General features: G+C 35.9%; 1 pseudogene; it reads left to right on the top strand.

The window, feature by feature from the left end:
• The first annotated feature begins 34,910 nt into the window (after window positions 1-34,910).
• LOC131900014 (large ribosomal subunit protein uL6-like) lies at window positions 34,911-61,870 on the top strand (annotated as a pseudogene).
• The last annotated feature ends 10,219 nt before the right edge of the window (window positions 61,871-72,089 follow it).

The raw sequence follows: 72,089 nt of genomic DNA, 5'->3' as shown, positions 1-72,089 counted from the left end.
TATTAATCTATGTATCTCCACATGTTCTGTGGCTTTACCCACGTCCCATTACATGTTGCTCCTTGGGCGACTCACTGGTGTCTCTCTTGCCTTCTTCCTGTCTCTCTCTTTGAATTTCCTGCCTGCCTCTAACCTGCCTTGCCATAGGCAAAATGGCTTTATTTATCAGCCAACCAGAGCAACACATATTCACAGCATACAGAAAGACATTCCCCCATCAGAGGTTCAAGCTGGAACAGGGACAGAGTGGGAGAGCAAGGAAAGAGACACCATCAAAAATGAAGACATTATGGGAGTAGGAAGAGGCAGGGTGCTACGGAAGTTCCCAGGAATCCACAAGGATGACTACACCTATGACTACTGGCAATGGCTGAGAGGGTGCCTGGACTGGTCTGCTCCAGTGACCTGATGAGTGAATAACTTAATTGTCATCAGAGAGTCTTCATCCAGTTACTGATGGAAGTGAATGCAGAGATCCATGGCCAGGTGCTAGGCCCAGCTCCAGGATCCAATCAATGAGAGAGAGAAGGGATTCTGTGGGCAGAGGACCTTGAGAGCATGGTGGGAAAACATGCAGAGACAACCAGCCACACTAGTGAAAATCCATGAACTTTAGGACTGGACTAGGCCCTCTGGATATGTGAAACAGTTGTTTAGCTTGAATTGTTTGGGGGCCCCCCAGGCAGGCGGATTGAGATCTGTCCCTGGTGCATGGGATATCTGGAGCCCAGTGCCTAGGATGTGATACCTTGTGCAGCCTTGGTGCATAGGGGAGGGGCTTGGACCTGTCTCAGCCGAATGTACCAGGCTCTGTTGACTCCCCATGGGAGACCTTGACTTGGGGGAGGTAGGAATGGGGGGTAGGCTGTGGGGGAAGACTGGAGGGCAGGAAGAGGGAGGAGGGGGGATCTGTAGTTGGTATGTAAAATGAATATAAAATTTCTTAACAGTAAAATAAAAAAGAGTGCATACTGCTCTTTCAGAGAACCTCTATTCAGTTGCTGCCAACTGTGTCAGATGGCTCACATCCACACTCTCTTATGGACTGCACAGGTGTAGCATGAATCTTAGAGAGTCTTATTAATAAAATCAAAGCTGGGGCCAGTTATTGTGGTGAAATGCTGGATGGTCAGAAAGACAGAACAAGCCACAGCTAACCTCACCTGGCCAACTTCTCAGCTAGTCTTGTTTCCTCAGACTGGAAGCCTCTGTGTCCTCATATCCGAATGCCTCTCAGCTGAACTATGTGCTGCTAGAAGCCTGAAAGCTTAACCAGCCAAATGCTTCTAGTTTCTGGTCCTCACGCCTTATATATACCTTTCTGTTTCTACCACCACTCCCTGGGATTAAAGGCTCGATTTCTGGGATTAAAAGTGTGTGTCACCATGCCTGGCCGTTTCCAATGTGGCCTTGAACTCACAGAGATCCAGAGGGATTTCTACCTCTGGAGTGCTAGGATTAAAGGTGTGAGTGCCACCATTTTCTAGCCTTTGTATCTAGTGGCTGTTCTGTCTCTGACCCCAGATAAGTTTATTAGGGTGCACAATATTTTGGGGAACACAATACCACCATATTTCCCCTTTTTCATCTAAAATTAAAAAAAAGCTTATAACTAATACAAGAAAAATTATGTCCAATAAGTATATACAATGTACACAGTCAAGATTACATTAACGATGTCTAGTCCATTAACATTTGACAGATTCAGACAAAAAATTTTCATTACTTATCTTATTTAAAACAAGTAATTTCTTTTTTAAAGTATTTTTTCTTTTCATAATAGATTCAGTAATCTACCTTTTGTCATTTTTATATCTTCCTCTTTCTCTTTTTAGTGTAGATTCAGTGATCTACCCATTTATCCTATTATTCTTTATCTTTTTTTTCTCAGAATAGATTCAGTGATCTAGCTCATATCTATATTCTTTTCTCTTTTTTCTTTCTTTTTTAAACAAAACCTCTGAATCTAATCTCCATGTTCAGCTTTTTTCCTGACCATTAACAATTAACAACTTGTAACCAACCATCATAAACAATGACAATATCCATAACTCATTAAACAATCAAAAACCTCCCCATCCCACCTCTTGGGAATGTGGGCATCGTTTTATTAAAATTACTTCCATCTTTAGGGGAAGTTAATTGTCAAGTCCTATATCATTTGTCCAGCCACTGCATAATGAGAAAGTGCAAGGCTTGTTTCAAGTCCTTGTTCAAGTAGTCTGTCAGGCTGGATCATCTCAGCTAGCCATCTCAAAATTGTCCTAAGCAGTGTGTAGTCCAAAGTCGATCTTTTGGTGATGTTAATCAGCTTAATGGCTTTACCATAGTCCTTGTGGAATCATCATTGTGGAGTCCTGTCGTCTTTTTAAAGATTTCAAAGTCACTGTTAGGGCATGGTCATGGTTCACTGCAATTTTTTTTTTTGTGCCTCCTCTGTGTTTTGGAGTAATCACAGTCTGATAAACTTCTGTCTCTTGGAACCATGAACATTCTTCCCTAGACAAGAAAATCTTCACAGCAATTTCTCCCCACCATTTGTCTTGCCAAACTTTTCCAAACTGATCTTTGCGGATGCTTTCTGATAACACAATGGTCCTGGTAATTCTTCTCTGAACAAGCAGCAGTAAACCCTTTGTCCCAGGTAGCAGCATCATTGCAGTCACCAACATGATGAGAAGAAGCCAGCAACTCAGAGTAGTGGCCACTGCCTCCATGGTCCCACCACTGTTTGTGGCATGGCCCTGGCTAAAGCTTCTCCTGAGCAAGCCTCCTAGGCTGGCCTCAAACTCGGGGTCCTCCTGCCTCTGCCTCCTTCAATAAATCCTACTGGCGTGTGCCACTACAACCAGCCGAGTGTAACTCGGGCCTGAGCTGGGGCCTACAAGGCCACAGGCAAGCACTTTTTCGTGAATTTGTGTCACAAACGCTGGGCGCCAGATGTAGAAGTAACTGTTTTATTAAATAAGAAACACAGAGCCAATGTAAAGATGAAAGCCCAAAAGGTCAGAGCTAAAAGCCTTACCCTTCACTGTTGCAGCTATCCTCTTCAGCCAAGAGACCTACTTCCTGTGTGTTTGTCTTTATATAGACTTTCTGTTCTGCCTTCTCATTGGTTGTAAACCCAACCACATGACCTCCTCCTCACTGCCCATCTGTACAGACCTCCAGGTCTTCTATGGTTGGTATTGAGATTAAAGGCATGTGTCTCCATGCTGGCTGTATCCTTGAACACACAGAGATCCACTTAGCTCTGCCTCACAAGAGCTGGGATTAAAGGTGTGCGCCAGCAACGCCCTGCTTTGCTATGGCTTGCTATTAGCTCTGACCCTCAGGCAACTTTATTTATTAACATACAAATAAAATCACATTTCAGTACAAATAAAATATCACATATTCACTCAAAGCACAAAGCCCACACTGAGAACCACATGTATGCATAATAAAAATAAAAATAAAATATTTTTAAAAGATATCTTTTGCCTATAGATCATGTAGTTCCACATTTTCAACGAATTTAGTTGTTTCACTATTTAAATTTTAGCCTTAACACAAGTATAACTGAGCATTTCATTTAGTGGTAAGTGATTATTCAGTTTTATTTTCCTCCATAGAGTGATCCAGTTTTCCCAGCACCATCAATTGAATAATTTATTTTTCTATTGGTGTGTAATTCAGGACTTCATCAAATTCCCATATGTGTATCTGAAGGAAGAGGGCCATGGGATGTTCTGGCAGCTGGGCTAACTCCTCTTGTCCCAGGTACTTTTGCCACCCTGAGGCCCAGGATAACAAGGAGGTAGGCCTGTGAGGTAGGGTGTCCAAAAAGAAGGGCTAGCCGCTGTGCTGCACAGGCTAGGCCTAGGGCACCTGTAGCAGTGTGCAGCCAGGGGCTGAGAGCGTGGTGTTCAAGGGCACTGGGATGCCTGGATGACAGAGCCAGCAGTGGGCAGCTGACTCTGGCGGCTGTATAGCAGGTTGAAAGTAGCTGTGGCTGAGGCCCTGGTACTGTCAGCCTGGGGGAGTGCAAGGAGACCATGGTGGTCAAAACCCTCAGCAGGAGCTAGGCATGGACTCTGCCCCTTGATTAAAGGTTTATCTTTATTAACAGTATCAGGAGTGTCACTGTGCAATCAAATATCCCACAGCACATTGGTATTTCCTTTGTTGAAATATTCTTGTTTTGATAACATATCTGTTTTGTGAATTTGTCTTGTAGATGTAACCAACCATCTTATTAAATAAGAAACACAGAACCAATGCAAAGAAGAAAGCCAAGTGGTCAGAGCTAAGAGCTAAAACCTTACCCTTCCTCCTGCGGTGGTCCTACCTCTCCGAAAGAGAGCTACTTCCTGTGTTAAAGTCTTTATATAGACTTTCTGTTCTGCCTTCTTAATAACAGACAATAACAGCATCAAATGTTTATTCTTCTTTTGAAGACTGGTCTATTATTAGATTTCTTTTTCTAGACAGAATTTTTAGGGTAAGTTTATGTAAATATTACACTGTCATTTTCATTGCTAAATTTGAGGCAATCAGTACTTGAGAAATGCCTCAATGATTACGAACACTTGGTGCTCTTACAGGGGACACAGGTAAAGTTCCCAGTATCCACAAAGGGGCTCAGAACCACATGAAACTCCAATTCCAGGAAGTCTGATGCCTCCTTCTGGTCTCCAAGGACACCAGACAGACAAAACACTTACACACATACAAGAAAATAAATAAATCTTTTTTTAAATAGAGATAATGAGCATTTTAGCATATCATCCAAAATAGTTACTTTTAATTCAATTTTAAGTTCCTTTATAAAGTGCCAAAAGCACATACAGGAAAAAAGATAATCTTTTCTCTTCAGCAAGTGATTCTTGGGCAACTGAATATGCATGAGTAGATCAATAAAATTATACCCATGTCTTTCAACCTGCCAAAATTCAATTCAAAGTGGATCAAAAACTTTTATATGAAACATGAAACTCAGGAAAACACTCACTACAAAACACAACCATGAAAAGAATTTTTTGAATGTTATCCAATAGTAGAGGGAATATTATCAAAATTTGACAAAAGTAATTAGACTAAATAAAGAATATTCAGTACATCAAAGGAAGCAGTCACTATAGTGAAGAAGCAAGCTGTAGAACGTGAGAAAATCTTTATGTACATCAAACAGAGAGTTAACGTATAAAATATATAAATAATGAAAAGTTAAATACCAAAATATCAAATGTTCTAGTCAATGTATTTGCTAGTGCACTGAAGAGTCTGGTTTATATAAAATGAATTAAAATGGACAACAACATCCTTAGCCACAAGTTCTAAGTAAATTAAAAATTCTTTGAGATTTCATCTCGTTCCATACAGAATGGCTAGCATTAAGAAAATAAATGCTCCACAAGTACTGGCAAAGATATGGGGAAGGAAGAACTCTTAATCAGTGCTTGTGGGAGTGAAAACTGGTGTAGCCACTATAAATAAAAAAAGTATAAATGCTTCTCAAATAACAAACAAAGCTTTAAACAACCATATGTCCCAGATATATCACTCCTGAGATTTTATTCAAAGATATATAAGTTCTACCACAGAAATACTTGCACTTTCATGTTTATTGTTACACTATTTATAATAACTCAGAAACAGATTCAGCCTAGATGTTCACAAACAGGTTAATAGAGATGAAATTTTATTCATCCACAAAATAATGAAACAATAGCATATGTGAAAAATCAAACACAATTGGAAATTGTTATACCTAGCAAAATGTGCCATGCTCTTAAAAGGAATATTAATGTGTATGTTCTCTCTTTAATGTGGCGTATAGATGGATGTGTGTGTTGAGGAGTGTAGGTGGGTGGGTGGGAGTAAAGATGAAATGAGAAAGTTTACCACAAATATAAAGAAAAGAGCATAATGTATTGGAGAGGGAAAAAGAGGGTATAATGGAGTACATGTGACATGAAAACAGGAGAGAAGACTATGGAGGTAAGGAAGGGGACCAGCAAGAAGGAACAAGAGGAGAGGGAAAGTCCATGAGTAAGGAGGACCAATAAGAACAAAGTATATATGAAAACACCATAATGAAAGCTATTGATTTGTGTGTATTAACTTAAAAAATTAGTGAAGGGAGAAATATAGCTCCCTCATAAATATCTGACTTGGTCTTATTTAAATGAGTTCCTAGATTATGAATAGCATGTGATTTACACGGTAGAGAGAATGATCTACAATAGCTGTACTTTGCGTTTCCACAGTAACTGCAAAATTTGCTGTTAAGGTGCAAAAAAATTATTTACCATAAGGAAATAGTTTTATATTTTGGGCCAGATAGAAGTTTTAAAATAATAATGTTTTAAAATTTTGAATTGATAAATGACTCAACTAAATTTTTATCTTTTGTTAGATGAAATAACTTATAAATACTCACTCACTATATTTACATAAAAATTAACAATGGTATATTTTATGATATTGAAACATTCTTACATTTGTGAAATAATTTTCATTGACTATTTATATTAATTGGGTCATACTTTCTTCTGATTACTGGCATCCATACTTATAAGAACACAGAACTGAAGATATTGCCACTTAAACTGATCTTTATTTGTAGTTATTGGCAATTGATAGTTTCTGGGAAGAGAAAAGTCAATTTCCTTCAAGGATATAAATGGTTCCGACACTCATGAACATACAGCAGCATTAAATGGACTCGTGCTGATTTTTAAAAAGAAGACACATTAATTTGGGAAGAAATATTGGTGGTAGATATGGATGAGGAAAAAATGGGTACATTTTAATCAAATGTACATGTATGAGATTCTCAAACAATAAAAACGAAATGATTCTTATTTGATGTGAAGTTTGTGGGTGTATGAATGAAGGATGGCCCCCATAGGCTCATGTATTTGGGCACTTATTCCCTAGTTGGTAGTGCTTACCTGAGTTTTAGGTGATGGTGTCTGGATTATGGAATTACACTACTTGGTGCAGGCTTTGACAGTCCATATTCTCACCCACTTCCAGCTTAGTCTCTCTGCTTTTTATTTGCAGTTAAAGATAATGATCTCTCAGATTTTTGCTCTTGGCCATCTGCTATTACAATTTCCCTGCCATTATAGATTCTTTCTAGCTGGAGCCTTAAGTCCAAAATAAATTCTTTCTTCCATAAATTGCTTTTGGTCATGATATTTTATCACAGTCATAGAAAAGCAGCTAATACAGAAGTTTGTACCATATAGTGGGCTACTGCTGTGAAGAACACGACCATGTTTTTGGAGGAATGTGGGAGACTTTGTAACTTTGTACTAGAAAAGAATTTGAATGCTATAAACAAAGCTTAGCACATTATTCTAGTATGAGTCCTGAAGATAGAAGTTCTGAATATAAAGCAGACTTCAGAGACTTGGCTCATGACATTTCAAGGGGAAGTAAGTACTTTCACACCAGCTGGGCTAGAGACCTTTCCTGTGATATTTTGGGAAAGTATCTGGTTGCTTTCTGCCCATGTCCAAAGAACCTGAGGCAGTTGGTAAGGTTGAGTGAGGAGGAAAGTGAGGAGGATATGGGATAAGCTGGAAGAGGGAAAACATGACATGCTGTATGAAGAAAGAAAGGAAGGGAGGGAGGGAGAGAGAGAGAGAGAGAGAGAGAGAGAGAGAGAGAGAGAGAGAGGGAGGAAAGAGAAAAGAAAGAAAGAAACAAAGAAAGAAAGAAACTCCTATAGTAGACTAAATTTTAAGAAAGCATAACACTAAGTCGGTGGCATTTTTATTTTTATTGAGAACTCTCATACAGGTCACAATGAAAAATAGCACCATACTACAGTCAAGGGCAAATTTTAAAAAGTATGTGTAATTGTTAAGATTAGCACCATTAAGGAGCCACCTCTTGCTCTGTATTGAAATAATAAGAACGTGTCTTCAGGGCATGACCCTATACAGCTAAGCTTCCAACTTATGATAGAGTGCCTACAGGGTTTTCTGCTCATAGAAAGCAACTGCACACAAAAGCTATTGCTAATGTGATTTAGGGGATTGTCTGTCACAAGTTGGTATTCAAATATGGCAGTGCTACCTATGTAGTATGGCCTTTGGAGGTATGACTGATGCAAGAGTGAGGGGGTAATAGCTTTTTCTTCTATGGCTTTAGTAGAGCAACTGAGACCAGGTAACTTGTGGCAGTGTAGTCCCTGTGTAAAAGCTCTAAGAGAGCACGAAGCCCTTGGAAGCCATTGTATGAAGCTATGCAAGTAAAGCCTGGTTTGAAGTGGGGATACTAAGGTGTTGGTGATAGCAGAGTCATAAAATATCCACCAAAGTGAGTCCCATACAGGAAATGGAAGCCACCCCATAGAAAGATGTGTGTCACAGACATCAAATTTTGAGAGGAGTCACTCAAGCCCCTTTAAGTTCCAGATACTGGTCATAGAGCTATACTCAGAATTTGTTGTTTACCCTTCTCAGTTTGAGTCTTGCTTTGTTTCAGTATTTTCTCACTATGCTCTATTCTTCTTTTGGAATAGAAATGTAAATTCTGTGCCATTTTATTCTGGAAGTGTATTTGTTTCCTTATTCTATACAGACTTATAGTTGAGAGATTGCCCTCAGTCTCAGAAGAAAATTCAGACACTGACTTTGAAACAGTGTTGATAATGTGAAAGACTGTAGGGCTTGTCAAAGTTGGGCTATATACATTTTACATTATGATGTGACCATGAGCCTATGAGTGCTGTGGAGTGGAGTGTAATTGTTTAAATGAACAATTACCTTCTTAGACTCAGGTATTCGAACACTTGCCCCCATTTGGTGGTGCAGTTTGGGGAGGATTAGGTGATGGGGCCTTACTGGAGGAAGCACATCAATGGTGCCAGGCTCTGAGAGTTTAGAACAGAGCTCTCCCCATTTCCTGCTCACTCTCTCTTCATGTTTACAATAAACCTGCAATCTCTCAGCTTGCTGCTCCAGCTATTTCGGACTTTCCATCTGCACCCATAACCCAAATAAACTTTTCCCCATAACTTAATTTTAGTCATGGCATGTTATTACAGCAACCGAAAAGCCACTAACACAGGAACCAAAATTGCACTGTCATCAAAACATGTGCAGGTCAAACATTTTTTTTTTAATTTTTTGTATTCCTGGTCTGTGGGATGGGAAATGATTGTTTTTCTGTGTTAACTCTCTTTAGATTTCTTTCAGGCACTTGAACTTTGAGGTCATGTTTTCAAATATAGATAATTTGTGTAAAAAGGACACAATCAATAGAATAATTTTCAGAGGCAATTCTACCTGCTCCAGTGCAGCTTGTATGCAAGTCCGAAGTGAACAGAGATGGAAAGACTATTATGTGGTGTTGTCAGATTCTTTGATCAACTTAAAATTCCCCCTTCATCTTTAATTTTTTTTCATACAGTGTATTTTGATTATATTTCCTTTCCTCCAACTCCTCCGAAATTCTCCCTCCCTTCCATACCAACACAACTTTATATCCTCTCTTAAAATAAAAAAAAATAAATAACAAAGAAGCAAAGGAAAATCAATAATAAAAAACATCAAATCAAAACAACACACACACCCAAAAACATAGAGTCTGTTTTGCGTTAGTCAATTGTTCCTCGCCATGGGGCCTGATCTAGAGTGTATTTGATATACTCAGTGACAATTCATTGGAGTAATTTTCCCTTTCCCAGCAGACATCAATTGCAAACAGCTTCTTGGTTGGGGTGTGACTTTGTGCTCACTTCCCCCTCTTAATTCTAGGATGTAAACCTGTGTAGGGTCTTGTGCATGCTGTCACTGTCTCTGTGTGTCTGTAAGGCACTGTTTTCCTGGAGTCCTCTATTACCTCTCTTAAAAACTTTCAACCTCCATTTCACCCAGATCCCTGAGCCTTGAGTGGAGGAGTTTGATGAAGACGTGGCATTTAGGGCTGAATGCCCCAAAGTTTATCATTCTCTGCACATTGTTCAGCTGTGGAATCTTTTAGCTGAATAATAGTAGTAGGCTCTAACCTAGGCTTATGACCTACCATGTCTTAGGTTGTTGATCACTGTAGTAGTGTATTCATTCCATCTCATAGAGTGGACTTTAAATCCAATAAAAAAGTAACTGATTACTCTCCATCTTAGTTAAAGATTCTATTGCTGTGATGAAACACCATGACCAAAGCAACTTGGGGAAGAAAGGGTTTATTTGGCTTATACTTCTATATCATGATTCATCATCCAAGAAAATAAGGACAGGAATTAAAACAGGGTAGGAATCTTGGGGTAGGAGCTGATGCAGAGGCCATGGGGTATGATGCTTATTGGCTTGCTGCCCATGGCTTATTCAGCCTGCTTTATTAAAGAACACCCACTCAGAGATGACACCAGCCACAAGGGTCTGGGCCCTTCCCTATCAATCATTAATTAAGAAAATGACTTATCAGCCTGCCTAGAACCCAATCTGAAGGAGACATTTTCTTCATTGAGGTTCCTTCTTCTAAGATGACTTTAGCTTGTGTCAAGTTGACATAAAACTAGCCAGCACACTCTCATAACATTTGTGCCACTATTTCACCAGTATGTCTTGCAGGTAAGCCTCTGTTGTAGGTTTTAGGGTTTGTAGCTGGGGAATATTGATAACTATTTTCTATTGTGATAGTATATTGGGTACCTTCCAGCACCATGAACACTAGTTAGCAGGGTTGCAGTTCTATTTGGGCATCAGCTCAATTTTCTCTATGTTTCATGACATAAATAAGTTGTATCTTTAGCACCAGGACATTATTATAAAAAAATCATTCAGAATGGTGTAAGGTAGACCCCAAAAGGCAAATACAGTTTTCTCTTATAAGTAGATGTTAACTTTTAAACTTTATGTGTGTATGTCTCAACTCAAATAACGACAGAAGTTAGGTAGCCAGTGACCAGGAAGGAAGAAAGGATATTACAAGGAAGGGGAATAAAGTGTTATAAAGAAATAAAGGGAAAACTAGAAGAATGGGATTAAGTAAGGAAGACAAAGGGAGAGTAAGGTAAAGGAGGGAATAATCAGAGGGACAACTGAAACTGGAGGCCTTTTGTAAAGCCATATGGAAACCTGCTGGTGTATCAGTTTCCTAAAATATATACCTAAATGAAAGGAATTGAAGTGGAGTCATCAAGCAATATGGGAAAGAGTTCCCCAAGTATATATCTCATTATGCCAACAAGTAAACATTGCCAATGCTAGAAATGGGTTACATCTTGTTGAGTTATTGACCAAGGGGGTCTCATAGACCTCCCCAAAAACACAGGCTGTAGCAAAGGCTATTAGTTACTTTTTCCCCTCTTTCTTGGTGTCAGTTGGTCCAAGATTGGACTTCAGTTTATACTCCAATTAAGTGGAAAAAATGTGGTGTCATTCTTTCAGGAACTGGGTGGGGGTACTTCACTTTTACTCAGAAGCAAGCTTTTCTAGTTAGCCCACTCCGCCTTTTTGAATAAAAGATATTAGAAATAGTGAATAGTGATGTAACTTTGAGTTTTAATTGTCAGCAATAAATCATTACCTTCAGAGGTACTGATAAAGACAGTCCAAAACCTGAACATATACAATATTAGTTAGCTATCAAAGGGAAGAATTATATGGAGAAGTAAAACAAGAACTTTAAAAGAGCTGTTACATAAATATTTACACAAGTTGTCCCAGGCTGGCCTTTAAATTCACTCCTAGGCAGGTCTTGAACTTGTGATACTTCTGCCTCCACATTGCGTGTTGTTGAGTTACAGACCTATAACAAGACCAACTGCAGTAACCTTCTAAATGATATATTGTGTATTATTTTTTAGCTCAGTCTTCATTATGTTATATATTCTTCTCCTCAATCCTCTTATCATAAATCTGTTTAATTCTCAATTGTTTTCCTAAAACAACTTTTCATTTTGTTGATTGTCTGAATTAATCACTAACCCTTATCTTTCTATGTTTTTTTACTTTTATTTATGAAGCTAGTTTTCTACTTTTCCCCAAATAAATTTTAAGCTATAAAATATTTGCATTGTAAACATATAATTTTTATTGCCACTCATTTCTCAAAGTTTCTAAACTAATTTTACAACTTCATTTTTATTCAAAAACTCACTTTAGGGCTGAGTGGTAGTGATACACACATTTAATCCCAGCACTCAGGAGGCAGAAGCAGACTGAACTCTAAGTTTGAAGCCAGGCTGGTCTACAGAATGAGTTCCAGAACATCCATAGCTACGTAGAGAAATCCTGTCTCAAAAATAAATAAATAAATAAAGTCAAAAATTTCTTTAGAATGTCTCTTTATATTATCTAAAATATTGTATATTGAACTAAATCTGTTTTTAATTTTTATATTATTGCATTGTAATCAAGAAATATATTTCTATTTATCAGTTGGATTTCATTAAATCTTTCTTTATGGCCTAAAGTTTGCTTTATGAGTTTTAAAGTGTTTTTAATATATCTTACAAAGAGTTCTGTCCATATCTTAAAATACAAGTTTATTGCTCAAATTGCTATGTGTTTTGTTTGTTATCCTTTGTTTATATTGAAGCATTGACAATATGAAGGTCATTTGATGATTTCTTTTTTATACATTCTTTTTCTGTTTTCTTCAGCTATTAATTGGCGTATTTTGAGGTCATTAGTTAAGTGCAGATAGGTTTATGATGATACGTACCCTTATTTTTTTATTTATCATTATAGGCTTTTGTATTTGAATTTTATGACATATGAGGTTTACTCTCATTTTGGCTATAATTGAGATTACATATGTATAAATTTTTATTAATCTATAACATTATCTATTGCTAATAATTCAACTTTCCATGACTATCACATTAAGCTTTGTATCTATTATATAGTTTTTATTTTTAATTATGGTTATTTGTATTTGAATATGTGCTCAGGAGTACAGGTTCCTACAGAGGCCAGAAGGGCCTCTTTCTAACCATATTTCTACATGTAGTAAAGAAGAAATAATGATAAACTCACTGATCTCCAAAAGTCTTGATTCTTGATTTGAAGATCCTTTTCAGTATCTTTTGAGTGTTTTGTAAGATGTTTTTATTTTTATTTTTTCTGTGAGTGTGGGTACATATATGTGCCTGTGGGTTCTTGTGGAGGCCAGAGACATTGGACCTCCTGAAGCTGGAGTTATGTTGTTTATAGTCACCTGATGTGGGTATTATAACTAAACTCCAGTTGTCTACAAATCGGGACCCATTGTCAACTCTTCAGCCCATTTTAAGCATTTTTTTTAAATGTAAGAAATTGTTTTACTTTACCATGATGAACTTTCACCAGTATAAACTGAAAATAATTCACTTCAATTTTTAAAATGTGGCAAATACAATTTAAAACAGGTTTTAAATTTAAATATGTAGGTAACTCATGAGCGAACTAAAGGAATAAGTATTTAGGATATCATAGTGATAATTATCATTTTAAAATTTTATTTTAAATAGAACTTTTTTTTCAAAGTTTCACCTTCCTCCCTTTTTCCAGTTCCTCCCTGCCTCTTCACACCCCATTGTCCACTCCTCCTCTGCTGTTTCTCTTCAGATATAGATGGGATTCACATAGACATCAGCCAGTCATGGTATACCCTAGTCTCACTGCAAGTTGATATACCATTCTTTGGTTGAAAGACATTTAGGTTCTTTCCAATTTCTGGCTATTATGAGTAAAGTTGCTATGAACACAGTTGAGCAAATGGTGTGGTGACACATCCTTTGGGTATATGCCTAGGAGTGGTATATCTAGGTCTTCTAAGAAACCACCATATTGATTTTCAAAGTGACTGCAGAAGTTTGCACTACCACCAGCAATGGGGGAATGTTCCCCTTGTTCCACATCCTCAGTAGTATGAGCTGTCACTTGTGGTTTTGGTCTTGGCCATTTGCAGAGGTGTAAAATTCATTCCCAGTGTCCTTTTGATTTTCATTTCTCTAATACTTAAGTATGTTAAACATTAAGTGGTTCTTGGACATTTGAGATTCCTCTGTGGGAATTCTCTGTTTAGATCTGTGCCTCATTCTTTAATTGGCATATTTGTTTTTTGTTTGTTTGCTTGTTTGTTTTAGATATCTAGATTCTTGAGTTCTTTATATATTTTGGATATTAACTCTCTGTCAGATGTGGGTTTGGTGAAGATCTTTTTCCCATTCTGTGGGTGTTATTTTGTTTTTTTAAACAGTGTTGTTTGCCTTACAGAAGCTTCTCAGTTTCATGCGATCAGATTTGTTACTTGTTTATCTTAGTGCCTACATTATTGGAATTCAGTTTAAGAAGATGTTTCCTATCTCAATGCATTGAAGGCTATTCCCCCACTTTCTGTTCTATCAGTTTCAGTGTATCTGGATTTATGTTGAGGTCTTTGATCCACTTGGATTTGAGTTTCGTGCAGAGTGATTGATATGGATCCATTTTCAGTCTTCTACATGCCAACATCCAGTTAGATCAGCACCATTTGTTAAAGATGTTTTCTTTTTTCCATTGTATGATTTTGTCTTCTTTGTCAAAAATCAAGTTCCATAGGTGTGTGGATTTACCTCTGTGTCTTTGATTCAATTCCATTAATACACTTGTGTATTTTTATGCCAGTTCCATGTGGTTTTATTACTATAGCTCTTTAGTAAAGCTTGAAATCAAGGATGGTGATACCTCTGGAAGTTCTTTTACTGTACAGGATAGTTTTAGCTATCCTGGATTCTTTTGGTTTTCCATATGAAGTTGAGCATTGTTTTCTCAAAGTCTATAAAGAATTGTGATGGAATTTTGATGGTGATTGTATTGGATGTGTAGAATGTTCTTGGTAAGATTGACATTTTACTATAATCCTGCTGATCCATGAGCCTGGTAGTTCTTTCCATCTTCTGATATCTTCTCTATTTCTTTGCTCAAAGACCTAAAGTTCTTGTCATGTAGGTCTTTCATTTACTTGGTTAAAGTTACACCAAAATATTTTATATTATTTGTGGCTATTGTGAAGAGTATTGTTTCACTGATTACTTTCTCAGCCCATTTATCATTTGTATATAGGATGGTACTGTTTTTGTTTTTGTTTTTGTTTTTTGAGTTAATTTTGTATCTAGCCACTTTGTTGAAGGTGTTTATTAGCTGTGGGAGTTTCCTGGTAGAATTTTTGGGGTCACTTATGTATACTATCATATCATATACAAATAGTTCTACTTTGACTTCTTCCTTCCCAATTTGTATCTCCCTCGATCTCCTTGAGATTTCTTATTGCTCTAGCTGTATTGAACAGATACAGAGAGTGGACAGCCTTGTCTTGTCCCTGATTTTAGTGAAATTGCTTTAAGTTTCTCTCCATTTAATTTGATGTTGGCTATTGGCTTGCTATATGTTTCCTTTATTATGTTTAGATATGTATTTTGTATCCCTGATCCCTCCAAGACTTTCATCACAAAGGAGTGCTGGATTTTGACAAAGGATTTTCAGAATCTAATGAGATAAATATTCTTTCAGTTTGATTATACAGTGTATTACACTGACAGATTTTAGTATGCTGAACCATTCCTGTGTACATGAGATATAGCCTACTTGATTGTGGTGGATGATCTCTTTGATGTTTCCTTGCATTATATTTTTGAGTATTTTATTGAATACATTTGCATCTATGTTTTGAGGGGAATTACTCTGTAATGCTCTTCATATGTTGAATCTTTGTATGGTTTGGGTATGGGGATGACTGTGGCCTCAGAAAACAAATTTGGCTTTGTTCCTTCTGTTTCTATTTTGTGGAATAGTTTCAGGAGTCTTGGTAATAGCTAGTCTTTGGAGATCTGGTAGAATTCTGAGCTAAAACTATCTGGCCTTGGCTTTTTATTTTTTTGGTTGAAATATTTTTTGTGACTTCTATTTCCTTGGGGAATTTTGGTCTATTTAAATTGTCTAATCTTGAATTTGGCAAGTGGTATTTACCAAGAAAATTGTTCATTTCCTTTTTTTAACTTTCTAGAGCTTTATTGAGAGAGAGAGAGAGAGACAGAGAGACAGAGAGACAGAGAGACAGAGAGTACAGAAGGAGAAAGTGCAGAAAGAGAGGGCATAGAGAGGGCACGCCCACTTTTTAGGCTGGCATGCCATCACAGGCTGGTGACGTAATTAAGGACATAATCCTTACATACCAGATTTTCACTTATTATAAAAAAGCAGGTAGATGGGAATAGGGGCGTTGTTTCTCTCAAAAGCTGCTTCCAGCTGACTATCGGACATCAGTTGGCTCTTGGGGTAATGGGGAAGGGTAGACTTCCGAGGTAGACAGGTGTTGTGGGATACTGTCTGCCTTCCGTTGTTCTGGAGACATGTATCCCTCTTGGCTATGGCTGGGAATCTTCTGTCTAACAAGATGCTGGTGACACAGAAAAAGCTTAGAGAGAAAAGAATCATTATTATTTTATGTTGACATTTATCTGAGGTAGATCCGGCCTGTCCAGGTGGATTTTGAAACATGTTAAGCTTTATCAGAGACAGATTATTTTGAAGCACCTGTTTCCTTTACTAGTTTGGCATCCAGGAGACAGGTGATCAATTGTTAAAAGCATCTCATAGTAATAGATGTTTACATTAAAGTCTTTTTTGTAGCACCCAGACTCTTTTGGGTTTGGGGGTATAAATACATTTTAGCTGTTATAGTTTCTTACTTGATGATCTCTGGACTCTGGTTCTGTGGTGGTCCTGTACCATTAGCTGAACAGTAAGTTTAGAACAGGGAACTAGGAAGAGAAAACTTTGTGGTGCATGAGAACTTACTTTTTTTGAATTAGGGACAAGGCAAAGATCAGGGCCCTGTCTGTATGCACGTGAGAAACACAGGCAGTGGATCTGGAGTGAGACAATGAGCTCTTATCTTAGCTGGAAATTTTTTTCATTAAGTAACTCTGAAAGTGCAATTAAATCTGGTGAGGTGGGTAAGGCTGTCCTCTGTACCTGACAATAGAGAAAGGAGAGGTGACATCCCAAAACTCCCAGGACCAAGTCAGTGGCTCTGGTGTCCAGAAGGAAAGAAACAGATCACTTCCCTACTGTGTACTGGGTTCCCTGCCATGTCTGTAGCCAAGCCTAGGTCTGCTGGAGGTCTTAGCTTGATGTACCCATAGAACTCACAGAGATCTTCCTGCCTCTGCCTCTCGAGTGCTGGGATTAAAGGCATGTGTCACCACTGCCCTATTCATTTCTTTTAGATTTTACAATTCTGTAGACTATAGGTTTTTGAATTATGACCTAATGATTCATTGTATTTCCAATCTATTTGTTGTTCTATAAACTTCTTGTACCTTTATAGGCATGTTCTTCTTTAAGTTAGGAAAATTTTCTTCTATGATTGTTTTTAAATACATTTTCTGGGTTTTTGAACTGGGATTCTTCTCCTTTTACTATTCCTATTATTCTTAAGTTTGGTCTTTACATGATGTCCCTGATTTCATAGATGTTTTATTTTGGCAGGTTTTTTCTATTTAACATTTATTTGACTAATGAATCTATGTTTCTATTGTATTTTCAACACCTGAGATTCTTTCTTCCATCTTTTATATTCTGTTGGTGATACTTGCTCTCTCAGTTTGTGTTTTCTTTATGTTTCTATTTTCTTTTCATGCCATTACTGCTTTCCTTTACCTGTTTTTTTTTTTTTTTTTTGACTTTGCTGGCATTCCTTAAGGGATTTATTGTTTTCCTCCAACTTTTTAGGAGCCTTTTCTTCGATTTCATTAAGGGAGTTTTTTTGTCTCCTTTGTCATCTTCATAAAATTGTTCTTCTTAAGGTCATTTTCTTGTGCTTCAGTTTCACTGAAATATTCAGATCTTGCTATATTAGGATGGCTGGGCTCTGGTCATGACACATTGCCCTGATTGTTGATGATTGTATTCTAACATTGGTGATTAGGTATCTGGGCTTGGGATGGTTAGGTCTAGGCCCTGATTTCTGAGTTTGTCTTTGTTGGATGTGTATTTCGTTCCTTGGTTTCTGTTTCCTCTTTGGTTTTCTAGTCTTTGTGGCCTGGATTTCTGTTACCTGGCCATGCATGACTTTGGGTCTAGTTGTGAGTCTTTGTCCAAGCTGGGAGTTGTCATTCTGATGGTTAGGTTGGCCTTTATGGCAGCAGAGGGTCTCTGTTCTTCTGACTGGTGTGGCCTGCTCCTAAGCAGCTGGTGTCTGATCAAGCTGGTGTGGGTTCGGCCTGTTTTGACTGGTGTGGCTTGCATTGGAGTGGGGGAAGTCCACTGGAGTTTGATGTGGGGTCCAGCAACAAGGCTGACAACAAGCCGGAATGGTGTGATCTTGGGAAAGGTCTTGAGATATAAAATCTGGGGAGTTTCTCTGGCAGGAGGATCACTTACAGGTTCTGACTGGTGTGGCCTGCCCCTGGGTGGTAGAAGTCCATTGAGGTTGGGGACAGGGCCCAGCAGTGTGACCAGAAAGGAGCTGGGATGATGTGGGCCTGGGAAGGGTTCCAGGGAACAGAATCCAGGGGAGGGGGTATCACTGCTGACAGGTGGGCCACTCACTAGTTTTAACTGGTATGATCTGCATCTGAGTGGCTGAAGTCCACTGGTTGGGGTGAGGGCACAACATCTGGGGCCATCAAGGATCTGGGAAGGGATAGGTAGGGTGAAGGGTCATGGAGAACAGTATGGGGGGTAAGTTCTGCTGGTAGATGGGCCACTCACCATTTCTGGCTGTTGTGGCCTGTGCCTGAGTGACAGAATTCTGCTGGGGTTGGAGCCTGGGCCCAACAACAGGGCCTGGGAAGATGTGGGCCATTGGACTGAGGGACAGAATCCAGGAAGGGGCAGCTCAGTTGTCAGGTAGGTCACTCACTGGTTCTGGCTGGTATGGCTTGCATCTGAGTGGCTGAAGTCTACTGGGGTTGGGAACAGGGCCCAGCAACTGGGATGGTATAGATAGAGGGAAGGGTCCTGGGAAGCAGATTCTAGGGAGCTATAACAATTGCCTTAAAGAAACAAATGTCTTTTAAAGTGGAGAGTGTACATGAATACAGCAAAATTCAATGAAATCAACTGAAAATTTTACTTACAAAACAATTAGGGTAAAATATTAATTTTATTTATTTTAGACACAAAACTTACTAAAGATAATCAGTAGAGACAAGGGAGATAGTGAACTCTGCATTTTACTCATTTTTTTTTTTTGGCAATCGAAACTAAACAATAATCCATGATTGACTGGAGTAGTATAAATACCCTCCATTAATATTGGAACCAGAAATAACTCTAAAATAATTATCTTTCTCCACTTTGTGTTTAAAAAGAAATCAGAGAAAATGATTCAATAGCCTTTCATTGATGTGGACTTGCAAGAATATGTCTTGGAAATGGATTACTAGTGCAGAAATTGAGTATTATTTTTCTTTCTTAGGTATGTAGAGACTAATGAATACATGCTCATCCATAAAATTAATCTCTGATGGTAATTATACTAAACTACTCGGAGAATGTTTATCAAAATGTAAAAGTCATTAAAAGTATTTTTGAATTAGTTACAAATGTAGGTACAAATCTAATTCAGAATCAGTCAGTATCATTAGGTATTTCAGCATTTATCATTTCTTAAGTAAAACTCTACAGTATTTCAACTGGATCAAGTTCTCTTGGTACTAGCTTTGAATCTCAATAACATTGCCAGAATCTAATATTATCATTCAACTTTCTATCCAATTTAAACATATGTAACAATTTCCATTTTTGTTAAAAATCCTTTGGACACCATGCTGTTATCTCATGCATATTCAATATTTGATGAAAGATATGTTATCACCCCTAAATAAAAGATGTTATGAACATAAATTTTGCCTCCCCATTTGAGCTGCAGGTTTTTCTCCATCATAAGGAGGTTATTGATACATAGAGTGGAATTGATGGTGTTAGAAGTTTGGCCATATGATTGTGCTCATACATGCTGCCCAGGATCTTTATGTCAGTAACACTAATAACACTTCCAGATTCCAGATAAACAAGTAGTCCAAGCAAAGATAATGAATATAAAACTCCCCTCATATTTTGTCTGGATGACTAGGAAAGGTAGCTTAGGAGTGCATGTATTAATTAACCCTGAATGAATTTTTTAAACAAGTACACAGATGACATTATTTATTATATGAAGCCAGTTTTTTTAATTTTTAATAATGGCCATCATTGTCTACAAACATATAAGTGATATACATGGCTGCAAATAATTTTATATAATATATATTTGAACAATGCTTTGGAACTAGTTGATAAAGGACCATAATGAATAACCACCCAAGGAAGAATGGCATTTTCTTTCTTGAAGTTTCTAGAGTATGTATCTCCTGCATCACTTATATAGTGTTTGTGGCCATTCTTTATATTGCTGTCTGGTTTTATGATTTGCTTTTGTACAGTGATTTATCGTCTACTGTCATGACTTATACCCAGTTTAGATTGACAGCCCTTATGGAACAGGACTGTGTATAATATTTCTAAGTATCCTCTATTGCTACAAAGATGAGTGTTGCATGTTTGGCAGGCCATTAATACTATCAGTTGAATGATTATAGGTAACTTGCTGAGCATTTCAGTACAGTTAACTGAAAAGGTAAACCTATATGTTTCCATTTGATAATATGTAAGAGATATATTCCATTTCCAACATGTATCTAATGTATAAGACAAAATTTCTTTTTTGGTGGATTTATTCTGATATTATTCTTATTCTAAAACAGAAAAAAAATTTACTTTAGGCATCAATTGATTAAACGTATTTCTAATGTGCTGACTGAAGAATACCTGAAGCATGCTAACGTGTTCTATGCCAAAGAGAGACTTTGTTTCCTCGAGAACCACCTTAGTGCATGCTTCCTAAATACTAATCAAAAACTGCATGCCAAATATATATGCTGCTGTGGCTATCTGTATGCTGTGAATGTGTTGCTCTTATTGGTTAATAAATAAAGTGCTGATTGGCCAGTAGCCAGGTATGAAGTATAGGCGGGACAAAGAGAGAGGAGAATTCTGGGAACAGGAGGGCAGAGTCAGGAGATACTGCCAGCTGTTGCTATGTGAAGCAATGTGTAAAGATACCAGTAAGCCACAAACCAGGGGGCAAGGTATAGACTTATAGAAATGGGTTAATTTAAGATGTAAGAACTAGATAGCAAGAAGCCTAAGCCACTAGCCCAAATAGTTTAAATAATATAAGTGTCTCTGTGTTTATTTGGGTCTGAGTGGCTGTGGACCCAGACGGGACAGGAGAAAACTTCAGCCACAATATGCAAGTCTTTCAAATACAGTCAACTACCATTTGACACATTTTGAACACAAGTATAAATACAAAAATACTACATTTTTTTTTAATGAATACTATTTCAAATCTTGGTAATAGTCAGAAAGGGATTAGGAAGGCAAAGCATTTATAAAATGCAAAGCTCCATATTGCAAAGTAGGAATCAACTGATTAAAACTTTAGTAACTGGTAGCTTAATAAATGTAATGATAAAATAGTAGATTTGGCTACTCTTTATTTGTATTTATGTTAATATGTGATCTTTGAACACATTTGAATTGTGTGTATATATTTAACATCAATATGGAAAAGTTTTATAGCTGTTACACTGAAAATAAATTATTTGAATATTTAAAAACATTACTGTGGTTCTTAATTTTTCTTCTTGTCTAACTGAAATAAAACATCTATTAAATAATATCATGGTCCATTTTACTTTCTATATTTCCAACAGTGCCTTGAAAGTGTTGTGTGTTTGATTTCTGTCAGTCTGGTTTGGATAAATTTCAGAAGAAAAGAGTCCCTGGTTTTATAAGATGGATGAATTAGTTAGTAGAAAGGTATCATTAAATAATGAAATGGATTTTTGTCTTCTCTTTAATTTGCTAAAGTGTCCCTCCAAGCATTATGAGAAATTATTGAACAATGTAATTATAAGACCTCCATTTAGAATGAGAATTTCTAAACTGAATAAACATATTACCCTGAAAGCTTAATTCTAGTGCTGTAAAATATGGAACATGCCAATCAAAATGACAATACATCTCAAGAACTGTTTTGAAAAGCCACATTTTCTGGCACAATGAAAAGCAACAATACTCTAAATATCCAAAACTTGGTACATGAGTGTTAATATTGGCACCAGTATAGTTCTTCTTTGGGGCTCTGGCTTTCATCATTAACTGTTAACCTCCTAGAAGACCAATACACAGGTAATGAAGATGACTTTGGATCATAGGAAATGAAGATTCACAGAGAAAATAAGAATTAAATTACAAACCAGCAATAAAAATAAGCCTTTATTTCCATATGTGCAAATATGTTACACATTTATATAGCCTGTTAATATAGCACTTATACTCATTTGGAAGTGCTGCAGATTAAACCCAAGGCCTTGTGCATGCTAAGAGAGCAGGTTGTCAATGAGCTATATCACTTGCCTCAATACTTTTACACATCCATATCACTATCTGTAACAATCACTTTCTTATTTTCTTTTATTTTTCTGGTGTTTAAATATTTACATACATGTAATTACATAATAGAGTTTAGGGACTGTTCTTAAACAACATCACAAATGTGTATTTCATGCATGTTGCTTCATACTTGTACCTAACTCACGCTTGTTTTGCTTTTGAAATGGGCCTACCTCGTTCTACTTCTCTGTCTTGAATGGACCCAAGGGCCCTTATCCTCTGCTTTAGCTTTCACTTGATTTTTCACAAATATTTTTGAACCATCAGGTATAGTATATGTCTAATTAATTTTGTTTTTTTAAAGCTTTGGCACATTACCTAATCAATGATGCTAATAATTGCCCTACCTAGTTTTACCTATTCAATATACTCAGCAAGACAACAAATTCTAATATGATACTTGAACATTCATTAACGTATAATGGTGTTTAAGGTCCTTTCATTTCCATAGTAATATATTATCCTAATTTCATTTTATTTTCCAAAAAATGTTTCATTTTTGGACTTCTTTCTTTTCTCATGACCTAAGTATATGTTCCTGTACATACTAACTCTTCTGGAATGTGAAATGATCACCTTTCTAATAATTATTTTTGTATTGCTGATTAAATCTATCTCTTTAGTATTCCAAAATTGGAATACTCAAATTGTAATTGCTAATGAGTGATGAAATTAAAAAAAGTATCTTCTGAATATCATCTCCCTTTCTCAAATCAATATTTAAACTTTTATTAACTCTTTTGTAAGCATACAGAAAAATGGCTTGATTATGAGATTTATTTTTTGTTTTTGTTTTTGTTTTTTTGAGACAGGGTTTCTCTGTGTACGTTTGGCGTCATTCCTGGAACTCACTCTGTAGCCCAGGCTGGCCTCAAACTCACATAGATCAGCCTGCCTCTGCCTCCCAAGTGCTGGGATTAAAGGCAAAGACATACGCCGCCACCACAAGGCTGATTATGAGATTTCTTATCTCTGTCTTTGTCTGTCTGTCTGTCTCTAATTCTTCATATATATATATATATATATATATATATATATATATGTGTGTGTGTGTGTGTGTATGAAGATATATGATATATATCATTATATATATTTTATATCTCATATTATATATGTATATATGAGATATATATGTGATATGTATATATGCATATATGATATATAAGTAAGTATATCTTATTAGAGTTTGTCTGTTTTGCCCTCCATATTGCTGTCCATCTCCTCTTTCATTAATTCTTCTTCTTTCCCCATGTCATATTTTGTACTTTCTTTTTGCACTCTCTCAATCACTGTTGACTTTTTACCCCCTCATAGTTTCCTTTCCACAATTCTTCTGTTCCTACCAATATACCTTCTCTCTGTGATTTATAATATAACTTGAAACTATTTGTTCCTAAAAATTAAATCAAATTATTTTTCTTTTTTATGCTTAAGATAATAATAACAATATTTCCCTTCCCTTTTCTCTTTACAAACACTCCCATATTTTCCTCCCTGATATCCTTCAAATTCATAGCCTCTTTTTTCATTAGTTGTTATTGTATGGTCCCAGCTTTTGCCTATAGTCCTTGGTGGAGGGTTAAGGCTTCAAGGGTTCTTCCATGTCAACTTGGCATATACATTGTTGTCACTTTTGTTCAACTCACCTTTGGGCAGATTCTTTGTCTTTTATTGTATATCACCACTGCAAGATACACACTGCCATTTTTTAATTTGGTTGTCTGGGAGATTATTGGGATGGGATATAGAATCTGTAAATGCATGGAAAGTGCAGTTAATTTTGTAACAATTTGTACCACAATACTAACATTCATTTCTTAAAAAGTTAAGAACAAATAGTTGAGGAGCTGGAGAGATGCCTTAGCAGTTAAGACTACTGGCTGCTTTTCCAGAGGACCTGGGTAACATGGTGCCTCACAACCATCTGTAACTTCAGTTCCAGGGAATCTGATGCCCTATTCATGTCTCTGCAGAAACTGCATGCACATGGTACATATACATTCATATACATAAAATAAAATAAATAAATCTAAAATTTTTAAAGAAAAAATGTTTCAGATTCTCCTCACCTTATACCACTATTACTTCAACATCCTCTGGGTTTAAGGGACTTTAAGTTTGGCTAAAATTAAAGATAAATATTTAATGCAATATTTTACCTCTCCAATATTCATTTATTCATGCAACAAATATTTATTTCATAATTCTTATTATCTAAATACTATTAGAGTTTTTTTTATCATATTGTAATATTGTTAAACAAGTTAGAAAAAAGTTCCTGGGATTAGAGGAAGAGGTGAGTAGCTGGTCTCCTGGCTGGACAGCCCCACTCTCTAGGCCCTAGGCTGCAGAGAACACTCTCTCTGTGCCCCTCCCCACCCATAATAACCCCAGAAGCCAGTCAGCAGGCCAACCATACCACATGGCATCAGAGATCCCCGAGCCACAGGCACCACCTGCAGTGATTGGAGGAAAAACAACCCCCAGAGTCACAGACACCACCTGTACTGATTGCAGGATTTAACAAAATCATAGAAGAACACTTTCTCAACCTAAAGAAGGGTATGCCTATGAAGGTACAAGAAGCTTATATAACACCAAATAGACTGGACCAAAAAACAAAAAACAAAAACAAAAGTCCCCTTGCCACATAATAATCAGAACACCAAATATACAGAATAAAGAAAGGATATTAAGAAATATAAAAGAAAAAGGCAAGTAACATATAAAGGCAGACATATCAGAATTACACCCAATTTTTCAATGGAAACTTTGAAAGCCTGGATAGATGTTTGGCAGACACTAAGGGACCATGGATGCCAGCTGAGACTACCATACCCAGCCACGATTTCAATCACCACAGACAGAGAAAACAAGATATTCCATGACAAAAATCAGATTTAAGCAATACCTACCCACAAATCCAACCCTACAGAAAGTAGTAGAAGGAAAACTCCAACCGAAGGAAGTTAGTTGCACCCATAAAAACACAGGCAATAGATAACCTCACACCAGCAAATCCCAAAGAAGGGAAACACACACACACACTACCACCACCACCAACAAAACCAAAAATAACAGAAATTTACAATCATTTGTCATTAGTATCTCTTAGTATCAGTGGATACAATTCGCCTATAAAAAACACAGGCTAACAGAATGGATATGAAAACAGAATCCATCTTTCTGCTGCATACAAGAAACACAACTCAACTTGATAGACAGACATTACCTCAGAGTAAAGGGGTGGGAAAAGATTTGCCAATTAAATAGAATTAATAAACAAGTTGGTGTAGCTATCCTAATATATAACAAAGTAGAATTCAAACTAAAATTAATAAAAAAGATGGAGAAGAACATTTTATATTCATCACAACAAAAATCAATCACGATGAATTCTCAGTTCTGAACATCTATGCCCCAAATACAAGGGCACTCATATTTGTAAAAGAATCATTACTGAAGCTTAAATCACTTATCAAACCCTACACACTAACAGTGGGAGACATCAACACCCTACTCTTACTAATGGAAGGTATGCCAGATAAAAACTTAGCAGAGAAATAAGGGAACTAACAGATGTTATGACTCAAATGGTCTTAACAGACATCTATAGAACATTTCAACCAAACACAGAAGAATATACCTTCTTCTCAGCACCCATGGAATCTTCTCTGAAATTGACCACATACTCGGTCATAAAGCAAATCTCAACAGATACAAAAAAAATTGGAAAAATCACCTGTATTTTATTGGACCACCATAGCTTTAATCTTAGAATTCCACAACAACACAAATTACAGAGAGCCTACAAACTCATGGAAACTGAATAACACTCAACTGAATCACCACTGGGTCAAGGAAGAAATAAAGAAATTAAAGACTTCCTAAAATTAAATGAAAATGAATGAACAACATACCCAAACTTATGGGACATGGTGGAAGCTGTGCTAAGAGGGAAGTTCATAGAACTAAGTGTCCACATAAAGAATTGTGAGAAATCTGACACTAGTGACTTAATAACACACCTGAAAGATCTAAAACAAAAAGAAGCAAACTCACCCAGGAGGAGTAAATGCCAGAAAATAATCAAACTGAGGGCTGAAATAAATAAAACAGAAACAAATAGAACAATACAGAGAATCAATGAAACAAAGAATGATTTCTTTGAAAAAAATCAATAAGATAGACAAACCCTTATCCAAACTAACTAAATAACAGAGAGATAATATCCAAATTAACAAAATCAGAAATGAAAAGGAGAACATAACAACAGACACTGAGAAAATCCAGAGAATCATTAGGTCATACTTCAAAAAACTGTACTCCGTAAAATTGGAAAATTCAAAAGAAATGGACAATTTTTCTGGATAGGTACCACACACCAAATTTAAACCAAGGCAAGATAAACAATTTAAATAAACTATATCCCCTCAGGAAATAGAAGCAGTCATTAAAAGTCTCCCAACCAAAAAAAGCCCAGGGTCAGATGATTTCAGTGCAAAATTCTTCCAGAATTTCAAAGAGGAGCTAGTACTAATACTCCTCAAATTGTTCCACACAATAGAAACAGAATGAACACTGCCAAACTCTTTTTATGAGGCAACAGTTACCCTGATATCCAAACCACACAAAGACACACAAAAAAAAGAGAATTACAGACTGATCTCCTTCATAAACACTAATGCAAAAATACACAAACCAAATCCAAGAACACATCAAAAATATCATTCACCATGGTCAATCAAGCTTCATCCCAGAGATGCAGGGATGGTTCAACATATGAAAATCTTTCAATGAAATCCACCATATAAACAAACTGAAAGAAAAAAAACCCACATGATCATCTCACTAGATGTTGAAAAAGCTTTCAACAAAATTGAACCCCATCATGATAGATATCCGTGGAGGAATCAGGGATATAAGAAACATACCAAAACATAATAAAGGCAATATACAGTAAGCTGACAGCCAACATGTAACTAAATGGAGAGACTAACTAAACTCAAAGCAATTCCACTAAAATCAGGAACAAGACAATGCTGTCCACTCTCTCCATGTCTATTCAGTATAGTACTTGAAGTTCTAGCTAGAGCAATAAGACAACAAAGGATATCAAGTGGACACAAATTGGAAAGGAAGAAGTCAATCTTTCACTATTTGCAGACAAAATGATAGTATATATAAATGACCACAAAAATTCTACCTGGGAACTCCTACAACTGATAAACACCTTCAGTAATGTGGCAGAATACAAGATTAACTCAAAAAAATCAGTAGCCCTCCTTTATACAAATGATAAAAGGGCTGAGAAAGAAATAAGGGAAACACCATCTTTTGCAATAACCAAAATAACATAAAATATCTTGAGGTAACTCTAACCAAACAAGTGAAAGACATGCATGACATGAACTTTAAATCTTTGAAGAAAGAAATTGAAGAAGATATCAGAAAATGGAAAGATCTCCTGTGCTCTTGGATAGGTAGGATCAACATACTAAAAATGCCAATCTTACCAAAAGCAATCTACAGATTCAATACAATGCCCATGAAAATCCCAACACAATTCTTCACAGACCTCAATAGAACAATACTCAACTTCATATGGAAAAACCAAAAACCCAGGATAACCAAAACAATCATGTACAATAAAGGAACTTCTGGGGGCATCATCATTCCTGACTTTAAGCTTTATTACAGAGCTATGGTTAAAAAAAAAAAAACTTGGTGTTGGCATAAAAACAGATGTGGATCAATGGAATAAAATTGAAGACCATGCCATTAATCCTCACATCTATGAACACCTGATTTTTGACATGGAAGTCAAAATTGTACAATGGAAAAAAGAAAGCAAATGGTGCTTGAATAACTGGATGTTGACATGTCAAGATGCAAATAGTTCCATATCTATTGCCATGTACAAAACTCAAGTCCAAGTGTATCAAAGACCTCAACATAAATCCTGTTACATTGAACCTGAGAGAAGAGAAAGTAGGAGGTAGCCTTGAATGCATTTGCACAGGAGATCACTTCATAACTATAACACCAGAACACAGACACTGAAAGCAACAATTAATAAATGTGACATTCTGAAACTGAGATGCTCCTATAAGGCAAAAGACATGGTAAATAAGATAAAATGGGAAAATATCTTCACCAACCACACAACTGACAGAGGTCTGATCTCCAAAATATATAAAGAACTCAAGAAATTACATCAAAATACCAAGTAATCCAATTTAAAAATGAGGTACAGATCTAAACAGATAATTCTCAACAGAAGAGTCTCAATCGGCCAAAAGTCATTTAAGGAATTGTTCAACATTCTTAGCCATCAGGGAAATGTAAATCAATACGACTCTGAGATAACATCTTACACCTGTCAGAATGGCTAAGATCAAAACACTGATGACAGCTTATATTGGAGAGGATGTGGAACAAGAGAAACATTCTTCCATTGCTGGTGGGAGTGCAAACTTGTACAGCCTCTTTGGACATCAATATGGCAGTTTCTCAGAAAATAGGGAATCAATCTACCTCAAGACTCAGCACTACCACTCTTGGGCATATACCCAAAGGATGGTCAATCATAATACAAGGACACTTGCTGAACCATGTTCATAGCAGCATTATTCATGATAGCCAGAACCTGGAAACAACCTACATGCCCCTCAACTGAAGAAAGGATAAAGAAAACATGAAACATTCACACAATTTAATATTACTCAGTGATAAAAAAAACAATGACATTGTGAAATTTGCAGGCAAATGGATTGAACTAGAAAATATCATCCTGAGTGACGTAACTCAGAAAGACAAACATAGTATGTATTCACCATAAATGGATCTTATATGTAAAGCAAGGGATAACCAGGCTAAAATCCACAATCCCAGAGAAACTAGACAACAAGGAGGACCTTAAGAGGGACATGCATGAATCATCCTGGAAGAGGGAAATAGATAAGGTCTCTTGGGTCAACTAGGAGTGGGGCAGAGTGAAGGGGGTCGGGGATGAGAACATGAAGGAACAGCATGGTCAAGTAGGGGGAGGGACAGATAGGGAGAGCAATGAAAGAGATATCTTGATGGAGGGAGACATTATGGGGTTATGGAGAAACCTGATGCTAGGGAAATCCCCAGGAATCCACAAGGATGACCCCAGCTAAGACTCCTAGCAATAGTTGAGAGGGTGCCTGATTTGGCCTTCCGCTGTAATCAGACTGGTAACTATACTAATTGTCATCATAAGGCCTTCATCCAGTGACTGATGGAAGCAGATGTAAGAGATCCACAGCTATGCACTGGGAAAAGTGTACCTAGAGTTTTCCTGCCTTGCCCACAGTCAGGACAAATCTCTGTCACCTGCCAGTCCCACAGCCGCTCAGACCCAACCAAGTAAACACAGAGACTTATATTGGTTACAAACTGTATGGCCATGGCAGGCTTCTTGTTAACTGTTCTTATAGCTTAAATTAATCCATTTTCATAAATCTATACCTTGCCATGTGGCTCGTGGCTTACCAGCATCTTCACATGCTGCTTGTCATGGCGCGGCTGGCAGTGACTCCCTTTCCCTTCCTGTTCCCTTAATTCTCCTCTCTGTTAGTCCTGCCTATACTTCCTGCCTGGCCACTGGCCAATCAGTGTTTTATTTATTGACCAATCAGCGCAACAGATTTGACATACAGACCATCCCACAGCAGCAAAGCTCCTGGAATCCAGTCAAAGAGAAGGAGGAGGGATTGTATGAGCATTTCAACATCATGATGGGGAAACCCACAAAGACAATTGACCCTAGCTAGTGTGAGCTCATGGACACTGGACTGACAGCAGGAGAACCTGCAGGGGCCCAAAGTAGTTCCTCTGAATATGGGTGAGAGTTGCATGGCTTGGTCTGCTGGTGGGGCCCCTGGCAGTGGGACTTGGATTTATCCCTGGTGCATGAACTGGCTTTTTGGAGCCCATTGCCTATGATAGGATACCTATCTCAGCATTGATGCACCAGGGAGGGGCTTAGTCTTGCCTCAACTTGATGTGCTAGACATTATTGCCTTCCCATGGGAGGCCTTGAGTCTCTGAGAGTGAATGGGTGCAGGGAGGAGGTAGGGGGAGCAAGAGGAAGGGAGGAAGGGGAACTGTGTTTGGTATGTAAAATGAGAAAAAAATAATGCTTAGTCCATAAAAAAAAGTTACTGTTTCTATGAAGCTTCCATTCTATTGAGTGAATGTAAACCTAATTAAGGTATAAATAAGGAATGAAGGAAATAATAATTAGCCATATTTGTTCTTGATATAATTAGGTGGGGACAATTATTTCAGAATAGATGGTCATAAATAGCCCTTTTATATTTAAATAAAAATCACATTATTTTAATAAAATTAAAATATAAGAACTCATTGGACAGAAAGTATAACACATTACAAAAGAGATATGTAGCTGAAGTTTTCCCTGACAATGAACAATGCTCAGAAAGATTTTCTGGGGCAAAACAACAACAACAACAGAATGCAATGTGCTGCCTGAAGGTGAAGAAGTGCCTATCATTTCAAGACAATGATCAGAGCACCCTAACTATTCATACAATGGCAACCTTTGAAGAGAGGCTTGGGACTCAAAAGAAATTAAAGTGAATTTTGTTAAAATCATACTGTACCAAACCCTTTACAAGGGATTACCATTTAATGGCACCTTTTGTGGGGGCAGGGGAGGGTTGGCGGCTTGGACCTGCCTCTATAGAATGTATCAGGCTCTGCTGACTTCCCTTGGAAGACCTTACCTTCTTGTAGGATTAAATGGGGGGTAGGTTGGGGGAGAGGCTGGAGGGGCAGGAGAAGGGAAGAGGGAGATCTGTGATTGGTATGTAAAATGAATTAAAAAATTCTTAATAAAAGAAGGAAAAAAAGAGTATGTTGTATTTAAATATCACACAAATATCACACACACACACACACACACACACACATCAGTCATAACCTATCCAGATAAACGCATTTCTAACACAGGTGACAACTAATGTAAAGGATAAAAAGATGGAAGTGACCTTGATATTTAATAAGTATAAAACAGGGGTTTGGGGACTAAGGAAATGGCTCACATTCTTGCTGTATATTATGAGGATCTGAGTTCTGTTATATAATATTTTGTGTGTGTTCTGACAAATAAAGCTTGCCTAGAGATCAGAGGGCAGAGCTAGCCATTAGTTAACCACAGAAAGTGGTAACACACACCTTTAATACCAGCACTTGGGAGAAGGAAGCAAGAAGATCAGGAGTTTAAGGCCACCCTGGGCTACACAAGATTGAACCAGTCTAAAAGAGAAACAGAAACTGGGCAGTGGTGGTGCACGCCTTTAATCCCAGAGCTAGGGAGGTGGAGACAGGAATATAGGCCTGATGGAGACAGGATCTCAGCCACCCATTCAGTCTGAGGATTCTTACAGACAGGGCCCCCATTCAGATTGAGGATTTATAGAAGTAAGAAGTTTCTAGTGGCTGGCTGCTCTGCTTCTCTGATCTTCAGGCAAGCTTAAATTGTCAGAACACAAAGATAATATCATACAACAGAGTTCTGATGTAACCTAGAACCTGAGTAAAAGGCCAGGTGCAGTGGTACACATATTTGTAACTCCAGTGTTTGGGCATAGGGTGAAAAGAGGAAGGTCCCTGGTGTTTACCAGCTAGCCAGTCTAGCCAATTGGCAAGCTCAAGGTTTAGTGAACGATCCTCCTAAAAATAATTTGGAGAACAGTTTTGTATGAAAATTGATCTAACCTTCTTGCTACAATGTATACACATACATGTGTACCACCAATACTTAAATGGACACTCAGACATCAAACATCCATACACATGGACATAAGCACATGCACACAAGTCAGTTTTTCTAAATCAGAGTGAGCAAGAAAGAAAATTCTGAATTATATCAAAGGTTTAGAAAGAACAGGTAACCAAGGACTCATGGAATCCAGAATGAGGAATTAAATTTAAGCCTTATGTACAACAGAAGACTTGAACATAAAAGGCCAAATTAGGTTATGTGATGAACAAATATATCTAAGCAAAATAAGAAAGAGGCAGTTTCAGCAGTTCATATGGCCAACTACAGAAATTAAATTGCTTGTGTTTGTAAATAGTGCAGTTTTCCTTATAAATTCCAGATGACATTCTGCTTCCCTTCTATATGCTTCTTCTTCTTTGTTTGTTTATGTGATCTAGTTCTCCAGCAGGAATCCTGAGGAACCAGGCAAAAAATCTGAACCCTGGATGCTTCATATTTCTCAGATGATGAAGATTTTGCAGATATCAGAATAAGGGAAAATAAAGTGATTGACAGAAGGACTTTGAGGCTCAGCATTTTATATTATTCATATACTCAAGATAAATAATCTTTTACATACAGTCATGGAATTTCTACAGACTTTTCAATATTTGAGGATATTGTTAAATCTAGGTAAGTGTGGGTCAAATATCTTATTAAGATGGCAAAAGGTTGTCTGCTTCTGTTCTGAGGCTAGAATATTTACAACAGAAACTGGTACAGAAAGGCAGTCCAAGATGCCTGTGAACTGTCTTGTGAACTCTCTCAGCAGCAGTTTTGTCCAACGGGGCCTGATTTGCAGTATCTTTCTCAATTGAGGGTTCCCCAGTCCCAGGTTTGCTACAGTTACTTTGACAACGGACAATGAGGCAGCAGAGGAAAGGAAGATGCCTACCTCCAGGCAAGCTTAGAATGCTATTTCAACTACCCCAAGAGACCAGCAAGGATGGCTGGTCACAAGCAAAGCATATATAGTGCATATATTCCAGGTATCAACATTAACCAATTCCTACCTTGTGTTGCCAAGTAATTCATTGTATATTTTCAGGATAAACACTTTGTTAAATCTGTACCTATTGATTATCTCCCAAATGTGTCACAGACTATGAATAACGTCATTCTGCACTGATAATTATTTAAATTTGAAGGTCTATCAATCTATGTCTTAGATGACTCAGGAGGACAGACAAGGCTTAGGTGCATATGCTGCCCAGAACTCACTAAGATGTCAGTTTGTGTGCCTCAGGTACAAGGGTAACAGTCTCATGTACCACTTTATTGATAGGTTTCAGGTATGGTCCACATTTATGATCAAGAGCCTTAGCTATGTGTCACTAATAGATTTAGTTGTTTACTTGTGGTGATTCCTCTGTAGGCTTTACATCAGACAAAGAAAAAAACGGTCCACTAAGAGACAAGAATGAAACTTGGCTGGGCCTGATTTTATTGTAACTGGTGCTGGAACAAGACTTCTAGATTCTGGCCCAGATCATTATGCTTTAGTCATATTTAAGCACAGCACAATTTTTGAAAACAATATTCAGGTAACAATTAACTCAGTCCCAAGTGCACAACAATTTAAGACATGTTTATATTGATACTCCTTACAAAGTTCATCTGGCTTCTTTCACAAGAATGGGTATTGTTGACTCAGAGATAGTGCCCAAGATTTAGGGTCTAAGGAGCTTGACTGATGTAAACATAATGCCTGTGGGTGCCAGGATTGGCCTGGCCTTAAGATAACAGAGAAGTCACTTAGGCTGTTGTAAAGCACAAGTGACATCATTCATAAGAGTGAGTTTTATGGTCTAAAAGTAATGCTCAAGATTTATGGAAAAGTGTCTTGGATAAGTAAAAACATAAATTCTGGGAGATACTAATAGAGCCTGACTCATCAGATAGCAAAAGATCACCAGGTTATAAACTACCTCATTCCTAACATTCCAGGAAGAACAGCTACACACCTCATTCCACTGAAGAGGCAAGCTGTGCGTTTAACTTTCCTGGCTTCTCCAGTGCTTATCTGTGTACACAAGGCTTTTTGCCCTCTACATTTACAGTATAAATCAATTACTGATTCTGTGCAAGCAAAACAAAATGTGAGCTTGAGTGCTGGGGTTAATATGTCCGCAACTGCCATCTTCAGAATATTGATGTGTTTGAAGTACTATCAAAGTGTGTGGTTCACAATATTATTTATATGATGATGGTTATAAAATTTTAAATGAGAACACATAAAATAAAGGAATGTCAATTTTAAGAATATGATCAAAATTGTTATGATTATTATGTTACTATATGATCAAAATTATTATTATTATTAAAAATAAATAAAATATGAATAAAGTATAATAAGAAAGAATACTGAGAAAAAAAAAAACCTTGATATGTGTTGGGTAACTATCCCAGAAGAAAGTGAGCCTTTATTATGTGTTATCACATCTTCTACCATGAATGGTACATGCTCTTCCCATGCATGAGTTCTAGTATCATCTCTTCCACTTATACTAATAGGTTCTAACTTGGCATGGGGTGTATCTATGACCTTTCTGCTGATCTGAGGCATTATTTAAAAATTACTCGATTTTTGTCTCTTTTCCTTATCCACTAGTATAATGAAAACGAGTCTTAACAATCAGACTGTAGACACTCCAGAAAATGTTGACATCACTAGGAAGGGGCACATAGTCATTATGAAGGGCCCCAAAGAGACCCTCTGGAGTGACTTCAATCACATCAATGTAGACCTGAGTCTCCTTGGAAAGAAAAAGAAGAGGCTCCAGGCTGACAAATGATGGGGTGACAGGAAGTAACTGGCCACTGTCCGAACCATTTGCAGTCATGTTCATGACATGATCAAGGATATTATGTTTGTCTTCCATTACAAGACAAGATTTGTGCATGCTCTTTTCCTTGTCAACATCATTATTCAGGAGAATGGGTCTTTGATTGAAGCCTGAAATTTCCTGGGTGAAAAATATATCCACAGGATTTGGATGAGAACAGGTGTTGCTTGTTCTGTCTCTCAAGCCCAGAAGCATGAATCAATCCTTGAAGAAAATAATACTGAACTTGTTTTAAGTTCAATGGCTCTGATTCAGCAAGCCACAACAGTTCAAAACCAAGGATATCAGAAAGTTTTGGATGGTACTATGTGTCTGTAAGGAAACAGTGCAAGAGGCTGATAGCTAAGACCTAAGCTCCAGAAACAAAACTCTGAATTGCAAGTATGATTTGGGATGTCTTTTGTGACAATAAAAGACTTGTTTGAATAAAAATTATTTGATTGACTTGATGTCGAACCTACCAACTGTCATAAACGTGATTCAAGTATGGAAAACTAGACAGCCCATCTCCTAGAAAAGATGTTCATTCTTACATTGTAATAATTATCTGAACTGGTACAACTTACACATGGCATAATCTTGTGTTCATGTGTCTTCCCTCATTTGGGTATCCTTTAGTAAATCTCATGAGAAGTCACAGTGGATGGAATTAGCAACTTGAAATGAATATATAGTGACAGGGGAGCTTCATACACAATTCAAGATATAAAACCATATAACTGGAGAGGTGAAATAGGAACAGAAGTTTAAATGGTTCATGCCAAACATAAAGGATGGATACAAAATTACTCAAGTAGGGAGAGTTTCATTCTAAAACAAGGACTGGATACAAAGCATGTTCAGAACTGAATATAGAGTCCATCGTGAATGTCTTAATATATGCCATTTGCGTAAGGTGGAAATATTAACCTAGCTCTAAAGAAGTCCCAATTCATGCCTTCTCTTCTGTCTCCTAGAAAGACACTGAAAAAAACATGAGCCACATTAAGAAAAAGAAAGAAACTTATTGAAATAATTTTTAGGCATGGTGGCTCATGTATAATCCAAGTTTTAGGAGGTGGAGACAGGAATATTATCATGAATTTGAGGCCAGCCAGGGAGTTCCTGGCCAGAATGTGCTTCAGAGTGAAACTCTTATTCAGAAAAGAAATTATACTATTATATCCTCATAGTGAAAATGTAGATTCAAAGGTGGCAACAATTTTTGAGAATATTAATCAACAAAATTTTAAATTATTCGTGTGCAATGAGTAATATATAGAAGTTACCTTTGACTCACAAACAAGAAATAACATTAATAAATACTGTGCTTATTAATCTATGATCATAATTATTGACTTAATTGCATTCTTTATTGAAAATGCTTCTTTAAAATATTAAAAATAATTATCCTTATTCCTAATAATTCCATACACATATACAATTAAATATGACTTTATTCAACCACTATTTCCATCCTCCAACTCCTTGTATCTCCCAACATGTACCACTTCCAAATTTGTGTTTGTTTGTTTGTTCTTTGGTTGGTTGTTTGTTTGTTTTGTTTTCTGATAGCCCAGTAAGTCTAGTTAGTGCTATCCATATATGCATGGGTGTAGTGCCATCCACTGGAGCATGGGGAACCTACCACAGACCACACGTGAAAAAAAGAAAGACTCTTCTGCCCTCAGAAATTATCAACTGCCAGTAACTCCTCAGTAAGGGAATCTTTATCAACCTCCTCCCACCAAGGCTAAGGGATCACCATGAAAGAGGAGACAGAAATATTCTAAAAGTCAGAAGACAAAAAGAAGTGCTATGAAGTGCTATCTTTTGAACATGACATATGAATTCCACTCATGAACTCACAACGGCTGTGTTTACCTGCAGAGGTCCACACAAGATCAATTTAGACAAAATCATGGCCTAGATGAGATAGTTTTTCTTTAAATGTCTTAATTGTAGAGCATCTTATCACTTGTTTATCAAAACATTAAAAAAAAGTTTTTATACGATATAGGTATTAGGCCAGGCAGTGGTGGTGCACGCCTTTAATCCCAGCACTCAGGAGGCAGAGGCAAGCGGATCTCTGTGGGTTCGAGGCCAGCCTGGTCTACAAAGCGAGTTCCAGGAAAGGCGCAAAACTACACAGAGAAACCTTGCCTCGAAAAAAAAAAGATATAGATATATAGATGGAGATGTAGATATTGATGTAGATATAGATGATATAGATGTAGATATATTACAAATTTCAATGTTATGCTTTTCAGGCACATTTGATATTAAAAACTGATGGTGATGATAATTGGTGTAGTCACTGATCTATGAGTATAGCAGAATGTCATTAGGCATCATTATTTTGACATTTTTTTTCTCCAAACATATTTTGTTATATCCTAGGTCTCCGGGCTATCCAGCTCTGGGTCTTGGCATTCTATTGAACAGAAACACAGGAATAGTGGATTGGGGGAAGAAAGAGGTTGCGGAGAGAATGGGAGGAGTGGAGGGAGGGGATACTGTGGTTGGAATGTAAAATGAATTAATTTACTTAAAACAAATGAATTAAAAAAGAAAAAAGTGGTGGTGAAAAAAGCAGGATAAACTAATTATGTTGATTACTGGCAAAGCAGCTTTACAACATTACAATCAGAGAAATGGACATTGAGTTTATCAAGTGAGCTTTCATTTCCTTATATCCAATTTCTATTTAATCTGCTTATGAAACAAATACCTTATTCAAAGCCCTTGGAAATTTGAGATTTAAAATATCCTCAAGGTTTCCAGGCAGCAAACATGCTTATATAGTTAAAAGTCAAAACTTGTCTTCAATGTATAGAGGAATTGTCATAGAGAACAATTTAGAATTCGATCAAAATATCATAAAAAGCCAGGCGATGGTGGCTCACGCCTTTAATCCCAGCATTTTGGAGGCAGAGGCAGGCGGATCTTTGTGAGTTCCAGGAAAGGAGCAAAGCTACACAGAGAAACCCTGTCTCGAAAAACCAAATATATATATATATATATATATATATATATATATATATATATATATATATATATAATAAAAATGAACAGCCTTGACATCTACATTCAAATAACTTAGATAAAATTAATATTAGTATACCATTGTGTGAAATATCTGATTATTAAAAAATTATTTTTTTTTTTTTTTTTTTTTTGGTTTTTCGAGACAGGGTTTCTCTGTGTAGCTTTTGCGCCTTTCCTGGGACTCACTTGGTAGCCCAGGCTGGCCTCGAACTCACAGAGATCCGCCTGGCTCTGCCTCCCGAGTGCTGGGATTAAAGGCGTGCGCCACCACCGCCCGGCTATCTGAACTTTTTTTTTTTTTTTTTTTTTTTTTTGGAGTTGAGGATCGAACCCAGGGCCTTGTGCTTGCTAGGCAAGCGCTCTACCACTGAGCTAAATCCCCTATTAAAAAATTATAACCAGCTTCTTCCAGTAAAACATCATTTCACATACTATTCACTTTCTGAATTTTGAAGATAATAAGCCTTGTATACAACAATAACCACTACCATATTAATATCCCTACAAAATGTTGGTTTGATTTCTGTTTATGACCTACTTATTTTGGTCTAACATCATTAAAAGTTACTAAGTCAAATGACTAGTTTCCCATCTGATAAAAGTCTATACCTATCATATTATATTCTACCTCTATCCTCATAATATTTGTTAGAATAATAAACAATTTTTAATCTATGATATAGAGGAGAAAAGCCAAGGTACATCATTGGTACAGCTATTAAACAGTGAGCATATCACTGATACTATATTAACTATAGGCCATGGGTGAATTTTTCCATATTTCCAACCAGTTTTTGTGTTAAGAAATTCTATCTCAAGAGAGAAATTTATTTTTGTTTAAGAAGTTTCTTAATATCCTCAGTCTGAGATCATCACTGGGACTTATTCTAAATTTAAGAGATAAAACAATATTATAATTTTTGATATTGGATTTGGAAAATGTTATAAAATTGTACACATGAAACCTCCAGAAATCATACTTCAACACCTTTTATGATCTGAATCTTGAATGTACCAAGGCACTCAAGGAAAAAGAGTTGGTCATTAGCTACTAGGAAGTGGTATAAAGGAAGTTTGTCATTTCAGGTATCCTCGAAAGATATGATAGGTTCATAATCTCTTCTGGGATTTGTGTTTATTTGGTTTAGTTTAGTTTCTGATCCTCTGAAGTTCCTGAAGCCTGAACTCCTATGCTATGTCATATTGTACCACTACAAGGGCTGACAAACCTGGTCTATGGGCTGAAAGTTCTGAAACTATGTACCCAAGTCAATGCTTCTCCCTTCATAAAATGTTTTTTTCTGGTATTTGGGCATAATGAAGAAAGCCCCCTGACACACCTCAACAGTTATGTTCATTTGAGAAAGTCCTTCAACTGCTTCTCACTTGTGAAGATGAAAATAATAAATTAATTACATACAGGAAGGAAGATTTTGAATAAATAAAAGTACTGTGATGGCTTTTCTTGGTTATCAACTTGACTACATTTGGAATTAACCAAAATCTAAAAAATGGAGGGCACATCTGCAATGGAACTTTACTTACTTTGAAGTAGGAAGATCCACTTCTAATCTAGATCTTTGGGTTAGAAAGACACACATTTAATCCAGGCATTTTTGATCTGGGAAAAAAACATTCCTTTAATCTGTAATTTGAAGCAGGCAGATATTCCTTTAATCTGGGCCATACCTTCTGCTTGAAGCCTATATAAAACATGGAAGAAGGGATCTGTTGTTCTTTGACTGCTTGCCCTCACTTTGCTAGAAAGACCATTCCTTCACTGGTGTTAGAGTCTACTTCTTAGGGATTTCAGAATATACTGAAGACCAGCTGTGACAACCAGCCTTGTGGATTGAGCAAATACTTGATTATTGGACTTGTTGTTCATAGGCAGCCATTTTTGGATTAGCTGGACCACAGCCTGTAAATCACTCTAATCAATCTTCTTTCTATAATAGAGAGATTCATTCTATCAGTTCTGTTACTCTAGAGAACTCTGATTAATACAGAAACCCAAGTTGAATAGCAAAGGTTTGATTTTGTAAATTGATAGAAATATTCTTAAAGTATCATCCCACACTGCTAAACACTAAGTTCTATTTTTCAAATAACTTTCTTAAAATATTTTTTCTTTAGAGAACCAGTAAAATGATGATTCTTAGACAATATTAATCAATGACATTTGTTTTTAAAATATATTTGTTATGCATGAGGAATTATGATTGTGAATTTATGTAAACTGCCTTTGGCTAATAAACAAGGAGAATTAATATATAAATGTAGTGTCAACTAGATCAATGATAACTAATTTGTATAGATTTAAACCATAGCTATCTACCTCAGGCAATCATTGATTTCTTTAATAACTGTGTTGGAACATACTCTTGAGCAATTACAACTCAATTGCTATCAAATAGCCTAGATTGTAAAATGAATTTTAAAAATTACATGCTTGAACATTTAGAGAAATTAAAATCCTGTTTATTTTCAATTGCTCATTATATAGGTCACTGAACATCTTCTGTGTTTAATTTCAGTAAATTTATCTGTTGTTTTCTGCTTCCTTCAAATGTGTGGATTTTAAGAATGAGATTTGAAATAAAACGTATCCCCAGTGTAAAACCATATGGACCTAATTTAGTTCCTCTCAATCATAACAGGATCAGTCCATACACTTATTCTTCAATTAGAAATTACTGAGATTAAGTTGAAGAATCTATTTGATCAGGAAAATTCTAGGTTAACACCCCCCAGCACATCTGGGGAAAAATCATAACAGCATGCCCTATGCTATGCATAAAGGAAAATATGCCAGACAAACTGTGTTTTCCAAGGTGAACAAGATGTTTTTTTTTTTCAAGAAAAAAAGTAGATGTCAAGACTAAAAGTGTTTGAAAAGATTTGGCTTTCATTTCCTTAAAAAAAAAAATCTTCCCACTCCATTAGATTCCAGTATTTTCATATGGCCAGCATTTTCATGTCTTAAATTGAGAGAATGATAAATGAGATATGCTCCTATTTCTTATAAATACATGAAGAGGTAATGAGGCTAGCCCTCTGAGAGATGACCCCTGTCAGTTCCCTAACTATCTTAGCTAAGAGCACTCCCTAACAGTTTGCATCTTAAAGACTTCCTTAATGAAAATATAATATTAAAAGCAGTTGTGTTTCAACTGTAGAAGTTACAAGTAGGTAAGATGGCCAGTTCTTTCCTTAAATCTTCTCAAAGCATCACATATACAGCAGGATAGTCAGGGAAACACAGAAGAAGAGGTAAAAACCAAAGAGATAACCTGACTTCACAAAGAAGAATCTGAGTACTGTGGCTGCAGCTTTCTTAGCCTCACAAGGAAATAGCAACAGTCAAATTAATAGCCTTGGTGATGGAATGCAAAATGATGTAAATTGCTGAGATAGTCTGTTAATCCACTCACTAAAAACTGAGTTGTTAAAGTCCTACTCCTTCAGGACAAAGGGAAACTATATTTGCCAAGGGCAGACTGTATCTTTGAATGCTAGGAAAAATAGTGACACTAATAGAGTGAAGATTTTCATTTCTCAAAAGAAGTGATGTCAATCCAAAGATATTTCTCACAAATATTGTCTATCAAAACTTAATTGACAGGGATCATGGAGATGACTCAGTAGTTAAGAGCATTGGCTGCTCTTCCAAAGGACCAGGGTTTTACTCCCAGCACCCATTGTGGTGTCTTCCAACAATCTATAACTCCAGTTCCAGGGGATCTAATACCCTCTTCTGACATCCATGTGAGATATATTTTTTTCAGGCAAAATACCCCCATAAATAAAGTGAAATAAAATAAATTGATGTATAAAACTAATTCTGTGTCTGTTATGTAAGGAGATTGCATGGTTTTGCTCTGCTGTAACAACATGGAAAAGAGTGAATGAACCTGCAAATCAAGTACTTTTCTTAGATTCATCAGAAAAGGATAATAACAAGACACACACGCATAGCAGTAAATCAAGCCCTTAAATGTGTGAAACAGATTATAAATGATGACCACATGGACTACAGGTGTGCAAGTCTGTATAAACATTAAAACTCCGTCCAGCATGGCGGCACTCCACTTTAAGCTCAAAACTCAGGAAGCAGAGGCACGAAGATCTCTTTGAGTTTGAGGCTAGCTTGGTCTACATAATGAGTTCCAGGCCAGCCTAGGATGCATAGTGATATCTTGTCTTAATAGAACAAAACATTCAACATTAAATTATATATTATTATATAACTTACTCACATCAATAAGAGAAGGAAATTTAGCCCGGCATGGTGGTGCATACCTTTAATCCCAGCACTCGGGGGAAAGAGGCAAGTGGATCTCTGTGAGTTCAAGGACAGCCTGGGCTACAAAGCAGTGCCAGAACAGCAAGAGCTATTACACAGAGAAAGCCTGTCTTAAAAAAAATGAACAAAAAAAGGAAAATCAAGTGTTCATAACTATAGATGTAGAAATAAACCCACATTGATGATAATAAAACTTAGCCTACTAGGAATATTAGGGATATTTTTAACTTACAAAGAACATTCATGGGAAAGGATTTGGACCTGCATCTTCTGAATGTACCAGGCTCTGCTGACTCCTCATGGGAAGACTTACCTTTTTGTAGGAGAGAATGAGAGGGGTGGGTTGTGGGGGGAGGCTGGAGGGATGGGAGGAAGGAAGAGGGGGTTCTGATTGGTATAAAAAATGAATAAAAATTTCTTAATAAAAAGTCCCTATAGTTAACATAATACTTAATTGTTAAAAAAAACAAGTTTTTTATCTACAATCAAGAAAATGATGAAGATATCCACTTTCAACATTTTTTATTCACTATTGTGTTAGGTATAAAGTAGCTCCTAAAATCAAGGAGGTAACAGACAAAAGTCTGACAAAGTGAATGGAATAACAATGGCATTAGTAGATAATAAGAAAACTGGAATTGGGTCTTTGATACAGGAATTAGGTTATACTCACATGTGCACTCACACACACACACACACACACACACACACACACACACACACATCAAAAACATAACAGGAATTAACAGCCACTGGTCATTGATATCTTTCAGCATCAATGCTCTAAATTCCCCAATAAAAAGACAAAGACTAGCAGAATGGATACAAAAACAGGATCTGCAGCATACAAGAAAACACACTTTAACACGAAGGATAGACATCATCTAAGGGTAAAGGATGTAAGGAGGTATTCCATGTAAATGGACCTAGTAAGTAATCCTGTGTAGCCCATTTAATATCTGACAAAATAGACTTCAAATCAAAACTACTCAGAAGAGATAGGGAAGGACACTACATACTCATCAAAGGAAATATCCACTAAGATGACATTTCAATTCTTAACATCTATACACCAAACATAAGGGCACACATTTTTTTGTAAAAGATATACTACTACAGCTTACATCACGTACTGACACTCACCCACTGATAGTGGGAGACTTCACTACCACACTATTACCTATGGATTCAAGTGTATATCAACAACAGAAACAACAGAAAATTTACAAAGTCATGGAAACTGAAAAACTCTCTACTAAATGAAATTAAGAAAAAATATTTAGAATTTTCTAGACTCAAAAAAATGAATACACAGCATATTCAAAATTATGGGATATAATGAAGGTGCTTCTAGGAGAAAAGTTCTTAGTACTAATTGCCTAAATAAAATATTGGAGAGATCTCATACTAGTAACTTACCAGCAGTTCTGAAAGATCTAGATTTTACAAAAAAGGAAGAAATTAGATGCAAAAGAAGTAGACAACAAGAAATAGTCAATTCAGGGTTGAAATCAATACAATAGAAACAAACACACAACAACACCAACAAAACAAAGAATCATACAAAAAATCAATACAACGGAGTTGGTTCTTTGAAAAAAAATCAAAGATTAAAAAGTCCTTAGACAAATTAACAAAATTAAAGATAAAAACAGATATCAAGGAAATCCAGAGAATCATAAGGACTTACTTAAAAAACCTGTGCTATACCAAGTTGGGAAAACAAAAATAAATGGATAGTTTTCTTGATATATACCAGTTACCAAAGTTAAATCAAGATAAAATAAACAACTTATACCCCTACTGAAACAGAAGCAGTGATTAAAATTTTACCAAAAAAAAAAAGCCCAGAGCCAAGTAGTTTTAGCACAGAATTGTACCAATAATCCTCAAAGCATTCCACAAAATAGAAATAGAGGCACACTGCCCAATTGATTTCATGAGGCCTAAACCAAATAAAGACCCAACAGAGAAAGAGACTTACAGACTTATTTCCTTTATGAACATAATTGCAAAAATTCTCAATAAAATGCTTACAAGCCAAATTCAAGACACATCAAAATAATAGTCTACCATAATCAAATAGGCTTCATCTCAGAAATGTAGAGATAATTCAACATTTGTAAATTGATAAATGTAATCCCCCATATAAACAAACTGAAAAAAATATGATATCCTCATTCGTTGTAGAAACGGCCTTTGACAAAATGCAACCCCCTTGTGTGATAAAAGTTTTGGAGAGACTTGGGATACAGAGGACATAGCTCAACATAGTAAATGTAATTTACAGCAAGCCCACAGCTAACATCGACCTAAATGGAGAGAAACTTAAAGAATTTCTACTAAAATTAGGAACAAGTAATAGTTGTCCACTCTGTCCATGCATATTACATATACTAATTGAAATCTTAGCTAGAGCAATATGACAAATGATAGAGATCAATGGAATACAAATTGGAGGGAAAAATTCAAAATATCTCTATTTTCAGACAATATGATAGTATATATAAATGACCCTAAAATTTCCACCATGAAACTCCTACAGCTGATAAGCAAATTCAGCAATGTAGCTGGAAACAAAGTTATTTACAAAAATCAGTAGCTTTCCTATGTACAAATGACAAAAGACTGAGGAAGAAATCAGGGAAACAACACATTTCACAATAGCTGCAAATAATATAAAATATCTTGGGGCATCTCTAACCAAGCAAGTTTGAGACATGTAGGATAAAAACATTAAGACAATGTAGAAAGAAAGAAGCTTAAGGTCTCAAAAGATGGGAAGGTCTCCCTTTCTCCTGGATTGATAGGATAAATATATTAAAAAATTCCATCCTACCAAAAGCAATTCACAGATTCAGTCCAATACCCATCAAAATTCAAACACAATTCTTCATAAATCTTGAAAGGACAATGTTTTTCAGCTTCATATGGAAAGACAAAACTCACAGGATAACTAAATAACCCTGAATAATAAAAACTGCTGAAGGTATTACCATCCCCCACCTCAAATTGTACTACAGAGCTACTATAATAAAAACAGAATGATATTGGCACAAAGACAGACATGTTAATTAGAAGAATCATTCTAAAGACCCAGACATAACTCCACATGCCTATGGACACCTGATTTTTAATTTTACAAGCCAAAAATAGAAAAAAAATTTAACATTCAAGAAAAGGTTATGCTCAACCTGGAGGTCTGCATGTAAAAGAACTCAAGTAGATCCAGTTATCACTCTGCAGAAAACTCAATGCCAATTAGATCAGAAACATCAAATAAAACCAGACACATTGCATCTGGTAGAAGAGAAAGTGGGGAATAGCCTTGAATGCATCAACACAGGAGACAACTTTCCAAATAGAGCACCATTAGTATAGGCAGTAATATCAACAGTTAATAAATGGGACTTCATTAAACTGAAAAGCTTCTGTAAGGCAAAGGACAAAGCAGCAACCAACAGAAGGGGAAAAGATTTTTACCAACTACACATCTGATAGAGGGCTAATATCCAAAATGTAAAATGACCTAAAAAATAGATATGAAGGAAACAAATAGCCCAATTTTAAAAACAGATGCAATTCTATATAGAGAATTCTGAAAACAGGAAACTCAATGGCTAAGGAGCACATTCACTCAAATCTATAGCATGGAAAATAACGATTTTGAAATGAAGTGAATTTATGGTTATCATTATTACTTAAAATACACTTTGTATAGTAAAAAAAAAAGAAATGTTCAACAATAGTCATCAGGGAAATGCAAATCAAAAGTACTTTGAGATTTTCATCTAACAACATTCAAAATGACCAAGATTAATAAAACATACAACAGTTCTTGCTGATGAGGATGTGGAGTAGGGGAACACTCATCTGTTGCTGGTGGGAGTGCAAATTTGTATGGCCATCATAGAAATCAGTGTCTTAGATGTCCATATATGAAGAGACACCATATCCAAGGCAGCTTTTGTAAAAGAAAACATTTAATTGAGGGCTTAACTCACATTTTCAGAGGTATCGTCCATTATCATCATGGAGGGAAGTATAGTGGTAAACAGGTAGAAATGATGCTGGAGAAGCAGCTGAGAGTTACCTCCTGATCCACTGGCTGAGAAATAGAGACTCTGGACTTGGCCCGGGCTTCTGAAACCCAAAAGTCCAATCCCAGTGACACATGTCCTCTAACAAAGCCACACCTCCTAATCCATTCAAGTAATACCACTCCCTGATTCCTAAGCACTTAAATATATAAGCCTATGTGGACCATTTTATTCAAATGACCACAAGCCCAACTGGACATCTCTCATCACCAAATGAAGCCTTACTTTGTTGGTTAATGGGATCCAATGGTCCCAGGTTTTTGCAAAGGCTATGGGTTGCTCTCCACAAACTGCCAAGACTTCATTACAGACAATAACACCTACACAAATCTTTGAACATGAAGAACACAAGCTGGTGTTTACATAGAACCTTTACCACTACTCACTGATGTTCTTGCAACCAGCAGGTAAACAGCATGCTCCAAAGGAGAAACATAACACAAGACAAAGGAGAAACATAAACACCAGCTCAGCTACAAACCCTTTGATATATGATGTACTGTCAGCAAGATATGCTACTGCAATGGTAACACAAAGCTTGTGGGAGTAAATAGCTTATTAGCTTTAAGGCCCACTTTATGAGAAGAAGCCCATGCCCAAACTGCTTGGGTGACCAAGCCCCTGAGACTGGATAGTGCAGTGACCTAGGGGAAAAGCAAATACTAATGTTTTACAAAAGAAATGTAGCATTAAAATGATTCCTAATAACATTCTGCTATACTCAGAGATAAGTGCTTTGTTCAGCCATCATCAGAGAAGCTTTTTTTCTGCAGCAGATGGGGACAAATGCAGAGACTTACAGCCTGACAATACACAGACAGTGAAAGAACTTAAATCACTCAGTCCTAAACAGGATGTATCCATCTAATCCCTCCCTCAGGGCTCAGAGAACCCTGTGGAAGAAGAGTCAGAGAGAGTGGAAGAACCAGAGGGAATGGAAGACACCAAGGAACTAAGGCCTTACTAACACTGCAGTATGGATGCACATATGAACTCGTAGAGACTGAAGCTTTATGCACAGAGCTTGCATGTGTCTAATACAGATGGGGTCCTAGAATGGAAAGAAGAGGACACATGCCTCCATCTCTTAACACAGAAGCAATCTCCAATTAACATGCACTTGCAAGTAAAAACATAGTTTTGTTCAAAGGATTCTCACTAGTTAAACAAACTCCTCTTAAAGTAGGTTGCATGCCTAGCAGTAGATGGCCAACAGAAAAGGAACTCAATGGCATCTTTGCAGTTTCCTTGTCTAATGATGCCAAATCGGGACTTTTTAAAATTTTTATTTTATTTATTTTTTATTTTACTTTTATTTATGTACTTTTGTGAGATTTCTAGGTGTGTGAACAAGTGTATCTCTGCATCTCTGTTTCTTGTGCCTTTTCTTGGGCAATTTGTTCTTTTGTTTATTTTTGTTTTACTTTGTTATATTTTATTTTATTATTCTCTCTTAGATGTATGTTTGTTTTCTAATGAGAGACAGAAAGAGGTTGAATCCAGATAGGAGCGAAGGTGGGGAGGATCTAGAAGGAGTAGAGGGAGTGGAAATCATAATTAGAATGTATTTTATAGAAACAGCTATTTTCAAGAAATTAAAGGAAGAAAATATTTGTGGTAGATGACATAAACTGAAAATTGGTGCAGCATATTTGAAAACTGATGTGACATTCTAAGATTATGGACCACCATAACAAATTAAATTTTCAAAGAAAATTGGTTTTAGCTACAAATAAAAGCAATGGAAGTAAGAATTGATTATGATAAAAAGTATTCAGAATTCAGTAACACAAGACAAAGAGAATGAAAAAAAAGTAAAAGATAATGGACTGAGTGTTCCAGTGAGAATGTCTAACTTGCAATTAATCACCCCACATAGTTTGTATTATGCAGAAATCAGGTTTTGAAAGTTAATCTCAATAAGGTACTTGTGAAAGACACAGATTTACAACAAGATGTCTACATACAGATATATCCATTCTTTCATCTCCATGTAGCTATGTATTACTGATTTATCACAGGCTCAAATGAAAAACAATGACCACCCACCAAGTGTAGAATCCCTAAATAAACTGTGATATATGAATCTAGTGGTTGCTACAGAGCAAGGAAACTGACAAATTTCTGGTTTGTATTATAACTGTTAACTACCTTGCCGGCACACTATTAAATGAAGGAGATTAAGCATATGCTGGTAGAAACAATGTGCTGTTTATTCACAGTTCATTACTGAACCAAACCAAACCATATATAGAACAACATTATGAAGATAAGCAAATAAATCAGTCTCTTCTCCAGGTGCATCATTCTATCTCTTTCATAACCACATAGATGTTTTCTGACCTCTTCTGCCGACCTCTTTCATTTATTTGTTTGGCTGTAGGCACTGGGGAACAAACCCATGGCCTTGTACATGCTAGGCAAGTACCTTGCGAGAAGTCTTCAGCGTATACTCAGACCATATGAATGATCCAGAATATTGTAATTATTTGAAGCTCACATGAATTGTAGCTTTAATCCCAACTGCACATCTCTTTACCATATAACATAGCATAACATCACATTATATCACATAACATAGCATAGCAGAACAAAATATAATGTAGCATATTTAAGATTGCAGGGATTAGGGCACAGACATCTCTGGAGACTTGATATTCTTCCAGTTACATTGTTCTGTTTTTGTTTCTTTTTAAAAACCATATTACACACATACTTATTAAAAGTTTGAAACACATTTTTTGTATCACAAGATTTTTTTAGATCACATAAAGACACATTTTCATGTAAAATTTTTATTGAAAATTGTTGTAACTTATCATGCCAAAATTTACTCTTCTTTCTCCCGTGGTTTTACATTTTATCCTATCAATATGGAAAAAAGTGGAATGATTCTCTCATCTAGTTCAAAGATAAGTATCAACTGAAACTAAATATGTAGACTTTTCTGTGGAAACATACTGAAACTTTGGCACAAGTATTCTTATTTGGCAATACCTTCATTTCTTGATTATCAAATCCAGATACATACAGAACTTTTAATTAAGAGTAGCTTTTGAAAATTTTTATTCTGAAAATGGAAAACATGTAATGTATACACAATTTTCAGTCCAGCGCATAAGTGATGAAAGAGAATACATGTGTACATACAATGCATGGTGACTTATGAAATTACTGACTCCAAGCTTCCATACATCTGCTATTTTCACACGGCTAGCTAAAGTTCTTCTAGTAAAATGGTTGGGTAGTAGATGTCTTCTTACTATATACTGTCTCAGTTTAGTTTGAGTCTATTTCATACATATGAAGTAAATAAAAATTGGTTTCTGTTTTTGCACACTACTGAAATGTTTATTAAAATTATTATGTTGTAGCTACTTGTGATAGTGCAACTAAACAGTCACTCCATTTAATATCATTTGAACAATCACATTGTTGTTCAGTTTAATTGAGAATTGGAGAATGCACCTCAAATAACCATTTAATGTTTGTAAGACAATCAAGACACTGATAAGTTAGTTTCTACAGTTAACAATCACTATCTGAACAGAGATAGAAATTCAATCACTAACAACTACACGGAAAAGTGTGCTAAACTTTTGGTAGTCATATCACAGTGCTTTAGCAAAAGGATGTACGTACTCTTTTTAGAAAGAGTAAACACAAATCTCTCTTATGTCAGATAGCAACCCTTTCATCCCATCTCCCTTTATTCTTATAGCTTAGCAGCATATATCATGATTAAATTATGTTTTTATTCATTCTTTGAGAATTTCATATATGTATACAATGTATTTTAATCATTTCCACCTCCACTTCCATCCAATTCATCCCAGAACTTTCTTGCCATGTCCCTCTTTCAATTAAATGTCCTCTTTTCATAGCTTTTAATCCAGTCAGTGCTGTGGGATGGTCTGTATGTCAAATGTGTTGCTGATTGGTCAATAAATAAATCACTGATTGGCCAGTGACCAGGCAGGAAGTATAGGTGGGACTAACAGAGAGGAGAATTGAGAGAACAGGAAGCTGGGTCGTGGAGACACTGCCAGCCGCCACCATGACAAGCCGCATGTGAAGATGCCGGTAAGCCACGAGCCATGTGGCAAAGTATAGATTTATAGAAATGGATTAATTTAAGATATAAGAACAGTTAACAAGAAGCCTGTCACGGCCATACAGTTTGTAACCAATATAAGTCTCTGTGTTTACTTGGTCAGGTCTGAGTGGCTGTGGGACTGGCGGGTGAGAGAGATTTGCCCTGACCATGGGCCAGGCAAGAAAACTCTAGCTACAAGTCAGTACTGTCTTTATGGGAGGAACTTTGGAATAGATAGATAGATAGATAGATAGATAGATAGATAGATAGATGATAGATAGATAGATAGATAGATATAATCTTAATATATTAAAAAGTTTATTTAATCTCTTTAGCAACTGAGAAAATATAGTCCACTAATACTCATGTATCCAAAACTGTTTCTTTTAGTGTCTAAAGTTGGCATAATTCAATATTGAATGTAACAACTTTTCAGTTAGAATCCCAAACTGTCAAAGGAAATATTATTTTAAGAACTGGATCAGGCCCTCTGGATAAGTGAGACATTTGATTAACTTGAATTGTTTGGGAGACCCCCAGGCAGTGGGACCGGGACCTGTCCTTAGTGCATGAGTTGGCTGTTTGGAACCTGGGGCCTAGGCAGGGACACTTTGCTCAGCCTGAGTGAAGGGAGGAGGGGACTGGACTTGCCTCTTCTGAATCTACCAGGCTGAGCTGATTCCCCAGGGGAGACCTTGCCCTGGAGGAGATGGGAATGGAGGGTGGGCTGGGAAAAGGGGGGGATGTGGGAGGAGGGAGAACAGGGGAATCCATGGCTGATATGTAAAATTAAATTAAATTATAAAAAAAAATTCTCTTTCATTGCCTTCCCTCTCTGTCCATCCTCAATAAAAAAAAGAACTTCTGAGTTGCTTTTAAGATTATATATTTTGGAAGCCTTTAATCGTTACTGGGTTATTCATTTAGGAACCATTAATTGGGTACCCATTATATAAAACCACTATACTTTAAGGTTTTAAAATATAGTTATTATGCTACCTTTTAAAAATTCATTTCCTATGATCATTCCAATCAAACATTTTGCTTAACACATTTTTCACATAATCCATGATTTTTCATAATAATATGATTTGCATCTTGATTACCAAAGAGAACTATTTGGTTCTAATATCACTCTAAATTTTTAAATTAACATCTGTTAGTTAGCACATTCCTAATTTTGAAATGCTTGCTATCACCCATAACTTGATGTGTATTTTATATAATATCCTTTCATATCCTTGTCCCTCATTTCAAATTATATTAGTTTTGAAGTTAAATTTTCAGTTTGAAGTTGACTTAGAACTACAATTTGCTAATGTTTTTTCTTGATTATAGACTTCTTAATCTGAATTTTGCAAAAAAATCAAAAGAATAAAAAAAGTCAGTGCAAGGATAAGAACTTAATGTTTTAAATATACATTTCTTTTTGAAAACTATATTACCAGGGTTTGTGTTTAGATATTGATCATGCTTCAGTAATTTTTAATCAGAGGATGATTAAAAGGAAAATGACACAACTATGTCTCTCATATGGTTGATTTTCAGGTCTGCCAAATTGCCCATTCTATATTAGCTTGGGCACACTGTCAGCAGATTCTCTAGCAACTTGAGATGGTACTTTATTTTCAATATTTTTTTACAAAATTATGATACTTAGCAATTCACATTTCAAACATGGTTCCTTGGACCAGTAAATAAAAGGTATAAGCATTTGGACTGAGATATGAAATTTCATAGGTCAAAGAGGCTCAATTTTATTATCAGATTTTCTACATGAGAATCTGTGTTGTTATGAACTCAGATGTCAGTGTATATTTAAAAACAGGTCTCCAGTGCTTTAGAAAAACACAGCCAATCAAACCACAGAGCTGTGGAGCCCACATCTTTGAAATACTCCCAAACCTAAGGTTCAGGGAACATTGTAGAAGTGGGGGAATGGCCAGAGAGGATCAGGGAGTTTGCTGTGAAATTGTGTCTCCAAGTAATGTCAGAATCTACACCCATAAAGTCTCGCCAACATGGCTGCTCCACTGTGAACTGAACAAGGATGAGACCAATAGACTTGCCAGTGTGGAAGGGGAAAAGGCCACAAGGCCTCAACCCTACACAAAGAGCTACAGGTAAACAAGGAATGCTGAGAGTGGAAGAAAATTTCTTCCCCAGGGAAGAGCACACCAACTGGTTATCCAATACCAAATGATCAGCACTAAAAACATACATACAAATAACATTACATAAACTGAGCAGGTTATATTTAGGAATATACATGTATGTACATGTACATCTATGCATGTGGGAACAATTAGTGAAAAAAGGAGACCATGCACTTGAAAGAGAACAAGGAAGAGTATATGGGATGGCCTGGAGGGAGGAGAGGGAAAGGAGAAATGTAGTAATTGTATTATAATTTCTATTTTTAAAGTAGAAAGTAAATAAATAAAAGTCTTCAAATATGTCAGTGTCATCTAATACATCAAACCAATCTGTTTCCTTTGCAAGTTATGTAATATTATAGCTATGGTATGCACAAAACTCCAGAGATCCCATTTTTGGTGGTGATCTCAGTGAATTCCTACTGAAATGTGTTCTTGAGCTTACAAGAGGCAAGTTTGGACTTTGAATTCAGATAATGAGATGAGTCAACTTAATGAGCTCATGGGCCTTTCTTAAACAATAGCTCTATTTTATAATTTGATGAAAATGGATGGAATACTCTGATATAAGTGACTCCAGGAGAAAGAAGATTGAAACACCAAGCCAATAATTGATATTTTCATACATGATTTTTCTGGTTTGGTGGGTTTGTAGAGAATTAGGCGGGAAATAGTGAACTGTAGTTGCACTCCTTATTGTGGGGAGGCACTGTTGAACTATCACAGCACTTTGTACTCCTCTTTTCAAGAATACTTGCATGGCAATCTGAATTCTGCATTGTTTGCCCAGACAGCACCACTGTAAACAGAACAAGCTGCACACTATTGAAACAAAAATCAGTAACAGATTAGAGACAAGTCCAAGAGAAAGGCCACTAGAATTCTTATCCATGGTCTTTACACATTTACCTACTACTTAATGAATACTTATTATGTGCTTATGATGTTCTTGATATGGACATGTGTTTGAACAAAACATAATTTCAGAAATCTCTGTCCTCAGTAATCATTCACTTTTCAAAGATTTTTTTTTGTATCTAGACTCTTGACTTACATAAAATCAATATTCATGTAAAATACAAATAGTATATCCCTGTGCTGAAGTTGCAAAGGAAAGGCTTAGAAGTAGAGTTGAGCCATAGCTGTAGAATAGTAAAAATAGGTATGAAGGGCATTGAGTTTTGTTTGGGAAACACAAAAATTCTCAGAAACATCAAGAACAAAGGGATGCACTAATATTTAAGGGCCAAGTTAAAAGTTAAACAATTTATAAGGGAGACATTTAAAGAAAAATTAGTGATGTTTCGAGGCACAGTCAAAATAGTCCCTGAGAAAATTACTGGGAAAAGAGTATTTTGTTTGATAATGATGGCTTGTCATAAGCAAGAGGAATGTTATAATGAACACTTAGCTTCTATGTCCAAAGACAATTTCTTGTGATTAAATCATTCTGTTAATACAGAGCATCAATACTGAAAAACAGCATAAAACTATGCATTTTGAATTTTTCTTGGGACAACCACTAGCCATAACTGCTCAATTTTATTTGTCCTATTTTAACTAGACTACTGCATAAATACAAAGATCTTACACTGTCTTGTAAAAGGGTGTATCATAGTGGCCCTTAGCTACTAGTTTTCCTCACTAAGCTGTATGTGCTGAAAGAAAAGCCAGTTTAATGGCATTGCCTCTATCCACACTCATGTCCCAATGTTTGATCTGAAATAAGGTAGGGCCACTATAAAGAGCTATGCAAGTTGTATAACTCCAGAAGTATCATAATCGTAAGTATGGCATCCTTGAAGTTACATAGCATACAACCTCAAAAAAATCCATTATGTCCCTAAAATAAATACAAATTTATTAAATTATTCTATGTATCTTTTTTGCTATTTATAATTTGTTGTCAGAAATCAAGTATATATATGCCCACTCATGATACTCTCAAGAATACACAGGCGATAAAATGTCAAAATATCATAAATAAAATAAATTTCCATTTTAATCTTAAATGAGAAGAAATGGCTTTAATATTTTGTGTTGATTACTTAGATGACAAAATTGAAAATGTATTTTTAAATGTTAAAGCTTATAACTTGAGAATAAATGGGTTCTTGTTTCTTATGAAAATTGGCATTTTTAACTTAGTTGAATGAATAAATTTGAGGCTTCATTTCCTTGGATGAGTAGAAAGTTTGGGGAACAAAAATTATATAGTTATATAATTTGATCATCCCAGAATATCCCTACAAGATTCAAATATTTGCATGTGATTTCAAATTGTGATCTCTATACTTTGTACAGAATATAAAAATAAGACGGGCGGTGGTGGCGCACGCCTTTAATCCCAGCACTCGGGAGGCAGAGGCAGGCGGATCTCTGTGAGTTCGAGGCCAGCCTGGGCTACCAAGTGAGTCCCAGAAAAGGCACAAAGCTACACAGAGAAACCCTGTCTCGAAAAACCAAAAAAAAAAAATAAATAAAAATAAAAATAATGTTTAATATTTCTCTCAAATCAGGTTCAAATATCCGCTAAGATCTATAACAATGGACCAATGAAATACACATCCTTGATTAATTTGTGCAGTCACTGAAAGTTTAGTCATTTTCAATTATGTATTTCAATATTTTGTGAATCTGCTGTCTTTTGTAACTTTTGGGGTATCTCAGCTTGGTCTTTTGCTGTACTTTATGTTTAAGTTGAGTGTGTTGTATGTTTAAAATGATAATTCAGATGTGTCTTATTAGTTCATTTCCAATAATGCTGTTGATAAATATTTATATCTTCACATAATGAACTGTCATGATCTTTTGAAAAGTGTGATTTTAAATTATAATAGAAATCATGCAATTAGAATAAATTGAGCTAATTTTGTGTTGTATTCACATATAGACTGCTTATGGAGCAATTTTATGTAGGGAGTTGTTGAAAAAACATGGTCCTGTGTAGTTTGTATTTGTTATCATTGAAGAGGAGCCAAAATACAGCTGGCTAGGCACAGGGCCATAACACTACCAAATGAAACATTTTGTTTAGTAAAAAAAAAAAAAAACCAATATACTGGTATCTTTTGTGATATTTTAAGATATTTAAATCTGATGTCTTTAAATTTCACTGGAAAGATAGTTAATAACCAAGTGTTGAGTGTAACTAGTAGAAAATGGCTAGATCTCAAACTATGAGCTCATGTGATTATTTATTTTAGTGTTTTAAAGACTACCCAAGTAAGAATAATTTGAGACAGTGAATAAATATTTAGACTTGTGCAATCAATTCCAGAGTGAAATATCAGGTGGATGAATCTGAGATAAAAATGTGATCACTGAAGACACTCCTCTATGACATTCCTACTCATGGTGCATGTGGAAAAATCATTGACTTAAAGAGTTTTCAGGTTTACTTAGTACTTTTATTGAGCTCACATGGCCTGGACAGTTGAGACTTGTGCTTTCAGAACATAAAATCTTGAATAAAGTTTTGAGTATTTGAAGTAAGACTTTCTTGACATCATTAACCTCACTAGTAGATGTGGTTGAATTTAGTTTACTAGCTAATAATCATGGTTTCAAGAACTGGAGATGGGTCTAAGATTTTACCCAGATGTTGAGTTTATACATGAGCCTGCCATAGTTTCAAGACCACTGGAAGGGAGAAAATTACTGGGTCAGAAACTTTGAGACACTGAGTTTATCACAGACTACCCAGTTGCCAATGATCTAGTCATAGGAATTCTTAAAAGTGAAGAACTATTCCTGGCTGTAGTCAAAGAAACAGATGTGAAGAGAGATCAGAGCCAGAAGTGCATTGAAAATAGGAGGAGAGCATGAGTCATGGAATGAGAACATCCTTGATGGGCCTGAAATGTCAAGGGAATCAGTTTTTCACTAGAGTCCATAGGGAATTCCAACAGGCTAATCCTTTTAATTTTCATCTAGTGTGACCTGTGTTGGTATTCTGACCTCTAAAAGTAGAAATTAATAGAACTCTCTTGTTTTAAACCATAAATTCCATAGTAATTTTTATATAATTAATAGAAAACTTTAAAAGAAAATTGATGGAAGCAGTAGACAGATTGTCTTCATTTTTCTGCCAATTCACCACACTTCAATTCACTGTAGGGGTGATACAGGGAAGGCCAGATGATTCCTGCAAATTCAGTGGCTGTAATTTACAGGAGATACCTAAGTGATTCTAAATCTACTCAAGTTGTCAATGAAAACCAATCTGCACAGTGAAGTGGAACATTATGATGCCAAATGCACATAGCAGATAAGTTCTTTATCTCATGATGGCCAGAATAGAGCAGAACAGTGCAAGATACAGTGCAAGGACATGCGCATAGTAACCTGCTTCCTCCATCTAGTACCACTTCCTTGAAGTTTCCAGTACCTTCAATAATAGGTCCCAGGTAGGCCAGGAAATGAAGGCTGCAACATGGGTCTGTGGGAAGAATTTCATATTTGAACTACAACACACCTTAATAAAAGTTGTCTGTTAATGATATGTAAAATATAAAATCCATTCCTGCAAGATCAAAATGAATATGAGCATAGCTTGCTAATTTCTAATGGAAAATACACAGAGATGTACATTTATTACTGAAATTGCCACAGGTAAGGAAACCATACTATTTCCAATTCTGAGTATTTTGGACAGTAAAATGACTTCCTGACTTTAGACAATTGTTTTTTATAGACCTTTTTAATAATGTTCTTTAGTATTTTCACTATCATATTAAAGCAAAGAAGATTATGCTTTTCTAGAAATAAGACCTATATTTTCTATAAAATTTAGAAAGAGATTTTTGTTGGAGTCTCAGTTCAATTGGCCAAAGTTGCAAGTGGATAAATATAAGTTATATTTCCCCATAAATGCAGCTGAAAATACCATGGTGTATGATGATAAATGTTTTTTTCTTCTCAAGTTGATAGTCTAAACTAAGCTCTAATTACTCGTTCAAAAAACTACTTTACATCTTCCAGTTATTATTAAATGAAATAGTGTCTATAAATGAAAATATATTTGCAACAGCAATAGAAAATATACTGGGTCATAAAATTTGCTTCATTAGCATTACAGTCACCATGGTAACCATTATAATCCATAAGTTAGAAGGCCATGTATTCAACTCAGTTTAGCCAGTTTTACCATCATCTATAAACATATATTTCTTTATCTAGATCTGATACTGGAAATGTCTGGGAAATTTGATATTGTCTCAGAACTTAGGAGATAGCATTCATGTTTGACATTCAGTCCTTTTGAAGGTTAAAGTCACATTTGTAAACAGCTTAAAATTTGCCCTTAACTGCTTTTCAGAGAAGAAAGTTTCTGTTTCTGAAATTCTCATTCAGACACATTATACGTCATTCTGCCTCATGATCTTTGGGCATCACAAATCAAGGATTCTGCAAACTCCTTTTGATTTGGAAGTTGTTGTATGTTAGCCTTTAATAATTAATGGTGTTATCAGACCATAGAGATTATGGTGAAAGGGAAGAAGGTTGGAGATTGAATTAAAGACTGCGCTGTGAGGATCCACTTTTAATTTTATAAATGCTAATATTATACCTTCATTCATTTTCTTTTTTCTTTCTGTCCTTAAGTATGACAGTTATTCTCTTCTGCTACTTATCTCTCTGACACCACAATGTACGCTATTGGTCTCTTATGTTTCTTTCTTCTATTTCTCTCTCTCTCTCTCTCTCTCTCTCTCTCTCTCTCTCTCTCTCTCTCTCTCTCTATTTCTCTCTTCCTATAACTATCTATCTATTATCTATCTATCTGTCTGTCTGTCTATCTATCTATCTATCTATCTAGCCTAGCGATCTCTTTTGTTTGTTTTTTTTTGTTGTTGTTGTTTTTTTGAGACAGGGTTTCTCTGTGTATAGTCCTGGCTCTCCTGGAACTCCCTCTGTAGACCAGAGTAGCCTCAAACTCAAAGATGCCACTAGCTCTCAAGTGCTGGGATTAAAGGTGTGTGCCACCACCACCCTGGTTTATGCTTCTTTCATACTTGAAAATTAGTGATTATTTATTTTAAATTATTTTGTTTAAAGTAAGTCACCTACCTTTGAGTTCCAAGTGGACTCTGACTAATGTAAAGTCTACCTTTACTGTTTAGTAGCTCCCAATATGAATTTGGATTGCTTTTTATTCTCCTATTGCATGTGTATTTCATAATTTCTTCATATTCAACTGTTCATAAATATTTTATTTCTTCAGGTTTTAGTTATTAAAAATAGTTTTTAGCTAGAGAGATGGCTAAGCAGCTAAGAGAACTTGTTGCTCTTCCAAAGGACCCAGATTTGACTCCCAGCATCTTCATAGCAGCTCACAGTTGCCTCTAGTACTAGTATCAAGGGATCTATTGCCTTCTTCTTGCCTGTTTGGGCGCTGCTTTCAAATACTGCACAGACATGTACAGACAAAACACCCGTACATATAAAACACTTTTTGAAAAAAAAATAATAAAAAAGAATAGTACTGCTATAAAAACTGTCTCACTTTGATTTGGTGTTTGTTATTCCATTGCCTAGAAACTAGAGAGTAGACTTACTGGCAATTCAGATGCTTAGTTTTAGTCAATACTGACAATGTGATTGCAACAACACATACTTTCATCAACAGTGCCACATACTTGATTGTAACACATTATGGATGTGTTAATAAATTTCACTAAGAAGTGAATTACATAATTTATGTGTATATTAAATCACGATCTCTTTGCCTTTAATATAAAATGCTTTTTGATTAACAATTTTAAAAGAGTAAAAAATAGGAAACCTGAGAGAATTTGAATTCCATCTTATTCCAAATTTGAGTTTATCATATAAATGTCTATAGCATGTAAATAGTACAAGAAGGTTACCCTCTAATGAACTGATGGTCAGTAGATCTCTAATTCTATCTCCTTTATTAAGGGTTTTCATGAGGTATTTCTCTGCAACTGAGAGCAAATACAGGGAATTGCAACAAAAAATTCTTTCTTGAAAAGCATTTAGTTACTGTACCTTTATGTCTACCAATGTTATTAAAATACCATCTAGCCAGGTAATGGTGGCACATCCCTTTAATCCCAGCACTTGGAAGGCAGAGCCAGGCAGATCTCTGTGAGTTCGAGACCAGCCTGGTCTACAGAGCGAGATCCAGGACAGGCACCAAAATTATTCAGAGAAACCCTGTCTCGAAAAGCAAAAGAAAAAAAAAAATATCATCTAGTTTTACTGATTTTTTTCTCTTCTATGAAATCTCTTTTAAGGCCATCTTGTTAGGTATATATTTACTGAAACTGTGAACATTTTGGAATTATAGTTTGACCCATTTTATATTTGTTACTAATTCTTGTCTTCTTGTCCTATTGTCTTTGTTATGACAACATCTTTCTCATATTTCAATCTTTAATTTCATCCAAATTTTTTTTTAGCTTTAGTGTATTTTCTTTGTTAATTGCATTTGAGTTTTTGTTTTCTTAATCAATCTGAAAACAACCTTTTGAATTTTTATATTGTTCAATATAATGTAATTATTAGTACAATTGGATTTAAGCCTACCACTTTATTGTTTCATATCTTTATCCTATATGCCTTGCCTCTTTTCTTTTTTTTCTTGTTTTTTAAAGTTTTTGTTTATTCTTTGTGATTTTGACATCATGCATCTCAATTCCATTCATCTTCCTATCCCTTCATATCCACCCTCTGCCCTTACAACCTCCTCCACAAAATAAAATAAAATTTAATTAAAGAGAAATTAATGAAAGTAGAAAAAAAACATCTTATAATGAAAACTGTAATGTGACCATGAGTCACACAATATATCCTTTAGTCCATATATCTTTACTTGCAAGTATTCACTGCAAGCAATCATTGGTCTGGTTTGAGGCCTCTGGTTTCTGCTACACTATCAGTACTGGGCCCTCAGTGGGACTTCTCTTGGATATCCTGTTGTTGCCCAGTGTTGGGGAGATCCTGCAGCTTTGTATCTGCAGGACCTGCCCTCTTCACATGTTCCAGAGAATCATAGAAGAAGGGATGATGCGGTGGGCCAACTTATAGGCCTGGTTCTGGGCCTGGGTGGTTGTAGGGTTGGTCATCCTCCAGCTCTCCTCCCTACTCACCACTAGGGTGAGCTCTACAGCAGTTCTCCAGCTAGTTGACCATATGCATCAAGGAATAAGGAGTGGGACCGTTTCTCCTGCTTTCATGCCCTCTAGGCCTGCTCACTATCACCACACCACCACGGCCAGCTCTACTGCGTTGCCCAGGTGAGGTGCAGGCCACACTCTGCAGAGTGTTGCAGCTGGTGGGAGACAGGGACAGCTCTCCAGTTCTCATGACCTCAGAGCCTGCTGTCCCACAAGCCATGGGTGGTGAGGGGACAGGAGCCTCTCTCCTTCATCCATGCTACCATACGGCAGATGAGAGGTGGAGCCAGATTTCGCATATTCACATTCCTGGAGACTGGGCACCTATGCTCCTGTCAACAGGGTCAACTCTACTGTGCTGCCAAGGCGAGGTACAGGGCCGGATCTCCGGAGTGCTACTGCTGGTGAGAAGTTGAGTCAACTCTCCTGCTTGCTGAAAGTGGTGATGAGCAAGGGGCAGAGGGCATCTTTCCCTAACCCACCCACATCACCACATGGCAGACAAGGGAGGTGAGGCCAGCTCTCCCACTCTCATATGCTCAGGGCCCACCTACCCTTGGCCCCGTGAACAGGGTAAGCTCTATTTTGCTGCCAGGCAAGGAGTAGGACCCGCTTTCCTGAATGCTGCAGCTTGTGAGGGGCAGGGACAATTCTCCTAGTGCTGCAGCCAGTGAGAGGTGAATCCAACTCTGTGCAGCCCTATCCTCTTGACCTTCAGTGGTAATAGGAGCCACAGGCATCAATGCAGACCCTGTCTGCAGCAGGGTCAAGGACCCAGACATGGGCCTTGGTAACAGGCCAGGCCTGGATGACACCGTGGCCCTGGGTGGCAAGCAAGCTACCCACCTCAGCGCACTCCTCAACATCTTCACCTCTTCAGATCTGCCTCTCTCTACATAGGACATGAACCGTTCTGTCTCTCTCTACCGTACCCCACCATGTATTTGTTCACCATAATAGTGCCCAACCACCTGGCTCTGCCATGTTTTCTCCTCACTTCCTGGAGAGGCTGCCCAGGCAGGTGTGTGGGTCTCTTTCGCCTGCTTAGTCTTAATGGGGCTAGGCAGGGTCATCTCTTGTTTTCTTAAATAACCAAATATTATTGGTAATCCACTATATTCCATGTATTTTATGCCTATATGCTTACATTATTGATAATTCCCCAATGCTAATCTATTTCATAATAATATAATTCCACTTCACTTTTTTTCAATATTTTATCCTATTAATTTTTTGGCAACGGGATCTCATATGTTGTATGTAAAATTTCTGATTTTTCTAGAAGATATCATCTTTTCTGAGAGAGTTAGACGTATTTTCAGGGGAAAAGAAATGCAAAGGTCATCCAGTCTAATCAAAGTCTGAATGAATTTAAAACTATGATTTGGTCTTTCAGAGATTCCATATTATTGTTTTCTTGTTTTTGATGTGTAACTGTACACAATTACCAACTTAGGGAGTACTTAGGTTACTAGGAGTTCTCCTCAACTTTTAAATGCACGTTAATTCTAGAGTTTTTAAACATCAATTCTGGTTCACATGCATGCGTGTGTGTGTGTGTGTGTGTGTGTGTGTGTGTGTGTGTGTGTGTGAGAGAGAGAGAGAGAGAGAGAGAGAGAGAAAATGTGTGTGGAGTATACATATATGTTTGTACACAATGAGTATGTGAAAGCAAGAGTTTGATGTTAGGGTATTATGTTTTACCTTTCTTCTTTTCTTCTTTTCATCTTTTCTTCTTCTTCTTCTTCTTCTTCTTCTTCTTCTTCTTCTTCTTCTTCTTCTTCTTCTCCTCCTCCTCCTCCTCCTCCTCCTCCTCCTCCTCCTCCTCCTCCTCCCTTCTCCTTCTGCACCTCCTCCTCTCCTTCCTCCTCCTCCTCCTCCTTCTTTTCTTCATCTCCTTCTTTTGAAACAAAGTCTCTCAGTAAATACAGAGTGCATCATTTTGGTTGGGTTGACAGCCTAGTGCTCCAGCACTCTGCAACCTGAGTTTCATGCATCTTGATTTCTTCTGGATGTTGGATATTCAAACTCAAGTCCTCATTCTCTTTTTCGTGTTTTATTTTTATGTATATGTGTGTTTTGCTTGCATGTATTTCTGTGTACCATGTGTGTGCCTGGGGCCCAGAGAATCCAGAAGAATGTTTCTGATCCCCTGGAAATGGTTGTAAGCAAATATGTGGTGACTGGGAATCAAATTCTGATCCTCTGAAAGAACAGCAAGTCCTCTTAACTACTAAGCCATCTCTCCAGCCTCATTCTTGCACAGAAAGCACTTATTCACTGTGCCATCTACTTGTTACCAAGAATGCATGTTGAATCTTGTCATCTCAGCTCTACAATATTGATAAGAACTTTGTGTTGTGCTTTCTTTGAATAAAACAACATAGATCTAAAAGACAGCTACTATAATATCTCATACCCCTTGCATTTTCCTTATAATTTAACAGTAACATGAAGAAGTAGTGTATATTGTTATTTGAATCTGAGTGGACCTGCTTCAATTTGGGAATATATTTATGCCATTTCTACACATAAGTCATAAGATAAATATGACTTTTTTTACCTGGCCCTTTTGCAATATTCCCCCTTGGAAGTAAGTCATCATGCTGCAAAGTAATCATTTACTCTTACAGAAAGGCCTAAAGAAAGTATTTAAGGAAAAGGTCCAAACTATTAGCCAGCATCAACTACATTTAAGTGGAGAAGAAGGGAGCCTGTATAGATTTTAAGCCCTCGGTCATAATACATCTTCAGCTGAGGAGATCAAGAGTGTGGCCATTCTAAGCCTTTCCCAAATAAAGAGAATCATGAGAAAATTAGCACTACTGATGTTTCAACTTCTTAGTTTTTCAGATATCTAATTATTTATAAATAGGAAATTTAAACATGCAACTTTCTGTGTAGTTTTGTAGATGCTCATGAAATTTGAACAAATACCCTGAGGGCAATACTTCCAAATACTAGGAGTCACAACTCTGTCTCACTTTTTTTTTTACTGGAATCTCAGAGGTATACAACCTGGCTGATTTATTGCTCTCAATCTCCAATCTTTGTTTTGCAAGCCCCAGGAGATTGCCAAGCTCTGAGTTGCCTTCTTTGCTTCTTGACTGCAGCTTTCTGACAGAATTCTTGGCATCTTTCCCAGTTCTAAGAAGTAGCAGGTGCCAGAAAAAGAAAAGGAGCTTAGAGAATGTTGGCTCACCTCTCTGCACATCACTTCACTCAGGTATCCCAGCCTCTGAAGTGGATATTTTGCATTTATTTTTCATTCTGTTCTTTGGTTACCAATAACAACATTGGCTGCACACAATTACTTTATTAGAGTCTAAAATAGAAGTTTGTATTACATTTTAAAATAACACCCTTGTGTTAAAATATAGAGACCAAATATGGTAGAGACCAACTTAGAATGATGGACAGTATGCTATGTAGGTGGGAAGTAATGATGGACAGAGCTGTAATGAAACAGCAAAACTAGAAAAGACAATAAAAATACTTAGTAAACGATTAGCATACATGCCTTGCATGATTTGATTTTAGCTTAAAAGAGAAAGAGAGGGAGGAATACGGGAAAGCATGTAAAAGTCTAGCATAAGTAATAGGGTATATGAGGTGTTTCACTGATTTGAATGTTTCTTACCAAAAATTACCCAGTAAAAATCTGTTTGATGATGGAGATTTTTACACTTGAGGTACAGTTTGACTTTCTAAGTGGAGATAGACAATCGCCTATGGACTTAGAATTCACAAAAACATCCTAGACTAGAGACAGAAAGAGAGTTGGAAGGCTACAGAACACCCATGGCAGTTTAATATACAGAGGTGAATTAATATTATCCAAGAGGAACGAGGAGCACACTGAAAGAGAAAATAACTCATGATGAGATAAAACAAACTTGCTTTTGTACTTTTCAGCACAGAGTGAGATGAAATAAAACATCAGAATCAGTTTCATGGTTTTACTCTTAATTTCTCATATTGTTTTTTTTTCTCCAACATAGATTTAGATTATCATCACTTGATGTGTAGAACAATATTTTCAAATGAAAAGAGTAAAACACCTTGAAAATGATATGACTTAAAGAAAAAAACAGCTTCCTGTGGTTCCCAATTTTAAGGAACTTAAAGTTGCTGAAATAACTTGGGTAAACCATTATATGCCCATATTATAAGACATGCTTATGATCTTGATTGACAGAAAAACAAAACACTCCAAAAAATGCACAACTGTAATTTCAGTGAATTCACTTCAAAAAAGGTAAAATCAAGTTAATAGAAATATTATGAAATATGGATAAAGCAACAGTGAGAAATAAAGGGAGAAAGTATGGTACTATAAAAACTTTATCACTTACAGCTAAATTCAATTTTCTGAAAAGTAATATGGAATATATCCCTCAGTCTAGTCTACCATCTGAACCAAGCAAGTACTTTTAATTGGTTGATGAGAAATATATTAGAATTAGACCATACTAATTCTATTCACTCTATAACATATTATTAATTCTGCATATTTCAAACACTGAAGAAACTCTTATTCCCAGAATAGATAAAAATTAATCAAGTAAGCATATGGAAAATGAAGTAATACAGAAATATGTATGACATACTATGAATGCCTTTTACAATATACTTTCCATTATTATTTCTTCTAATTATAGAGTATTTATTTTCTGTTACAAGTGAAAATCTGTCCATATATATGGTTCTGGAATTTGGTGAAACTATCTTAGCTTGAAGGGCAAACAGCTGTCTTACTCTGACTTGTGTCCATTACATATTCCCAACCAGGATGATTGATCCAAATAATCAGACATAAGAATCAACTACATTACTAACTAAATGTTTCCAGTGACACTACAAAGTGAAAACAAGAAATTCTGGAATTGCATGTGTTCCTATTATGCTTTCATACACCCAAATTGTCCAGGACAACCCTAAATCATGCTTGGGAAAACATTATCATGGTTTGAATATTAACTTGCAAAGTAACCTTAGTATTTGAAGAAAACACTAATAATAATCTTAAAATTGAAGAAAATCTAAGAGACAGAAAGTAACTAGTAATTTATTGACAATATCATTTAAGTACTCTGGGTCTGGTACACATGAGATCAGGCCTGCTTTGGAACTTTTCTGTCATGTGTGTCTAAATGTATAAATAAGTATATGTCTCTTCTTTCAGAATTGTTGTAAAATTGGATTTAGAGAATTTACTATAGAAACAGTACTAATTCATCATGTATACTTATAGTAAAGGCTTCCTTTATGAAAGAAATGACATACATCTACACAGAAATGTACTGCTTCAAAAAAGTCTTATAAAGATTAGTATCTGAAGGGTATATTTTTGTTATGCCAAGAACACAGAGATATAAATAAATATTCAGATACGAAATTACTAAATCCTGGCCTAAGTGATTTTTTTTTTAGTTACAATAATGTTATGTTTGAAAGATGTTCTCATTTTCCTACTCTTCTTTCAATTTTTATTAAGGAAACTTTGTCTTTTTAAAGATAGCAATCTATAGTTGAATAGCTACGTGAAAGAAAACATCTACTTGTGGCTCTACTAACAGAGTTCTATAATCTCTTCCCTAAGTCATTTAACAATATTACTTTAAATAATAGCTTTATTGAAATATATATATATACAAATATATGTTAAAATCTACCCAATATATACATATTTTATGAGGTATTTGTTTTAATTGACATAATTATTATGTATATTTATAAGGTATAATGTGATATTTTGATATATATACATATTGTATATTAATAGTATATATACATTTATAGATAGATGGATAGGTAGATTAGAATGATAACATCAAGATAACTAACATACGTATCATTTCAAAATTTATTATTTTTTGTAGCAAGAACATTGAAAGTCATTCTTTTTACTAAATTGAAATAAGCAAAAAGATATTTTGACCATGCTTATGACTTGTAGTGAAAGATTCCCGAAACCTATATCTTAAATCTAAAAATAGGTAAAAAGTTGCGATGCATTTGAACTGCAATAGTTTGATATGTGACTAGTAAGTAAAACTGAATACGAGATATCTGAGAACTCTTATCATCATAACTGTTTTCTAGATGTAAAGTATTTTAAAATAAAATAATTTATGAAGTGGATGACATTGTAAAAGACAATATAAAATTGATGTTTATAAATAAAAACCAGAAAAAAATGCTCAATACCATTAATCATGAGAAAAATGTAAAATTAAAATCCATTTAATTTTTTTCAGTGATGGTTTTAGTATATAGTGCCAGAAGACATAAATATTTTATGAAATGTATGTCTCAATATATTAAGAATCTCTGCATCATTATAGTGTTTGCACATACAGATGTTATTTTCCTTTCAAGGTTTATTTAATTTTTTCCATATGTTATGCCATTGACTGCAACCTCTAGTGCAAACTATACTTTTAGAATATCAATTTTATAATTAAATGTCTCTATTGTTTTTACAGCATTACATGGTAATTCCATTGACATGGAGTCATCGAACAATTGGACACACATCAATTTGGTAGATATAAAAGGCTTTACTTATCACAGTAAAAATCAACAAGGTCAAGAGACAAATAAGTGAGTTACCTAATCATAACTACTTATTAAGTAGGTATACATTAAGGATGAGTGTGTGTGTGTATGTGTGTGTGTGTGTGTGTGTGTGTGTGTGTGTGTGAAGGAGAGTCTGTTCAGCACATCTATAAACCCAAATATCTTGTTGGCTTTCCATATATCTGAATCTATATATGTACTGAATTAATTATATATAGAGTTGTACGTAGCTATCCATAATATACCAATTCATTTGACTCAAACTCTGCTATGCAATGTGCAAAATATTCACAAATGCCATTGTCATGCACAACAATAAACAACCAAGCATATCTATTGTTCTAATTTCACAAAGTATAAGAAAAACCATGTCTAAAAACAGTGCTCAATTTCACATGCTCTGATCAGCTTTCTTTTTGCCTTTACAAGTCATAAAATAGTCTTTAGAACACATCTTGAGACAAGTAATAAATTTCCCAAGAATTTTGGAGCACGGTTATATTTGATTCTGTCTCTGAGAGATACCATGCTTTCTAAATAAACTCCTTGATCATATTTAATTATTAAATTTTCATTAATGACAAATGGACCTAGCAGTATTAAATAGTCTGTGTAATCAACTATAACACGCAAAGACACAGAGGGGAAAGAAAAAAAAGCTCACATTTTACTTTTGTACAATCTCATCTTACAAAGTGTTGATAGATACACTTCCTTTCTCAAATAGCTAGTTATAAAAAGACCACCATTTTTGCTTTTGCCTTACCTAAGAATGCAAGTGCATCAGGGGACTGGAGATATAGCTAGAAATCCTGTTTCCTGTTCCTGCAAATAATCTGAATTCAATCTCCAGCACTCACATCAAGCAGAGAAAAACCTCCTGTAACTCCAATTTCATGGAATATATGTTCCCTTCTGACCTACACAGCTATTTCCACACATGTGCATATATACAGACACACAAAAATTTTGTTTTTAATCTTCTTTTAAAGACTATGGCAATTCATTTAGAAAGTTATTTAGGGGAAAATCTTTTAATCATTCACTTTCAAAATGTTCTTGGTGTTGACCACAGAGCCTGCATGGGTTTGTGCTAGGTCCTCTACATACATGTTGTGGCTATTTAGCTTGGAGTTTTTTTTGGACTCCTAACAATGGTAGTGTAGGTGTCTCTGACTCCTTTGCCTGCTTGTGGGACCTATTTATTCCTAATGGGTTGCCTCATCCAGTCTTGATACAGGGCTATATGCCTAGTTTTATTCCATCTTGTTATGCCAAGTTTGGTTGATATCACTGGGAGTGCTGCTCTTAAAAAAATTAAGGAGCATTGCATCTAGGGAACAAGGGAGGTGAGAGTGATTTGTAGGAGGGGAGGGAGGAGAGGCTGCAGTTTAGATGTATTGTATGAGAGAATAATAAATAAAATTATACAGAGTTTAGTTATATATAATTTTATATATAATTGCATATTATATATAAACAAATTTCATTTATTCATATACGTATACATGTTCTTAGAGCATTGTCAATAAGCTAGAAAATCTGTATGAGTAGAATCTGAATTTGTAAATCTACACAATGAAAGATCATTGAATAATTAATAATAACAGAGGTGGATTATAATAAAATATTTTTCTTTATATATTGTATCTTTCTGTATGTCAATATTCAGGCCCATGCTTTGAATTGGCATATATAAAAGAAATAAAATCTGTTCCATGAAATATGAATGAATGAATTTATGTAAGAACTACATGTAACTTTAACTTATAAGTTCTAAAAGGCAAATGGTAGGAGTCAAATAAATTGTGCTCATTTCAACAGAAACTCAAAAGATACTAGTATTAGATTGAATTAGCTAATAACATTCACAGTCCACTTCATTAAAACAAAGTTATCAGGTTGAAAATGTGGAAAAGCAATAGTTGAATTCATTTGAGTATAATTTGTCTATGGTTAAAACAGTGTTCTACCCAGTTAAGGGCTTTGATTAGAGGAGCAGTGTGTATAAAATATTTGAGAGATGTTTTTTAGAATTAAGGTTTTGAATTAGTTAGGAATAAACAGATGGGTCAACAAAAAAAAATCATACTAGATCAAGCTCTTCTCTATTTTGAAGAACAAGAATTGGCTAGCATTAGGAGGCTGGTAGATCATAAAGGGAGTGAATTTTTGTGTCTATGAAGAAAACACCTTAAAATCATTTTTTTAGCTATTGCCAGGGTTGCCTAGAAACAGACAATATTGAGACTACAGTGCCAGTGAAAGTGTGTAGGAAAAACGAATCTAGTGCAATTACATCAAAATAGGTTTTTCAAAAATATCAGTAAAATATAGGTCTTGTTATTTTAATATTTTGTTGTCAGAGCTTGTGTATATACTAATGAGTCCTATCATTTGTCTCTTCAATCAGATGGACATTACTTAGATGGGCTAATTATGAATGATCTGAATCAGATTTGTATGGATTAGTGCTTTGAAATAATTGAAAAGTATGTTTTCACTATTGACAACATTTCTTTACAAAAAAATTCTCAAAAATAAACAATGGACAAAATTGATGAAGTACTTGGTCAAATTGAGCTCCTTGTTCTTTCTGCAATGTCATTAAATTAGGCTAAGCAAAGAACCAGAGCTCATATAAAATTAAATCCACAAACACCTCTTGAGTGTTTCTTTTGTACCAGACAATGTTCTTAGACAGTGTTCTCAACACTAATTATGTATGCAAACAAAAAGTTCTATTAAGACTAATATTCTCAAAAAAGTTTAACTTAACACATTTGTTTCTTAGTCACTCAGATTAGTATCTGCAAAGGCAAACATGTGTACAGGTCTAACATTAACGCATCCAGAGTACAACTACCCTGATACCCATTTATACTACATTTCTGTATGCTGTGAAATACTGCTTGCATATTATACAGCTTACTTGATGGAGAGTGGACATAAAACTCAAAGAGAATATACTTTTTCCATGCAAGGCATTTGATCTGATTAACACACACACACACACACACACACACACACACACACACACACACACCACAGAATTTACTATGATCATGTCAAGGAAATTTCTACCAGTTGTTTAATGGGATGCAAAGCAACAATTAACAATTTTCAGTAACTTGTTTATTTTGTCTATCATCCATTACTTACTGGTTTTGACTACTTTCATTTAAGTGTTAGATTAGCATATACATTAACTATTTCCATCATTATATTTAGATACATGACTTACCTTAAATGTTTTACTCATATGTTTTCAATAACCTCTCTATATATATAAAATTGAGGAATATATATGTCATGTCAGTAATGAATAAGAAATGACTGTCATAAAATATTTAAGATAACTGTCTTCAGTTACCACTGAATTTTCTTTTTACATTGTATTGTTCACTTTTTCTAGTTTCAAAAATATTTTGCAACATCTTATTTTTTCCTTGAAATGAGTATTAAAATATTTAAGATGTACTTTAAATACATGTAATTTTAATGTTGAATTTAAAACAAAATTAACATGTATTATACTGTTAAAATGCCTTTTCTTCCTTCTACTTTGCTCTGAAAATTTATTGAAATTGTTTTCCACTGCCATGGGATAAATTCTGTTTACATAACATTAAAGTACAGCTCCTTTGCACTGTGTTGGATGCTCATCCACTAGTATAATATACTGTGTATGTTCTAATAAAAAAATTAAAGAAAAGAAAGAAGGTGTTTAACTGGGTGTCTGGTTGTAGAGGGTTAGTTAAAGTCCATGGTGATAGAGCAAACGCATGGTAGGAAGAAAAGATCCTTTCATGGAGGTTTTTGTTGTTGTTTTGTTTTATTGTGTGTGTGTGGTATTTTTTTGTCACATGCAGATTTGATGCTGAAGTTTAAATGGAGAACTGAATATTGGTTAGAGTCATATACACTGGCATTCAGAAATGTCAAAGTAATTTTGTTTCTTGTGTACTATGCCTTTGACTAGCAACACTTAAATAACATCTGAATTTTTAAGTTCACTTTGCATATTATGTAAGTCTTGTTCTTTTGTAAAATTCGGAATCTACTTACCTCTAGATAAATATAGTTGAGTAGATACATCTGTGAACGTCCTTTCCAGAATCTTCACGAAAATAATAGTAAAGAAATTGAAATTTTTATAAGCTCAGAAAGAATTTGAGAATGCTAGTTACAATAACACTGGGCAAGGCAAGACGTGTCATCCAGTTTTTGAAAGAAAAAGAAACATCTGAATGGGTTATGCCTCATTAAGGGAAGCTAAAGAAGCTACAGCTTACATGCTGTATAGACACAGTAAGTAACAAGTCTATTTGCATAATGCTGGAAAGCAGAGGACCTGGTGTAAGTACTAGTGTGGAGAACTGAGGGGAAGCAGTCAGATGACTAGCAAAGTCACTAAACCTTTGGATTCTAGGGGGTTTTAAGTCAAGGAAAAATAACACTAGGGAGTCTGTATTCTGGAAAGGTGGGTGAAGTATATAACGTAAAAGTGCAAGTCATCTGCATTATAAATATTAAA

This window comes from Peromyscus eremicus, chromosome X (assembly GCF_949786415.1).
Source record: "Peromyscus eremicus chromosome X, PerEre_H2_v1, whole genome shotgun sequence".
Classification (NCBI taxonomy): domain Eukaryota; kingdom Metazoa; phylum Chordata; class Mammalia; order Rodentia; family Cricetidae; genus Peromyscus; species Peromyscus eremicus.
This window is presented reverse-complemented; position numbering and strand designations above follow the sequence as displayed.